Source organism: Magnolia sinica, chromosome 1 (genome assembly GCF_029962835.1).
Source record: "Magnolia sinica isolate HGM2019 chromosome 1, MsV1, whole genome shotgun sequence".
Classification (NCBI taxonomy): domain Eukaryota; kingdom Viridiplantae; phylum Streptophyta; class Magnoliopsida; order Magnoliales; family Magnoliaceae; genus Magnolia; species Magnolia sinica.
Window position 1 is genome coordinate 137,119,320 of NC_080573.1, and position 72,089 is coordinate 137,191,408.

Sequence of the window (72,089 nt, forward strand, 5' to 3'; positions counted from 1 at the left end):
TGTATCAGTGACACTGGACAATGACAATCTATGCTAAGATAAGTGTAAAGATAAATATAAAAGATAAATTATGTTTAGCGTGAAACTTGATTTCTTCATTGTGCACTTCTTTTATAGGTTGTCGAGGTAGCAAAACCCTCGTTGTATTTCCTTGATGGTCCACGACCCTTTATATCTACGATATATATTCTAAATAAGGAGATCTTTGTAAATGTGAAACCATTGGTTTTCAGAGCTCCACTTTTGCATAGATGCTCTCATATTGGAGTCCTTCGGGATCCTAATACATCTAGATTTGTAATCGATTAGATCAATCTCCATTTTTCATCTCAGACCTCAAATCGATCAGGTCATTATTGCATCTGAATGACCCAATCGGCGCTGTCCACATTTTCAGGATCTCGCTCCTGTCTGATCGTAGAACTAGTGGGACTGGATCCATTAGATCAAGCTCTCTCATTCTTTTAATTCTATTTGATGTACGAATGTGAACTTGATATGCAGGTGTCCACCCTCCCCTGATTTGGGTTCGTGTTATAGCCAATCTGCTCGTATATTAGTATAATCTTCGGACATTCGGAATACACGTGATAACCACAAAGCCTTTTAACGTCTTTGGGAAGATCTCCAATTTAAGAAGGATTTCAAGAGATGACTTTACCGAGTGTATCATAGCTAGATCTGTAATAGGACTCTTTCTCTCGATAGGTCTTTTATAGACATGTTGGGCATGCTGCCTCATTAAATGACACGCTAATCACTGCCACCTGGCAGGTGACGTTTCGATCTCCTAATGGCATGTGTATGGTTCTATGCCACCACATTTAATAATGGAATTCATACTACCGAAGGAAAATCAACCAAAGATATTTTTAGTCGTGAGTACGATTTCACCGACACAAAATCTATAGGATAACACATGACGACTTCTCATTGGTCCATGTCGATACATCAAAAATTGGTGTAAACAACATGGGTAAAACTTTAGTGAATGTTACCCTTACCACTTGGGGTCCACTTCGATGAATATGTTGTATATCTACATTGTCCATCCATTTTTCCATCTCATTTAGGACGTTATCCCAAAACTTAAGCAAGTCGAAATCTTATGTGGACCATACCACTAGAAATAGTGGTGAATGACCATTAAAAACTTTTGAGGGCCACAAAAGTTTTGGATCAATCCGATCTTTGTATTTTCCCTCCGTCCATGTCTGGTTGACCTTATCAACGGGTTGTATGACAAAATAAACATTACGTTGGGCCCTAGGAAGTTTTCAATGGTGGGTGTTCAATCACCACTATTTCCAGTGGTACATACGGTCCACGTGAGATTTGAATCACCTTAAATTTTGGGGCTGTTTAAAAATAGGTTGGAGAAATGGATGGATGGCATGGATTTACCAAAGATCGTCGAGATGAGCCCCACGGCAAGGGGAACATCTACCAAGGTGTTACTGGGTAATACCTATGTTATGGTAGGATCCTCTTTATCACAATATGATAAGCCACCCCTTTCGTCATCCTTGTGGCGGTGTAAAAGGTGGATCAAAATTATAAATCTAATTGTAAATCTATGGATCCCATTATGCATGGTATATGGTTAGAAAACCATTAAAAAAATGATTCATCCATCCAACTTCTAGCCCTTAATGAAGGGTAGAAGGAAAAAATAGTTAACTGTTGAGATTTAAGGTATATAAATGGATGGATAAATTTCGTGCCAACAACCGTATAAGAATGATCACACTAGGTGAACGGTTCTAATCCACAAAATCTCCTTTCATGTTTATAGTAAGGAGTGTGCTCCATCCTATTGTATGATGGAGACAACTTCAATGTATCATTTTTCAGAGATGATAACGTAGAGCTAGAAAACCCATAATACCCAAGAGTCATCTATTCACATGACTGACAGGGTGGGTCCACCCATATAGTTGCATCATTAGAGATGGCTTACATTGTTTAAATGTAAATCTCATGATACGATGTTATCCGTTACTTCTTTTAATTTTTAATTTTTTACTATTTATTGCACTGTATATTTGACTCATGTTATGCGCTCTTCACCATTGTTATAATGGCCACACATAAGATGAATAGGATTGTTAGGTATGGTAAAATTTGAGATATAAATTATACTTGCAACGGACCTTCATATGGCAGACCTGATTTATACGCTATTAATTTTTTTAGAAACTTGATGGAGTTTAACATGTTTTCAAAATTTTTCATTTTATAAGTAGTTTTAAAAATTCTCACTTTAATAATTTAATTTTTTAGAAAAGACAAAAGTGACAGAAAGTAAACTCATATATTTGTGCGTAAAAATAGTTAAATTTATTACTGTCGATCTTTTAAAGTAGGTTGTCTTCCCCTGATCTATCATAAATGAATAAGAAATGAAGAACCAATACATTGGCCAATTAGAGGTGAAGAACCAATACATCAGCCTTTGGTAAGGGTATGGGCTAATGTAAAGTCCTCCACAGGATGGACCCCACATGCTTAATGCATGTGCACGTGTGAGAGGTGGGACCCCCCCCCCCCCTCTCTGCTCCATGCATTTGTTGCCTAAAGGAGACTTGGGTATCCAAGGCTCTTTCTTAACTAAGTCATCTATCCTTGATATAAGATTTATTTACAAAGAGAAATTCAAGGTTTTATGAGGAGACAATACTTGTGGTACTCCATTACCTTATAAATTTCGATGTACTATAATAAAACTCTATTTATCTTTTTTTACCATACACCTTAACCGATTAAAATTTTTCACTTTTCATAGTCATCATTCCTAGTCAGTACCCATGATGGTCCAAGATATGAGTTCACACATCTTAACCATTGGATATCCATCAAGCCCACTTTAAAATAAATCAACGGTCAAAAACAAAAATAAATGGTTGAAAACCTACGGTTAACTAATATAAAATCTTTTATGTTCTTGTTAGCCTTTAAAAACACTTGAGTGGACGATTCAAATTATAGGATTAGTCCACTAGTAATGTCTTGGGTAAACCAAGTGGATCTCTTGTTAAATCACATGGACTTGAACGATCATGATGTATGCATCTAGTTACACTTATTTTTATGTACTGTAAAGTAAGTCAAAGCACATTCAGTTAAGACCTATCCATTTAAACATCCCCAAGTATAGGTATTTGTCAAATAATTCTAGTGTACCAGTAAATATTCTTAGTCCAAGCATGATAGGTCTCTTGGTCTAGATAAATCCTGACAATGTAAGTGCCAAGGCACACCAACTCGAAACTGTGCCCAATGGTGAGGACTTTCCATCTTACCTCATAGTGAATTCCCTCACACAAGATCGTTAACATAAGAATAAAACAAGCTTATTCTAAAACTTATTAAATGGTCATTGTCACATCGAGTACTGAGATGCATGGTCTACAACTCTCTCTTGGCAAGCAGTCATGGTGTCCAATCTCAAGTGCCCGAGGATAATAAAGAGAATCCCTTTTAATAAGAACAATTAATGTATGCATTAAGTGAAAATTGAGGTAAAATAATATCCTATTATTTTTTCATAGCATAATATCAACAATCTCTCACTTGTCCTACAATTAATTCACATCAACGACAATCACATACTATGAAAATGGACATTAAAAGGACGAATGGGCCATGTTTTAGTCAAAGAGTCTGCAACATTATCTACCGATGCTACCTGTAAAACCTCAATGGACTTGTTTTCTACATATCCTCCCATGATATGGTACTTCCTGTCAAAATGCTTAGCCTTTTCATAATATTGAGGCTCATTGTACTGTGCAACTACTATTGTTGTTGTAATATAATAGGCAAAGGCATATCAATCCCTGATACAACATACAACTCTGAGGCAAATTCCTTAAGCCGCACGACTTGGACAGCTTGCTTGTGATTGCATACTTTACCTCCTATTAGAATCTGCGATATACTTTTACTTAACAGTTTGTCAACTGATAACACAACTTGCTATTGAGAAGATTTACTCACACTTCAATCACCTAATATTGTGATCTACTTGAAAATCGGCTTCAATGTATCCAATAACAGATAATCTACATGCCCATACACCAAAATGAGATCCTTCGTCCTCTTTAAGTATTTCATAATATGCTTTATCATCGTCTAATGATTTATACTGAGATTGTTTTGGTGTTGACTAACCACTCTTATTGTAAAAGTGATGTCTAGCCTTGTATACAACATAACATATAATAGACTCTTAGTGGCAGATTTGTAGGGGACCATCTTCATAGCTTATTACTCCTTAGGGGTCTTAGGACAGTCATTCCCAGAGATAATAAAACTATGCCTGAAAAGCACTTCCCCTTTATTGAAGTTGATTATGATTTTTTTAAAAATTTTTAAAAAAACCTTGCCTATATATATTGCCTAAGAGAATCCTAAGATACACAAAACTTTGTTGCGATAAAGCTCGACTCCTAGGATGTGTGATATCTCTTCCAAATTCTTTATATTGAAGGTGGTGAAAAGCCAAACTTAGTTCCTATTGTGAATCCAATGATATTCTTAATTAAGAGAATGTCACCTACTAAAGAATCAGAAAACACAAGTTTACTTCCATGGATCTAAAATAAACATATAATTCTTTTGGTTTCTTGAAGAAACCAAACGAGCGTATGACTTTATCAAATTTAAGATTTTAGTTCATCAATACTTCTTTAAGGCCATTAACAATCCGTGGAGTTACACACCTTTGATTTTTGTATAGGTTTGAAAAATTCCCCTAGCTACTCCATCCATCTATATCTGTTCCTCTAAGAATTCATTGAGGAAGACAATATGCACACCAATCTGTCAAATCTCATAGTCCAACTTGGCCACAATAACTAAAAAGATACGGACAGACTTGATCATTGCAATTAGAGCAAAAAAGTCTTCCCGCGGTACATATCCTCCTTTTAGGTGTATCATTTGGCAACAAGCCTTGACTTGTATGAATCAACATTTCGCTTTCTCTTACAAATCTATTTGCATTTAATTAGTTTGACTTTTCAAGACTATATATAAGAATCCACACGTGATTAGAAATATATTGACTTTATCTTGTTGTTTATAATAACCGCCCAATGTTTTGCATCTACGTTAACCATGACTTATTGGTAGTAAAATAGATTAACCTAAATCCAACACCGGTGAAAAAACTTCATCAAGATAGGCAAAATCTATCCACTTTCAAATGCTATTTTTGTCTCTGACTCGGGGTTAGAGACATATAAATATCATTGGAGCACTCATACATGCATCATCTGATCTCACATAAAGATTCCTTGTATGATCACCATTGTTTTCTCGTATAAAATCATATTCCAAGATAATATCTCTATTGATGAATGTTGTTTGTTTTATGGGATCATAGAACTCATATTCCTCTGACATCTTGGGATGCTCAATAAAGAAGCATTTTGTACATCTAGATTCTAATTTACTTGCATTTAAAAATTTTATGATTGTAAAGTACTCATATATAATAATATTTTAGAGTTGGTTTGCGATCTCTTTAGAACTCATATGAAACTTTAGTGCTTCCTATCTTAAAACGAAACAGGAAATGTGGTAAATCTCAATATGGATCTCACCATGTCTAAGACTGTACAATTTATTTTCGTAGCTAACCTTGTTATGTTGAAAAGTGTAGTGTTTGTTATATTGAACAAAAAATCCCATTATATTTAAGAATTCTTCAAATTCATTTGATTGATACTCTCTATCTTAATTTGACCTTAATATTTTGATACCTTTTTTCAGTTGTTCTTCAACCTGGGCCTATCTTTTGAATTCTTAAAGATATCCGACTTATTATTTATTAAATAAATGTAACCAAAATGGGAGTATCTATCGATAAATGCAACAAAATACTCATATTAATTTAATATTGAAGTGATTGTATACTTCAATATGCACTATATTAAGAAGTTGAGTAGTTTTATCCTTATTCGATCTTTGGAAAATGACATTACAGTTATCTTATGCTGGATTGACGCCTTGAAAAATCAATGTGTACCATAAATCTATTAGTGATATGGATGTAATAGGGACAATCTATATTTTAGATCATGATGACAAAATATCATTGATGGACATGTTATGGCATATTTATTAATTAATGATATTACCTTAAACAATATGAGTATAGTTAAACAGAAGATTAGTTCCTCGAGATCCTTATGAACTTGATATTGGACACATGGTTGTTAATCAAGGAAAGTTATAATCTATGAATCTCAGTACTATAATGTACTTGTTATAATTTTGATATGAACATCCAAACATGGGGATTAAGGGAACCACAGAGCGTACTTGCATATGTTATGATCAACAGTGTCAGATAGTTGCTAAAGAAGATGATGATCAGCAGAAAGGATGTGGTCATATAATCTTTCACCCCTTCTCTCTCAAGATTGATGAAACTTTTGAACTTTTTCATATAAGGAAGTGAAAAGGGGACCGACACTGGTTTTATAACAGCTTATGAACAGTGGAGTCTTACCCATTGCGTTCTCTCCATCGCCATTTACACATCCATGAATCTCTTATAAGAAAAGCTTGAGCTAGATACAACTCTCAAGAGAAAAGGTCACATGAACACTACTCACGGGCTTAACTCTTGTGGGTGTTGACATATAGTATGTTTGAATTTTTTGGAGTCGCCACTAGCTAATTAGGCTTGATGATATTTACGGTCAGCTAGAGTCCATAGATTTGTATCGAGATTGAGGGATCATGAAATCCTTTGACCTAAATGACTTTTGTGATTGGCATGCGATCGCAAAAGTCTCGATAAAGGGTCTCGGTTATAGAAGAGGAAGGGATTAGACACTCTCTCATGTTCGCATGTTGTACGGTCTCTACTTAACGGAATATGCGACTTTCAAGAAATTTTAAATTTGCAGCATCTTTATAGGTCTAGCTGTGCTTCATGTAGTTGTCTAAGAGGACCAGACAGGTAGAAGTAGAACAAATCCTAGCTTTGCTATGCGGATTCAAGTAACATTAAGTAGGCAAATAAGATAATTGAAAAGATGCGTAAAAATAGAACAAATAATAATGCAAATATTGATAAATAATATTTGAGAATATGTGGAATATAATGTCTTTTGAGCTTAACTGAAATGTGAGAAAGAAAGAGAGAAATTGAACACCCTTTCTCATTAAAAAAGGATAATCGAACGTCCTTAATTCTGATCATACTCCTCATCTGGTTGTCCCCTTTTGATGGATTGACTTTTTAAAGCTGATTTCATTGGGTTGAGTGGGACTTAGGCATTAGTGTGAGAATTTTTAGGCGTCCTAGAAAACAGAGTCTTATTTCTTGGCTTGTTCCCTGACTTATCCCACTCTTTCTTCTCTACTTTTCTTTGGTATTTTTAGACTTGTATAGCTCTTTCGTAGATTATTGGGAGGGGGCGTCAACTCATGGTGGGTCGACAGTGGGCAATTGTTATTTTTTAGGCAACACAAGATCTAAAAGAGGGGATCGTGGGTGGAGAGAGTGCGAAGTGACCATTGGCTTGTGGTGGGCTAATGGTCTGCTAACCTCACCATGAGCTGATGGTAATTTTAGTGTATAAATTTATGGGTGGAGAGAGTGCCAAGTCACCATTGGCTTGTGGTGGGCTGATGGTTTGCTAACCTTGTGTTTTGGCCCAGCAACATATCTCTAATATTTTTTCTTTCTTTTTTGCTTTGTCCTTCCAAGGCTGATTTCAAGTCTATAGGGTCGGTGATTGAGTGATCTATATTGTTCGTTACCTTTGGGGGGGGAGGGGGGTAAGTGTGGCTTTATTGGAACACTGTCTGGATTATGGATTTTAATGAGTGTTAATCATTGGTTCTTATTGAAGGGCTAAGACTTGAAAATCTCTTGATCAAGTTTGACGATTTAGCCTCTAAATTTGGCCAACTATTCAGTGGTGATCGAGGGTTCGAGGTGTAGTCAATTATCCAGTGGTGATCGAGGGTTCGAGGTGTGGTTTTATCAGGGTATAGTCAGATAGTTCAAGAGCAATATCCCATGATTTAGGTGAGATGTCTACATGCCACATGGTACTCCAATTCTCCACTAGGGTCTATATGTTACCCTCTCTTGTGGGCCCCACTTGATGAATATCTGGATGATCTAAGCTGTTCATTCAATTGCATGGGTCCTCAATGCCATATGTGACCCATTGATCCTAACATTACCACGCCCATCATAGGTACTCGGGACACACATGTGGATATCATATTATGAGATATACAATAATCCTATGTGAGGAGATTAACTTAGGTCAGGATAGATAATCTTCATTATCGGAACCATTTTGATGTTGGTGTACATGATTTTGAAAGAGAGATGAGTCATAGGTTGATAGTTGTAAGCTATTAGTTCTTTGTGATTTAATTTCAAACTTGAGGTTAGTGCGTCTAGCAATCCTTGTAAAATAAAGTTTCTACAAACACAAATGTTGTGGGTAACATCTATCATAGTGTGCCGATAATATTAATGCACGGGTTGATAACACAAACAACATGATAGGCCCCACATATGCAATGATATGTGGTTGAATAACCTCATTCTACATGGTCTTATAGAGGAACCACGCTCTTTTAACAAACCCAAATACATTGTACCACGACATTACCACGGCATCTGGTTAGGTATTGATAGAGCAATATCCATAATGTATATACAGATTCATATGCATTCGAAAGAGGGATACACGCATGAGATCTGATCGTTGGCTAATGAACAACCCCGATCATGCATACATGATTCATGTACAACTCCCAAGTCTCACAACTTTTGCGTAAATGGTGGTAAATAATCATCTTAACAAGGGGCATATTGATGCACAACTATCCCCAACATCCAAAGAGTAGATTCCATCTTGGATGAATGGTATCTCTAAAATAACACGGATGAATCAATAAAAACCATCCATCTGGTGGCTATTAAATGGACAGTTAAAATTAAAACAATGAGTGGTCCAAATTCAATGAGAAAAAACAAATGGTTAATATCATCATCGAAAGAATTTTTTATTATTATTCACAATCCACAATTGCATTGGTGGTTTGGTCAGTCTGGATTGTTGTTAAACAATCTCCTATTTGCTTTAAACTCAATGCAACTCCACACACAATCACATACGATGAACATGGACATTAAAAAGACGAGTAAGCAATTCCTTAGTAAGAGAGTGCAACATTATCTACCATTGCTACTTTTAGAACATTAATAGACTTGTCTTCCACATATTCTTGCACGATGTGGTACTTCCTATTAACATATTTAGTCTTTTCATAATACCGAAGCTTCTTACATTATGCAACCACACCATTGTTGTTGTAGCATAATAGGCAAAGGCTTATTATTCCTTGATACAATACACAACTTTAAGGCAAATTCCTTAAGCCACATAGCTTGCTTGAATACTTGCATTGCACTTTTGCCTTACACTTCATCAACTGATGGGTCCTGTCTAGACTGTAGACATAATGGGTTTCTCGTAGTTCATCAACTGATGGGTCTGTCTAGAAATATTGGGTTTCTCAATTTAAATACTTGCAATTAATAGCTTTGAATGCAAGGTGCAGCTGATTTGAGCTTGTAAGTGCTCAAAGATCCAAATCAAGATAATTCTATAACACACTCACATTCTCATATAAAGCCTAGGGCCGAGGCACATCAATCCAAGTTGTGTCCTGTTGTAGAAACTTTCCATACTAACAATAGTCAATTCCTTGATGAGGAACATAAAAATACTATTGCTTGTACTAAAATATTATTGGTGGTTTGCATGGTCTGTAATTTTTCCTTGGCTACAGTTGAATTTAAAGTAAAATGAATCCCCTCTACAACCCACGTTCTAGTATTCATGTTTCACCAAGGCTAATAAGGCCAATGATTGTATGCATTACCTATGGAGCTAAAATAATATAAAATTGGTTTTTCCTTGGCAAAGCCCGATTATTATCCGCTCAAGAATACTCTCCGCCAGATTACGCTCCTTCTCGTACACACTCAGAAATTGTACATGCAGCATATATGTAACTAAATAAACACCGTCTAATTCTTGAGCTGACGTTAGATGGGCCATAGAACATATATCCGTATTGGGCCCGATTCATGGAAGTATACTTGGATGGTCAAGAATTCACAGAAAATGCCGAGTAATCACAGTTTTTAACCCTCCAATAATGGGTCCCATTTTTTGGACGGTTTACAGTTGTATGTATACCAAGCACAACTACGGATGGATATGTGCTAATATATATATGTATATTTTACACACACACACCACCACACACTCACGCGATGGTGGAATTTCACCACGTATGGGTACTCGAATCCTTGACCAGGTGTTGAAACTCCTGTGAGTCTACCACCATAGCAAGAGTAAGGACCCATGTTCTACGGTTGGATATGTGGCTAGTATATTATACGACGCTCGTTTTCGCCTTTTTACATCAGTCGGCCATCAACACCCCGTATTGCTTTCAGTTAAAAACCATGCTTTTTCGAGATAGCTGGGACCCTTTCCATCTCTCTCTCTCTCTCTCTCTCTCTCTCCTGCAAGCAAGTACTCTCTCTCTCTCTCTCTCTCTCTCTCTCTCTCTCTCTCTTCTTTCTATCTTTTTTTGACAGCCCCGCAGAGTACTATAGAAAGAGCTGGCATGGCCCAAATGGCAGGTGTCGGCTTTATACTACATCTACACTACCAGCGAAAAAGCCCTCTGAGCTTTAACCAGCTAAAGTTCCAAAACCCACTCTTGCTTTTTTTTATTTTTTATTTTATTTCTTTTTCTTTTATCCTTTCCTCTCTCTCGCACTCACTCCCTCTCTCTCTCTCTCTCTCTCTCTCTCTTCCATGTCCCACCAGTAGTAGCCATGAATGGAAAGTAGACAGCTGAAATGGAGATGGGTTCAAGCTCTCTGCCAGTTTCAGGCCCCTCTGCCTCTTCTGATTCCCTCAATGGACTAAAATTCGGGAAGAAGATCTATTTTGAGGATGTGGGTGGTGCTGTTTCTGCCTCGAAACCCAGTTTCTCTGCTTCTTCTTCGTCTTCGTCGTCATCGGCGTCGACGGTTACGGAGGCGGCAGCTGTCGCGGTGGGGTCTGCATCATCAACGGCATCGGCTGCTGCTGCGGGGCCCAAGAAGGGGAGAGGCATGGTGCATGGTGGGCAGCCTCCAAGATGTCAAGTTGAGGGGTGCAAGGTGGATTTGAGTGGCGCAAAGGCCTATTACTGTAGGCATAAGGTGTGTGGGATGCATTCCAAGTCACCCAAGGTGTCGGTTGCTGGGATGGAGCAGAGGTTCTGTCAGCAGTGCAGTAGGTCAGTTGTTCGAATTGCTCGTTTTTCTCATTCAGATTTTCTTGAATTTGGGTTGTGTTTGTGTTTTTGCTCTTGATTGTTCTTTATGTTTTTTGGTTTTTTTTTTTTTTTCCCCTTTTGGGTTGGAGGAGTTTCGTTGCTTTTCTGTTTTATCTGTTATTGTCGCTTTCTTTTGTGGTAGTTGGGTTTGAAGGGTTTGTTTGTCTGTCTAAATTTGGTTTGTTATGGGCTTGAGGTGTTTGGTTTTTTGTTTCAATGTTTGGGAATTATCAATGCCTGGTTTATAAGGAAGGTTATATGTTGACCCATTAAGAGATTTTCCAGTTGGGATTTTCCTATTTTTATCTATATCTGCTTTTTTTTTTTTTAAAAGAAAAAACTAAATTTTTTCGCTGTTCTTGAATTAGGATTTGGTAATTGGGTTTTTGGCGTTTGGTGTTTTGGATTAAGAAATTTGCATTTAGGTTTGCTTCAGTTTGAGCAAGATATATTTTCGGTTTGAGTACCAATTAAATAATTTATTATAAAAGGTCTAAATTGGATCTATCCATTGCAATGCTGCTGTTTTGGAAATCATGACTAATAATGCTGTAAAAATCATTGAATTTGATTCTATGTTCCATATCTCTAATTGAATCCACAGAGGAGGGGAGAAGGGTTTTCTTGTTTGGGTTTTTGGAGGCAGGTCTTTGGTCCGTAACCACTGTCATACAATGCTATGGGTGAGACCTATTCAAACCTCATCCTTGGATTGGATTATGCCAAGTGAATGCTTTAAAAATGAATACATGAATCTTGAATTTTTATTCAATTCTTGTCTGCAATGGAGCACAGCTCATTTGAGGAAATGGCTTGAAAAACAACGAGCATGCATCTGTGCCTTCTGTTGTTCCGTGTACAGGTGGATTAACAATACCTCCTGCAGAATTCTTGTGAATGCTTTGGGTGTGTATCAACAGCTTATCTCTCCAGGTGGAGTTATTTGTAGGATGACTCAACATTGCTTACTGAAATGTGACATTTTTTTGACAAGCGTTGGACTAATGATAGTGGTGTTTTCGGATTGGTACATAATCTGGTTGAAGTAGATAGGTGCATTAGTGAATGGAGAAGGCCTGAGGATGCAAGTGCTGATTGGCTTGGATGAGTGGGCTTACAGGATCTGATGGTGTCTACACGATTTTGGGACCTTTTCACAAAGCCAAAGGTGGACGGTCTATGTCTACTAGTCCACCTAGCCACTAAGGGAGTGGAGATGATTTGATCACTCCTCTGATCTACAGTTAAGATGACCCTTGGATGGTGATCAATGGTTTAGATCATCTAGACGTGGGTCTAATGGACAAAAATCGTTATTCCTCCCTCCTTATTTTCTCTTTGGGAAACTCTTTTTGATTTTTGGATGCTCTTAATAAAAGAATGCTAAGGGGAGTGATTGGAGTAGATGTGGGAGGAGTTTGGATGAGGTAGGACATAGCCCTATCATATCTAATTTCTCTCCCATATCCCAATCCTCTTTGAATTTAAAATTCAAATTTAAATTTTGAGAGAATGTTGAAAGAGGGATATTGAAAGGAAAAACATGTGGGACCCACTCTTTAGTAGTTTCCCGCAAGTGGGTGCCACAGAACCATATCCACCATCTCCCACTTAAGTACGTTCTAGGATGAACTTAATATAGATTGTCCATCTATTTTGTCTCATAACAACCAAGCTAAAAATTGTGATCATAAGAATTAGAGGCATGGGACCAACCAAAACACCATTGTCTTCTCGTAGGTGTTAGAGTACTAAGTGGTCACCTTAGTAGCTCTCAATAACTTAAGCTTTCCATTGCCCGTTCTAGGCTGCATGCAGTTGACTCACAATTTGGAGTATTCAGCCAACATACGCACTTATTTAACTTATTGACTTCATTTAGAAAACTCAGTTTATTGCAACCATCGATTTAAATCCCTTTTAAAGTAATAATATAATACATATACTTTTTGAAAGAATATTGTTTGCAAAAACCTATCAAAAACTCGATATTACAATATACATGTCATCACATATGAGATATGAGTCATCCCATATCCTCATGACTTGACTTTTAATTAGGCCATAACATTAATTGCTTATAAGAGTAATGGAGTGATTATGTTATTTTATCTTTGATTAGTCTCATCTTTAGTTTCTTAGTGTTAAAGGCAGATAGGACATCTCATCACTCGTATCCTCGTCCTCTATTCTTCTTAGTGGAGGGTGATTTACACTCTAACATATGAACATCACCCTAATTGTACCTCTCTTATATATTCAAGGTTGGTCCACTTGTGCGAATGGGTGATTGGCTTGCTGACAATGGTAGAAATCTCTTAAGATCTCAATGTTAATTCTGATGATCTACATACTTGGTCAATAACAACGCTCAATGCTAAACAAAATGAATGTTTATTTATTAATGAGAGATAAAAGGTGCATTATATTTTATTCCATCCTCTCTCCCTCCTCTATCCTTGCTTCCTCGGTGCATCCGTTTATTTGGAAATACTAGGCTCCTCCTAAGTTTATCTGTTTTGGTTGGCTAGCGGCTAAGAAACGGATTCTAACGATTGATAATTTGAAGAAGAGGGGCATGCAACTTCCTAACATATGTCTTTGCTGCATGAACGATGAGGAATCGACAGATCACTTATTGGCCCACTGCCCCTTCATCTCTCTCATCTTGCTGGATTTTTTCGAAAGATTCGATGTTTCTAGCTGTCTTCCTAATTCCGCCTCTTCTTTATTATCATATTGGCATGGGTTCAATCTGGGGAAAACCAAATTGAATATCTAGAGAATGGCGATCCTCGCGATTTGGTGGGCTGTTTGGATGGAAAGGAACGACCGATGTTTTAACAACACTCATGCCTCTGTTCAAGTTGTAGGATCTAGGGTTAAAAAGCTCCTCATTGAATAGGTCGTTTCTATTTCTAGTCTTAAGGGTTGTAATCTTCTTTTTTTAGGCGTGTAAGTCTGGTTCTGCCACCTCGGCAGATCCTTGTTCTCTTTTAATGAATCGTTACTTTTGAAAAAAAAAGAAAAGAAAAGGTGCATTATATTAGTATACAACATCACTCAAGCTCTTCTTAATTTCATCTACCTGACGTGAACCTGTAATAGGTCTCTAGCTATAGGTTTCGTCATGAGGTTTGCTAACATCTCTTTGGTGGGAATGTAGCTTAGGATAACCATTTGATCTCTCACTCAATCACGAAAATAATGATAATTTATCTCAATGTGTTTGGACTTCTGGTGGTGTTTGTTGTCTATTCTTAACGATACAAGCTCATAAATACCGATACAACACTTGGACCTTGTAAGAATCTTTGGACCCATGTACACTTCCGAACGACAACACAACATGCAATGTACTTGGCTTCCATGGATGTTTGTTTCTTGCTCGACCATGAGATGGCATCTCCTTTGAGAAAAAATACAAAGCTTGAAGTTGACTTTCCCTCATTAGGGTTATTACTCCCATTGACGTTTGAAAATCCTTGAAGCTCGAGATTCATGCATCCATAACAAAGTATCAGGTCCTTTGAGATAGTGGAATATATGTTTGACGGCTAACCAATAAGACTGTCCCAGGTTACTTTGGTAATGGCTGATCGTACCAATTGCACAACTAATATCCAATTTAGTGCAAAGGATGACATGCATTGAGTTACTGCACTTGCATAGGGTACCTAATGAATAGCCGACCAGATTCTTTGATCAGGTTTCACTCACCTTGGGTTATGCCTAATTCGGTTCCCAATTTGCTATTGGATTGGCATGGAGGAGGCGCTGGTAGAGACTTTAAAACTATTTGGCGCTTGGTGGTGATGGCTATGTTGTAGGCTCTATGAAGAGAGAGGAACAATCGTTGTTTTCGGGGTTATCTCCTTTGCTTCCTCGAGGGTGTCGGACCAGATTTTTTTGAGAATTGAAGGACTGGTCTTGAGGTCTTAATCTTTTAGACAGTTCTATCATCTAGGGGTGCACATCGAACCAGTAGAACCATGGAACCGGACCGGAACCGACCAAATGGTCCGGTTCTAGAGTGCACCGGTTCCGGTTCCAAAAATCAAAGAACCGATTACATCGGTTCACTTCTTGGTTTGGGGGTATGTAGAACCAAACCGAACTGTGAAGCGATCCGTAGATCCAAACCACGGAACCGAACTATTTAAAACAAAATAAAAAAACAAACACCCTAAGTCCCTGTTGCGGCTACCCATCTCTGTCGCTGATCCTCTCTCTCACTCTCTGCTCCTCTATCTCTCTCGCTGCTCCTCTCTCTCTCTCTCTCTCTCTCTCTCTCTCTCTCTCGTTGCCCCTCTCTCTCTCTCACACACACACACATTGGGCTGGATTATAAAAAGGCCAAAACCGTGGAACCAATCTGGAACCGGTTCGGTTCTAGGGTGCTAACGGTCCGGTTCCGGTTCCAAAAATCCTAGAACCGTTAAGAACGGTTCGGTTCTGGTTTCACCCCAGAACCAGACCAAACCGACCCGTGTGCACCCCTACTATCATCCCCTCTCTTCTGTGCTAATGCAGTTACTTCTGCCTTTTGCCTTTAGTGGGTCTTCTTTCTGTCTTGAGTTGTATAGTTGCCTTTTGTCTTGAGTTGTATGGTTATTTTGTAGGTTTCTTTGTTTCGTATTTTGCTTTGTTTTTTGTTGAATTTGTTTTTGTTCTTTCCTTTGTTTTCTTCTTAGATTGCCTTGGTTACCTTTTTATATATATTAAAAAAAACCACACTTAACGGTTTGCACTAGCTTCATCATATCCCTAGTCCTAGGGATGTGTAGACTAGAATAACAATTTTGATTTGCACTCACTCCATCATATCAAGTTCATTGAGGACCACATGGTCCAAAATGGAATCCACTTGGTCTGCCCGAGACACCAGTATGTGGGCTGATCTTATTAACTGCCTATCAGCTGTTTTTAAAGGTCGGCCGGCAGTTCTATGGTTTTCGGTTGGTTAATTATAGGTTTTCAATCGTTAACTTTGAGTTTTAACCGTTGATTTGTTTTAAATCAAACTTGATGGAGATTCAATAGTTAAGATCTATTAATCCATAGCTTGGGGTGGCATAGGAATTGCCCGAGGATTGTGACCATGGATAGTGCAAGGATATGGACAGTTGGGGTGTGTGGATTAGGAAGGTGAACATGTTTCCTTCATTGTAGGGTACATAGAAGACTTGTAGGGTGGTGGAGTACCATAATATGATGCACTTTTTGAAATCCTAAATCATTATATATATATAGTTTCTATTGCAAGTGGGAGAGTTACAACAAAGAGGAGAGACCTGTATGTCCCACAGCATAGAGAGAGCCATAGAGAGTGGAAAAGAGAGAAGGTTTGACATCCTAACCTCCTCCTACTCCATGTGTGCACTGTGGGCCCACTCTACAAACGACTTAGGTCAGTCCTCAACCCCTTTAGAGGATTTAATGCTATTCTCTGGCCTCCTAAGCCTACAATAGATCAAGGAGAGATTCTCTAAGAGATAGACAACGGCTAAAATCGACAGATTTATTTGCACACAGGTATGCATTATGAAAAATGTATGTGTTTTTAAAACAAGGCATGATCATGGATAGAGATCCATTAGGGTTTAATGTAAAATCTAGATTTTGAGAACTTGTATTCTGTTGTGTATCACATTAAAATCCAACGCTCAGGACTCACATAAGGACTGGTGCATGGTGATGATCTTTTGATTTTTCGTCAATCCGCACTCAACGTTCCTAAGGTCTCCTATCATTTGCTCCATTTTCAGATATGATCCTTGATGGAGCAACCAATGGGCATCCTATACTCTTAGAACTCCAGTTCCATTGTCCTAACATGTGCATTTGATTTTTGCGTGTAGGCATTAGCAGTGGATCCCAAATTTTCTTAGTGATCTCATGCATCTTGTACGTAGGTATGAACGTCTTGTCAATGGAGGTTATCAAGACATTATGGGCTGAGCGATTTCGCTTATGCCACATGTTGTAACTTTTCATCACAACTCTATGTTTCATTAAGTTGTCATTGTCAGCCAAACTTCATTTAGAGTGTGTAAAATATCATCCTCGTCTAGAAGACATTTCACGACGTGAGTTTAATCTTTATAGTTGTTACCATCAAACTTTTGACCATTAAATTGTTTAGCAACTAAAGCTTTGGTGCCCATCTTTACATTGCATAAATATCATTACTTAGCTATGATTAATAGATATTAGCACTAATCCATCTTAAATGAGATATGAAAGTCCTTATAAGCAGCACAGATCAATCCAGTTATCAAAAATAAGATGAAGAACTTGCTTTTGCAACAGCTATTTATTTAACATATGCTACCCTCCATCATGCATGCAAGCATCATTTGGTGTTTGAGACAAAGCTCCTTTCTTAGGTTTGCACAATGTCAATAATAAGGATAATCGTAGCAGTAGTTTTTTAAAGTTCTAATGATAAAGGTGGCATTGATCTAAACACATCAAGCAAACTATGACACTTATAATTATCTACCATAAGAATCCATGAAATTTTAATGCTAATAATTTTAATGAAACCAATCATCATCATTGATCATTTCCATTAGTAATGCCATTAGTGATGAATCTGATTACTAGCGGGTCCATGATCAATAGTGATTAAATGGTTACCAAGAGGGATATACCCTCACATGCCCTCAAATGCCCAATAACTAACGATGAAGCAATAGAACACGTTAGGTCGCACATTTTTGGCATCCACTCATGGAATGCGTTGCCCGCCTCAAAGTTTCATGTAACAGGACGTTCACAATATCAAGATATTAACATTTCCATCAAATCAAAACTTCATTATTTAATGTTCTTTTTTAATCCTTTATTCATACATCGACCATCATCGTTATAGGAGATTCAGACCGTTAATCACAAAAAGGGTCTGCGACATTGGTAAGATATCAATGAAAAACCCCAAATCATTCTCAGCGCTTGGCTTAAATCAGCACACAAATGGCCGATTAAAAGCCCTTAATAAGATATACTTAATCTTATTTAAGAAGTGGCTTGGGCATGTAATTGGGCCCACCTAGTTTTATGCATAAATGTGAGCTGAAACGAGCTGTCCAAATGCTCGTGGACAGCGTATTATGGTCCCAACATTTTGGCATGAATAAATTGAGTCTAAGGTGTCAAGAAAACCATAAAAAAGCCTCATTAAGTGTTAATGGGCCTTAGCCCAAATTTGGGGCCACAAGGTTAAAGAGGGTCTTGAATAACATTAGAACAACAATTATGGTTTTCATGGGCTGCACCAAGTGGGTCCACTAATTATAATCCCCTGAGCTGGAAAAATGGCAAAAAAGTCCCTGAATAAAGTCCAATTTAGGACAAGCCCAATAAGCCATGACCCAGGCCCATTAAACATGCTCATATCCTTCTTCCTCACCTCTCTCTCCCTTACTTTGCCTAAAACAAGCTATGTTCACATTACCCAACAGCATGCCCACCACTCAAGCCCAAATTCTACTTCTTCATCTTCTCTTCTTAGGGTTTACGGAAAACCCGTCTTCACCTTTTCTTAGGATTATCTTTTTTTTTTTTTAAAAAAAAAACTTTATTTTAAACGTAACGCTACTAGTGATTAAACCCTAGATTACTCAAACACTACACTGTCTCTACCAGTTGATCTAACAAGCGGGAGACTCTTCGTAGGATGATCACCCATTACACTTTGAAACATGAGCGAGAAAGGAATGGCGTCCAACGATAGTAAAGAGAGAAAGAAATGGAAGAGAGGAGGGGTGAACTGCTCCAGTGGCAGGTGGCAGTAATGCCTCTCCCCCACCTTTCCCCCCCTTTAATTTTGTTTCTCTCCTTCTCTCACCCTTTATTATTATTATTATTGTTTGAAGGGTTGTTTTCCTCTCTACCCTTTTCCCACCATCTCACGGTTTCTATTTGTTGATATATTTAACTATTGAGTTTTGATCAGAGAAGGCACAATAATAACTATTGCAATGCTAACTTTCAGCAAATGAGATGGCTATTAAAAGCTATCTTTAAAGAACACATGTTTCTCTATAATGGGTGGTTTTGGGCTTCAGCTTAGACTAACATCAGGCCTCCTCATCACTTACATTTGTTATCTGTATCGTGTCCTACAACTTTGGGGAGGAAGATTAGAATTAGGGATTAATAGAAAAACAAGGATGTGGGGCCATGTGAGTAGGAAAGAAAAGATATCTATCCTAGTTCTATCATCAGATACTAGATGATGGTTGCTGCCCTGAAATTTTCTTGTCTTTCCATAATGATGAGTAAAAAAAAAAAAATGAATGGGTCAAGGGAAAATGCCATTTTGGAGTTCTATCAATAATTTGGAATAGTAATGCCTATTGTTTCTTTGATTGTGTTTCAGAAGCAGAAGGCATAAAAACATATCATCATGTATAGATAAATATCTATCACATACTGTCTTTGTTTCTGTGAGACTATTGGTAACACAGATTTGGTGCAGATTAAGTGGACCTCGCAAAGTAACAATGTCTCAACCTAGCTCAGATGATTTATTTATTTATTTATTATTATTTTTAAGGAACGAGAAGAATGACATCTAAACTGTAAAAATAACCTAGATGCAGGAAGGTTATGCAATTTCCTTGGAAGAGTTTGATATGTCGTTGTCGAGGCATTTTTATCAATCGGTGAAATTCAAGAGTGTCCTTACCTTCCCGTTGAAGTATTTTCAGATAAGGTAGTGATACCAATAATCTGTTCTCTTAGATACTCTGTATACACCGCTGATGGGGTAGTCATGCTCTCCACCACCTTGTCTGGGTGTTGTGTGTACCAAAGGCATTGTTCAAGTAGGTTCACTTTTGCTCCTCAGAAATCCTTTTTGGACGAAGTCATTGTCGATCTGACTGTACCATGCCTGAGGGGCTATCATGTGGTGTACACCATAGAAAACCATGAGAGAGAGAGCTATTAGCTATTATGTGGTGTACACCATAGAAAACCATGAAACAACATCTAAAAGCTTCACATTCCCGTGGAGCATCCCATTTTTCATGGTTGGATTGTCCCTATTTTTGGGGCATCCTATTTTTATGGTAGGATAACCTTGCTAGATGGACAAGATGTCATACAAACACCATGGCGGCCTCCACATGCCAACTAGTTGGATGTACAACTAGTTTCATGTGAGGGACAATGAGCTGGAGACACACATATATTGGTACTAGTAAGGTTTACAAGGAAAGACTACACTAATAATCTGGAGACTTTCATTTGAATAAATTAGTAGTTGGGACGTGCACAATATGCTCATGCTTTACATGGGGGACAATTGCTCTATGATCCAGGCTGTTGGTCTGATGGGCCCCCCTGTGGATGGGGATTCCCCAAAATCCCCCTTATTGAATACTCCTAACACTTCTAATGTTGGTTGGGTAGTTAGATGTCTAAGAAGAGAATATAGCAACAGTCCACATCAAACAGAAAACATAAACAATGATTTGATTCTTTTGATGGATGTTAGTTTGTATGGCGCACTTGTCCAAACTCGAGGCTCAAGAATTCTTTGCATATCACTCAAGGACGGTATAGGCCCTCTTACTTTATAGTCTGTATATGTGCTTTTTGTGTCATTTATGCATGAATTAGCAAACTCATTTTATTTTGAGCTGCTATTTTCAGAACTTGTATTGATCATTTCCTGGAACTACCTTATTGTTTTTACTTTACCTTATTGGAGTGAAGGCTACATTTCTGGTTCCCATAATATTTAAATTAATGACTGGTTGGATAGTTGTTGTACAGATTTCATCAGCTATCTGAATTTGACCAAGGCAAACGCAGCTGTCGCAGACGTCTGGCTGGCCACAATGAACGTCGGAGGAAGCCGCCAATTGGGTCGTCCTTGTCATCACGCTACGGACGCGTATCATCTTTCCATGGTTGGATACTATCAGTAGAAGTTCTCAGACTTTACTTTCACTTCAACTTCTTACTCTCTAATTTCTTTAGAAAAAAAGAAAATCTTTTTAAGAATGACCTTAGCAGAACAATACAAATGGGGCTGACAAAATCTAAGAACAGGCCTGGACAAAATGTCGTAGCCATCTGCTTGTATACTGCACTGTCCTCCACCTGACAAGTGGGCCAGGCATCTACCATGGTGGGACCCAACTTATGGACCGTTTGGATATCCCATTCATGACAAATGTCCTAGCAGTCCACTTGTATACTGAACTGTGCTCCACCTGGCAAGTGGGTCAGTGTGATTTTTGGCCAGGGCATCTTCTGTGATGGGACCCAGCTGATGGACAGTTTGGATATCCCATTCATGATCCATGTTGGCATATGTGATGGGGTGTAGAGGGGCTTGCCTTGTACATGCTGCTATGTTTCTTATCAGATCTTAAGTTTTACGCAGTGTGTTATTTTAGAATGTTTGGTTTCAAAATTTTAAATCTTAATTGACAGAAGACAACAACCGAGTTGGAAGCTTTTTGGTGGACTTCACATACCCAAGACCACCAGGGAGAGATGTGTGGCCCACTATAAGAGCTGGTGATCCTGTACCTGGCAATCACACCTCCACCTCCGGCAAGTATCCTCCTGAACTTTGGCAGGGCAGCTTAGAGGTTCCCCCCGGCAGCGTCTCGGCCCATGTGCCTCACCCATACCTTCAAGTTTCGGCAGGTGGGCCACCACTTTCTGGACCAGACATACCACCTACTGAGTGTTTCACGGGGGGCTCCTCCGACTCTGGCTGTGCTCTCTCTCTTCTGTCAATATCATCTCAGCTATGGGATCCCAGAAACCGAGCTCAGGGCATTGCACCAACCAGCTTCATGACCACCCAAGGGGTCTCAATAGCTCAACCAGCACCACATGGCAGCAATGCTTTTGTGGGGGGCAGTGCATGGAATTTCAAGGGCCATGAAGCCAGCAGCAGCTCGTATGGAATCCAGCGGGAGTCAGGCCTGGGACAAACAGCTCCCGAGCCTGTAAGCAATCAGTTCTCGAGCGAGCTCGAGTTATCTCAGCAGGGGGGCAGGCAATACATGGACCTTGGGCAGTCAAGGGCTTATGGGTCTTCTTCCAACAATCAAATGAACTGGTCTCTTTAAGAGCCTGCTAGGGCTCAGGAGTTACGGTTCTTTTCATGGATTTCTTCTTTAGCTTGGTTTTAGGTTTCTATATGAATTATCATAAACTTAGGTATCTATCCACCAGCTTATAAGACTGATGGGTTAAACCTGGTAGCTATGCAGTATGAATATTTGAACTCTTTTCATGTTCTGGTCTGCTTGGTTAAGGGTTTTGGAGATGATGTGGATGGAAGTTATCCTGCAGATGCTCTATATTTTGTTTCCTCTGCAGAAAGAAGAAAGCAGTGGCGACATTCCAGTTCTTGCGGTGTTAGCAGCAGAAAGCACTCTGTTTTTTCTCCCTTTTATATATGCTAATTCCTGTAACACGCTTGCATGAGTCGATTCCACCTGCTCAGACAGTGGCATGTTTGCACCTTTGCCTGGACGAATTCCTGTTGACCCTTTTTCAATCTGATCCGATCATCCCATGTTCCACGATGAGGAGAATGAACCATGACTGATCTTTGTTCAGTTTCAGATCAAGTAGGTTTTCAACGCTTTCAGGTTATTCTCAAGGTAAGGAGATCTGGTTGAAGGGAATGTTCCTTTTTAGAAGTTACCTCTCTTGTAGTCTGCCTTTCACGTTGGTGGTGTTATTTTATTCCCATCTCATCTACCTTAAGCATAAGGGAGACATTACCGACTGCTATGTTATTAAATGCTAAGATCTGTACCAGAGGAGACGGCAGTGGAGGAGCAATCCTCTGTGACCTTACCATTAAGGTTGCAGTTTGTTTCTGTTTGCTCCTTAGAGAAATGATAGACTAACAATGGAATCATTTCTTTCCTGCTAACATGTCTTTTTTATTTTATTTTATTATTTTATTATTTATTTTTACCGGCACTCACACCCCACACACACCCAGGCACTCACACCACAGTGGGATTTCACCACAATGGGTACTCTCTCTCTCTCTCTCTCTCTCTCTCTCTCTCTCTCTCTCTATATATATATATATATATATATATATATATATATCCACCCATCGAGTGGGGCAGAACTTCAAAATCAGCGGACAACCAATATGACTCAGTGCGCTATTGAGGGCTGTCCACTATGCTGTGTTGATTTGATTTCAGACAGATCACTCTGTCAACTTGCACTCAGCAGCATTTGTGATCGTGGGGTTTACTGCTCCTTTGGCATTAGGTGGTGGTGCAATGCCAGCTGCTTGCCTGGTGGGGGCCATGATGGCCAAAAGATCAGTCTTGACTGGACAAACCTGACCACTGTACCTAATTTAGGTTTGTAAATGAGCTAAGGTGGCTGGAATTTGATCTGCAAGCTGGTTTTATGCCGAGTTTTGAAGCCCCAGACCTGAGTTTCAGACCTGATACCTAATTGTGCAGTACTGACGTCTAAATCCTCTAACACCCAACAAAGTTTGAATGCTCTCAACACCCAACAAAATGAGTTAGGTTCACTCAGCGCCCAACAAAATAGGCCAGACCTGGCTCAATTTTTATTTATTTATTTATTTTTTAATGTTGCCGATCTAAAATATTTAGCCTGTGGCCCTGCTCAGGGTTCAGAGTGAGTTCCAGCCCTGTCTAGTTGCAACCCTGACTTTTAACTTCAATAACTGGCCAGCCAAACATGCTGCATCACGTGCTTGTCTAGATATCTGTTTTCCTCTCCCCAATCATTTCAGTCACTTGTACACAAGTGAATTGTCTATATGGTATATACCATGACGGATGGTTTAAATCAACTCATCTGACTGCAAAATGCCAGGGGTGTGATTGGTGTTTGGTTGCACTAACATGAAGAAATTTTTGTAATTAATCAGTCTAACACCCTGATCCATAGCTCAAGTGGTAGACTGTGTGAAAGATACCTTGTTTCAACACTGAGGTCTTGGTACCGATTCCCTAGTGGGGGTGGCTAACAGTGATGTGTGAACTGACATTGGGGTGTACTAACAAGCTAACCAAAAAAAAAAAAAAAGCAGTCTAATTTGGTGGATTATATCATGACATTTTAGTACAACCAAATGCAGCAGAAACAATATTCTTTCACACCAATAATTTGTATTGTCAATGAAACTGGAATTCCAAGTAAATAATGTATCCATGAATTTCTCAAAATCCAACGATAAAAATTACAAATGTGTCCAGTTGAGGCAGCTACACATACAAAACAAAAAAAATGAACACGAGTCCTGCCTCTTGATGGTTGGCCATGTACCCTTTGTAACTGCTTGTGCTGCCAGTAACCTGATATCCGTTGCAGGAAAATGGAAATGGGAAAAGGATTCAGCGCTTTCACTGTGGCTCTCTGCAGAGGATGCGAGGACTGCTGCATATGTTATTGTTGATTTGTTTACATAACGACATTGTGTTGTTAACACAATCTTTTAGCTTTAGAGGCCTTGAAGCTTTCCAAAAAAGGAGTAAATTCCTTGGTTTTCTCCGTGGATCACAGCCAACCGTAGTAGCAACCTCCTTGTCAGGATCCTACCAACAAAATACTCTCATTTAAAGAAGCACAAGCCTCCATATATTTTCACCAAATTGCTAGAGATCTTATTTTCATGGATAAAAATGGCATAGACTTCATCCTTTTAAGACTCGTAGAAGACTAGCAACAGTTGGCTTCTGGTGCAGTGCTTACCTTTTTTAAGAAAAACCTGATGCATTAACATTGTGGAATTAAGTAAAAACCAGCATCACCACACTTCCATTTTCCATCCAAAACCATTCTCTGACAGCAAGTTAGCAGTTGAATAAATACACTTGCAACTGTGCATTATGCATGTGATTCAGTGATCATCTTCATTGGGTCCAGGGCAATCAGATAGCAGCACCTCCATGGATTCATACTGAAACAGAAAATGCACAATGGATGTGTAAGAACAACTTGTTAGCTCAACTGCACCAAACCTGGAAATCAAAAGACTGGATTGCATTTTGAGTCTGAATTGTTGAACATAGGCCTAATGGCATGAAGTGTTATCTTGCAACTACATGTCTCAGATATTGATTCCCCACCTTAAAAGGGAGTATGCAAATACATTGTTTCCAGTATTCTAAATGCATGTTGCTTACCTGACACCCACAGTAGAGGCAGTATCGATGTTCATCCCTTAGTTTCATCAATATATCCTGCAAATCCTGCAAGCAAAATGGGCAAGCTTCCATTAAAGATGTCTGAGTGCAAGCTGAATAATAACCACCAGCTGAGAATGAACTTCCCTGTTCTGCAACGGGCTGCATACGGGACCCATGTTTGGTTTATCCAAGCCATTAAATCTGGTGGTTCCCATCATGCATGGACCATTCCCAAAAACTCTCCCAAATTGGAAGATCATAGCCATTGAATCTTGTCTTTTCTCCATCGAATGTGGACTGCTGGTGCATTTCTTCTTAAACAGATATTTTACATGCCAACACTTGGGGGGGGGGGCGGTGTGTGTGTTTTAGAGTTGACGAAGAAACTTTTGGGCATGGTTCATCCATGATGGGGCCATCAGATCATTGGCTTGAATAAACCAACCCTGGGCCTCACATCTACAGCTACAGCACAAACAGAGATATTCCCTGCTTGGCACAAACAGGGAATTCCACCTCCTACTAATTGCATACCAACTAGGTACAACAAAGAAATGGAAAATAAATTCCAGGTGTGGGTAAAACACCCATTTTCTAGTATCCTGACAGTAAGAAAACTGTTAAGGGCATTTTCATTGAAAGCTGCAAAGGGGTTAATAGTCTCCAGATAAAGAACTACATTTGTGAAGCTGGGAAATTTGAATTTGGATGAACCAACCAGGGGCCCCACATCCACAGAATTGGTACAAACAGGGATGTTCCTTGCTTGTCACAAGCAGGGAACTTGACCTCCTCTTAATTGCATACCAACAAAGATATGGAAAACAAGTGCCAGAAGCAGGTAAGCCACCCAATTCTAAGTATCCCTGTACGACCAGCAGGGAATGTAATGTAGAGCGGGTCATGGACACTTTCATGGCAAAGATGGACCAGAGAAGGCCTGATCGGAGGCGGAAGTGATCAGGCATATTTCGCAAACCAGAATGAGTTATTCGACGTATAATATATGATTTTAGGGTAGGAGAAGCTACTTTAGCCAACCAAACCCGTTATGCCAGGTTGCCCACGCTGGATTTCCAAGATTCCAACAGATCGACGGTCGAAAGTCCATTTTAATTTCTTTTTTACAATTTATAGTAAGTTTTAGTTCGATCATAACTCTGAATCCCTTGAGTTTTAGGAGTTGTGCCCAACATGAAAAGGGCTTAGAAAAATTAGGAGAATAACGTGGTTAGGCCAAATTGGACACTTACTATTTTTGGTCAAAAACCATGAAGTCTAGTAGAAATCATGACCGTCTATAAATACTAAGTTCACTATTTATAGTAAGTCACGTTTTTAGGGAGTTTGAGTTGGACTTTGATTCTGAAACTTCTTCCTAGGTTTGATATCACTGTTTACAAGATTGTAAATTCGTTTTTATCATCAATCAACTTATTTTCAATTTCATTAGAATTTATTTCTTTTTATTCCCTCGTGGATTCAAGGAATCTCTATGAGGAGTCTATAGAACTCCGTGGATTTGGAGTAATTATTCCCTGAGGATGACGGTGATCGACCTCATCACGTCCTTCTCCACGTTAGTTGGTATCAAAGTAAGGCTTTCTCCTCGAATCTATGGCTTCTAATGAAGGGTCGGGCAACATTCTCATAGACGGTACTCCAAGAAATTTACCTTTAACAGCGGCGGTTTTCAAAGTGGTGCAACGAGAGAATCGGCAAGTCATGCAAGTGCTGCAGGCTGCCATCGATTGCATGTCGGAGGCCATGGGACAGCTCCGTGTTCATAGCAGTGATCCGCCCCCAGTAGGCGCTAGAACTCATAATCGCACTGATCGCAGGACGATGTCAGCAGTGAACCACAGGATCACTCATGAGGTGATGGGATCTAGCGACGAGGAGGTTGACGACATGATTCTCCAATATCCCGGACAGGGTGGTGATCGGGTAGATTGAGAATTCAAGATGAGCGTAAATCTTCCTAGCTTCAATGACCAACTTCACATTGAAGATTTCCTCGATTGGCTTTCTGAAGTTGAGCGATTCTTCGATTATATGAAAATCCCTGAAGCGAAGAAGGTTAAGCTTGTAGCCTACAAGTTGAAGGGTGGAGCTTTAGCTTGGTGAAAGCAACTGCAGCTTGCACATATGTGACATATGAAGGCACTAATCCACACATGGTAGCGGATGAAGCAGCTGCTATGCGCACAATTCTTTCTTAGTGACTACGATCGGGTACTGTTCCAACAATACCAAAATTGTCGACGGTGAGAGATTACGTAGAAGAATTCTATTGCTTGGCAGCACAGAATGATTTGGTCGAAATCAAATCACAACTAGTCGCCCGATTCAACAGTGGGTTGTGTATGACAATTCAGGATCAGGTTCAGATGCAGCCCATGGACGATGAATGGTGCGATCAAGTTGGCTACCCGAGTGGAAGCGCAACTTGGGCGTCCCAACACACGGACCTATCCTATCACTAGGGTCGCCGCGGCGGGTCCATCCCAGGGAGCTTCACAAGTAAAGGGAAAGAACTTATAGGAGGGCGCACTCAACATCCTACACCTGCGAACCTAAATTCGGGAAGCAGTCAAGTTAGGCCCCAAAGGGGCGTAACGACCGTTGTTGGTCCGAGCAAGATCCCGAACCCCTATGGTCGGCAAAGGCCCGACCATTGTTATCGTTGTGGCCAACCGGGTCATCTATCAAACACTTGCCCCTGGCGACAAGTGGCTAACCTCACCATCAATGATAGTAGTGCTGAAAACACCGATGAAGACCCAGATGTTGCTGGATTGGAGCACGCTGCATAGAATGAAACAGATGAGACATATTGGGTTCTGCAGGATCATAGCAAGTAGTTCATCGTGAGACGACTATTGTATGCACTAAGGAAGGATGTACACCCATACCGACGCAACATCTTTCGAACTAAATATACAATGAATAAAAAAGTTTGTGATGTGATTATCGATAGTGGGAGCAGCGAGAACACCGTCTTTAAGGTCATGGGGGAGAAATTGCAACTGAAACGGAGCATCACCCCTCCCTATATACAATCGATCGGATTAAGAAAGTCAGCGAGACGAAAGTAACTGAACAATGCACTGTATCTTTTTCAATTGGCAAACATTATAAAGACCAAATAGTATGCGGCGTTGTTGACATGGAGGCTTGTTACATTCTACTCAGTCAACAATGGCAATCCGATCATGACGCCACTCATAAAGGGCGAGATAATGTGTACATTTTTGTCAAGGACGACCGAAAAATCATACTAGCCCCTATGGATCAAGAGGAGCCACCCGAAACTTCTAAAGTGGAGGGTCGTTTCCTCTTAACCATACGGGACTTTGTGGAGGAATCCAAAGAGATGGGACAAGCCTATGCATTAATTGTAAAGGGGAAGGAACTCGAGCTCACAATCATTCCTGAAAAACTAAAACCCTTGCTACATGAATTCAAAGAAATTTGGTCCAATGACCTTCTCGCTGAATTGCCTCTCATGTGAGATATTCAGCACCATATCGACCTTGTCCCCAGGTCCAGCTTACTTAATCGTCCTTACTAGAGTTGTACACGAACCGAGTTAACTTGGTTAACTCGCTTGACTTGATTCGACTCAGTTCGAGCCGAGTCGAGCTGAATTTTAGAGCTCGAAATAGTTCGAATCGACTTGGATCAAACCTCAACTCGGATCGAACCAGTTCGGTGACTCGATTATTTTGATATTGATGTTGCTCAGCAAGTGTTTGATTAAATGACTTAACGAAGTGTTGTTTCAGGTGCATACATTCTCTGTGGGATCGGCTGGTGGCGAGGAAGGTATGGATATGAAACAAATCACTACCAAAAGAAAAACATTACATGATAAAACTACCTCTGGATATTGATTTTGATGCTGCCTACTGAGTGTTTGATTACATACATGTAAATTGTTGTCGTTGTTTTGCATACACTGAGAAATTGAAGGTGCACTCCATGTGTTTGAGAAAATGCCGCACTGGCTCAAACTCGGCTCGAACTGGCCCGATCTGCTGACCGAACTGAGTCGAGCTGGCCAATCAGGCTCGAGGACTGAGCCGAGCCGAGCCAAGTTCGAGTCAGCTAGTGGTCGAGCCGAGTCGAGCTGTGCCAAGCTCGACTCGTGTACATCTCTACTCCTTACTATCGGATGAGTCCGAAGGAGTACAATATTCTGTAAGGGCAAGTGAAGTAATTGATCTGTAAGAGTTTAATTCGAGAAAATATGAGCTCATGCACCGTACTGGCCCTATTAACTCTTAAGAAAGAGGGAGTTAGCACATGTGTGTCGACAATCAGGCGATCGACAAGATTATTATAAAATACAGATTTCCCATACCACGACTGGACGATATGTTGGACATGCTTAAGGATGTAAAATTATTTTCTAAATTAAATTTGAATGGCTACCATAATATTCAAATACAACCAAATAATGAGTGGATGACAGCATTTAAGACCAATGAAGAGTTGTATGAATGGTTGGTCATGCCCCTCGGTCTTGCGAACGCACCTAATACATTCATGAGGTTGATGGACCAATTTCTAAAGCCATTCATTGGCCGTTTTGTAGTAGTCTAATATACAGTCAGGACGAAGTAAACCATATGGAACACCTCAAATAGGTCTTTTAAGTGCTCACCGAAAACAAGTTGTATCTCAATCTAAAGAATGCAGCTTTTTAACCGATAGTCAGCTATTTTTGGGCTTTGTCGTGACCAGTGTTCGTAATATCGATACTATCGGCCGATATTATCGGTATCGCAGTCCAGCGACACGATATCCTTCGAAAGAGACCAAGAAAGTAAAAAAAATTTACGCGGACAGCATCATTATTGGAAAAAATCAAAAAAAAAAAAACAATAAACTGGATTTCGGTACCTATACAAGAGATCGTCATCATCGAAAGCTTCCATTTGGTGGGCCATTCCAATCGAAGCTTCTTTCGTAGGTTAGTGCAAGCAAAATCTTCGATTTGGGAGAGAAATCCGTCAAAATCTGAAGAAATCCAGGTATTTGGGCAACATCGGGAGAAATCCTCATCAAAATCTGGAGAATCTTCGCCGAAATCCGAAGATTTGACGTCGTCACCGAGTTCTGTGGGTCCGATTATGAGGTATGTGTTATGTCCAAACCGTTCGTCCATTTGGCGAGCTTGTCGTAAGGCTTGAGCTAAAACATAAGACGGATCCAAAGATCAAGTGGACCACACTGAAAACAGCGGTGGAAGATTGAACGTCTACCAGTGAAACCCTTTTGGGGTCACAAAAGTTTTGGATCGATATGATATTTGTTTTTCCTCCTCATCCAGATTTGTGTGACCTAATGAATGGGGCGTTATGGTAGGCCCTACAAATGTTTTAACAGTGAGAATCAGTCCCCACTGCTATTTGTGGTGTGGTCCACTTGAGCTTTGGATATTACTCATTTGATCTAAAATGATCTCTCCAAATGCATGAACGGTGTAGATATAATAAATACATTACTGTGGGGCCCATTTAACTTTGAACCGTTCAGACAACTCGAGCGGGACGAGCGTCTGCGACGGATGCGGATTTCCTGCGAAAGACTTTCGTAGGAAGTTCCTGCGCTAGGAACCCAGGTGGGGCCCATTGTGATGTTTTTTAGAAATCCTATCTGTCCATCCGTTTTGTGAGTTTATTTTAGGACATGATGCCAAAAATGAACCATTTCCAAAGCTCAAGTGGGCCGAAAACGTGATAATTGAATGTCCACGGTTGAACTATTCAGGGGCCATGAAAGTTTTGAATCATGCTAATATTTGTGATTTCAGTTCATCCCTATAGGAATGAAATTATTAACAGTATGGATGGCATGTAAACATCACTGTCAAACCCGGGTAGGTTTCAACGGTAGGAACTTCCCTAACCACATTTTTCTTTAGCAAGGCCCACTTGAGCTTTATATACAGTTCATTTTTAGCATATTGTCCTGAAATGAACTTACAAAACTGATGGAAGGGGAGGATTTCTCACAAACATCACAGTGGGCCCCATCTGGGTTCCCAGTGCAAGAACTTCTTGCTAAAGGCTTTTGCAGGAAATCCGCGTCCGTCTGGGTGGGAAGCTGATGACGTAGTGAGTAAACTCTATGGGGCCACTATAATTCATGTATTTTATCTGCTCTATCCATCCATTTTACCATATAATTTTATGATTTTAGCCCAAAAAGTGAAGCATATCCAAAGTTCAAGTGACCCACTACTGGTCAATCACCATTGTTTCCTATGATATGGTCTACTTGATTATTGGATCTGCTTAATTTTTTGCATAATGTCCTAAAATGATATAGAAAAACAGATGGATGGGGTGGATACTGGATATAGTTGTCTTAGTTCAATCGGACAACACATAGCTTAGGACCCTCTACAAAGGAAACCTATTATGTGCCATTCTTTTTTGAGATTTTATAATTTAAAAGTGTGTATGGAGGTCTTTTTTAATAATTCCTGAAGTTTCATTGAAAAATTTAACTATTTTCCCAATGTTTCCCAAAAAGTGCGATAAATTATGCGATACAAACGATATATCCCATGCGATAACCGATATGTATCTGTATCCCAAGGGTGCGATACATTGCGCGATACCGATATTTTGAACACTGGTCGTGACGTCCATGGGCATCCGGGTGGATAGTGAAAAGGTGAGAGCCACCTGGGAATGGCCGGTTCCAACAAGCATCCATGAAATATGGAGTTTTCACAGATTTGCAACATTCTATCATCGGTTCGTGAAGAATTTTAGCACCATTGTGTCACCAATTACAAATTACATGAACAAGGGACCATTTCAGTGGATTGACGAAGCTAACAGAGCTTTGCTGAATTCAAGTGCAGATTGTCCACAAACATGGTTCTTGTACTTCTCAGCTTCAACAAACTATTTGAGGTCGAATGTGATGCTTCATATGTCGGAATTGGAAGAGTTTTGTCTCAAGAAGGCAGGTTGGTAGCGTTTTACAGTGAAAAGCTCAAGGATGCACTGAAAAAGTAGTTGACATATGAGCTCAAATTGTACTTAGTGGTCCAGGCACTGCGACATTGACGACATTATTTAATTCAGAGAGAGTTCATTTTTTTTACATAGACAATCAAACTCTCAAATTTATTAATAGCCAAGCTAACGTGAATTGTGTGGATGCTAGCTGGATTTCATTCTTGCAGAAATTAACATTTGTGTTAAAGCATAAGTCTAGGTAGAAGAACAAAGTGGCTAATGCACTTAGCCGATGTGCAACTTTATTAGTCACCATGAGCGATGAGGTTGTCGAGTTCGAGTACCTCAAAATACATATATACCGACAACGACGACTTTAAGGACGCGTGGATTAGATGCCAAGAGGGTTAGCTAAATACGCAAAACGGTTTCCTTTTCAAAGGGAATCAACTATGTATCCCCAAAAGTTCTCTAAGGAGCACATTATTCAAGAGCTATATGGAGGTAATCTTGGGCGAGACAAGACGCGAGCTTTTGTTAAGGAACGGTATTACTGGCCACAATTAGTACGTGACGTGGGTAGAGCGGTATGGTGTTGTCATGTTTGTCAGACCTCCAAGGGGCAGTCTCATAATACAAGACTTTACACACCATTACCAGTGCCTAACGACCCTTGGGAGGACTTATCTATGGACTTTGTGCTTGGCCTCTCATGAACACAACGCGGCATGGATTCAATGTCCGTGGTAGTAGATTGTTTTTCGAAGATGCACACTTTATCCCATGTAAGAAGACCCTCGATGCAACACAGGTGGAATCTATTCTTCAGAGAGGTCATGCGGCTACACAGAGTTCCTAAGACCATTATTTCTGATCGTGACATGAAGTTCAATAGTCACCTCTGGCGGACTTTGTGAAATTAATTCAGTACACAAGTTCAGTTCAGCAGTGCCTACCACCTACAAACCGATGGGTAGACTGAAGTTATGAATCACACGTTGGGAAAACTCGTTCGATGTATTTCAGGTTAAAAACCGAAGCAGTGAGATTTGACCTTGTCTCAAGTAGAGTTTGCATTCAACAACATGGTGAACTGCTTGACAGGGAAATCCCCGTTCCAAATTGTTTATGGTCCAGTGCATTGCCACACACTTGACTTGATCCCTTTGCCTAAGCTCTTGGGCATGAGCATTGTAGCAGAACATATGGCAGACCGAATCGTGAGCATTCATGCGGAAGTGCAAGCCAAGTTGCGTGCCTCGAATGACAAGTACAAGGAGCAAGCCGACAAGCATCGACAACAAAAGGTGTTTGAGGTGGGCGACCAAGTTATGGTCCATCTACGCAAGTAAAGATTTCCGACTAGGACTTACAACAAGTTGAAGAACAAGAAGATTAGACCGGTACCGATCTTTCGAAAAATCAATAACAATGCTTATGTTGTTGATCTTCCGGATGATATGGAGATCTCGCGTACTTTCAACATTGTTACCACTGACTATCATGAACCAAAGCGGGACGAGAACTCAAGGTCAAGTTCTTTTGAAGTGGAGGGGACTAATGTAGAGCGGGTCATGGACACTTTCATGGCAAAGATGGACCGGAGAAGGCCCGATTAGAGGCAGAAGTGATCATGACTGTCGGAACCCTAAAACTGGCGTATCTTGCAAACTAGAATGAGTTATTCAACATATAATATATGATTTTGGGGTAGGAGAAGCTACTTTAGCCAACCAACCCTGCTACATCAGGTTACCCACGCCGGATTTGCAAGATTCCATCAAATCAACGGTTGAAAATCCATTTTAATTTCGTTTTTACTATTTATAGTAAGTTTGAATTCGATCAATAGTAACTCTGCATCCTTTGAGTTTTAGGAATCGTGCCCAACATGAAAAGGGCTTTGAAAAATTAGGAGAATAACGTGGTTAGGCAAAATTGGACACTTACTATTTTTGGCCGAAAACCATGAAGTCTAGTAGAAATCATGATTGCCTATAAATAATAAGTTTACTATTTATAGTAAGTCATGTTTTTTGGGAATTTGAGTTGGAGTTTGATTTTGAAACTTCTTCCTTGGTTTGAAATCACTATTTAAAGGATTGTAAATTCATTTTTTTTTATCATCAATCAACTTACTTTCAATTTTATTAGATTTTATTTATTTTTATTCCCTCATGGATTCGAGGAATCTCTGTGAGAAGTCCATAGAACTCCGTGTATTCGGAGTAATTATTCCTTGAGGAAGATGGTGATCGACCTCATCATGTCCTTCACTGCGTCAGAAAGCAAGATAACTCTATAGACATTTTTGCTCATAGCTGCAAACGGGTTAAGATAAAAAATTGCATTTGTGAAGCTATGTTATTTGATTGATGTGCTCATCAGGTATCATCATTTTCATAGGCAATTCCTCATAATCTCAGCTCGATAGTCATATGTGTGGGTTTAAATATCCAAAAGTGGGCATTAATTACTTTTGTGCCTACTTCTATAACCAGCAAAAGAAAATCAAATAGTCAAATCGAAAGACTTGCCAAGTAAACTTGAAGTGGTAAAGATTTGGGATTGTTCTCTTAAGACACAAAAAACACAATCAAGTACTAACAAAACTCAAAAGATTTCCTGAATGCTCGAAAAACTTGATTTAGCTTGCTAAGATTTTGAAAACCCAATACTGGAATTTGCAATGTAAAACTTTAAAACTTGGAAAACTAGATTGACAGTTTGATTGAGATCCCATCCAATTCAATTAGGACTGGAGCCCTAACTAAATCTCAATTAAGTTTTGAATTTCTTGAGGAAAAAAAGAAAATGAAAAAGGAGCCTCTCCAAGGTATTGTATAAAACAGCCTAGTATGATGCTGAATTTTTTTAACAGAACACTAAGCCATTAGTATCAAATTATAAATCACCAATTTCTTCTTTCTTTTTTATTTTTTTTAGTTGGCGAATTATCAATCATCAATTGGCTAGAATTCCATATGAGACACTGAGGAAAGTAGACCTACCAATTTCTGCACTCACTTTCCTCCACTACAAACTCTGAAGACAGTTGCTCAGGAAAGGGAATATTAAGAAACTCTGAAGACAGTTGCTTAGGGAAGGGAATATTAAGAATCTTTCTTTCTTTTCTTTTCTTTTTTATTTTTTATTTATTTATATTTTTTTTTTTTGGGGGGTGGGGGGGTGTGTGTTATCAAATCATCAATTGGCTAGAATTCCGTATGAGACACTGAAGAAAGTAGTCATCTACCAATTTTTGCACTCACTTTGCTCCATGGTGCAACCTGGTTATCAAGTCAATGAAATCTTGACACCCGAATAGCAAAGAAATGGACAAGAGTACACCCACAAGAATGTTTTGAGTAGAGAGGGAGAGAGACTTTATTGATATCAAACTTCTTCTTTCCATACTTAAGAAAAACTTATACTTAGAAAATTTGGAATGCTTACCTCCTACGTATCTATAATGAGGATCTTGTCAACAAAGAGATTGATTTCAAATCAATCATAATTGATTATAAATCAACCTAATCTACCTATGAATCTAAGATCATAAAAGCCAAACAATAGTAAAAGCAAATCTAGGAAATAATCCTCAAAATCTTTGATCAAATCTTTAAATCCGCCCAATATCATCCATCACATACCAATTGCACTAGTTTGAAGCATTAAATAATAGGCTCTAGTTTAATCCAAAATAGCATGCTAATATTTTTTTTAAAAAAAAGAAAAATCCATTGTTTTTATATAATTTATTTCTTCTGCTATCAAATCAGATCTTTTTAGGTTTTTTTTTTTTTTTTTGAAAGGCAACGAAAAAATTCATTAAAACGAGAAAAAAGGATACAGGCCGCTGAGATAGCGAACTGAGAACTCCCTGAGCGGAAAAACAGAAAGAAGAAAATAACAGAAACAACAAAAAGGAAACCGAAAAAACAGAAAAAGCCCAGCCAAAGAACAAACAGCAGGAACCAGCTACACCCTGTCCATCTGAGTGCCGCCGAGAAGCGGTATGTGGCTGATGTTTGTGGAGAGACAGGCCCATTTTTTTTAGTTAATGGTGATTTTTTATTTTTATTTTTTTTGGGTGCCCATTTCAGGCCCAACATGGGCGTGCATATGGGTGTAGTACCCATTTGTAGGTATGGGTATGGTTACCGCTATACCTGGCCTAAATCCGGCCCATCCATACACTACCCACACATAATCTTCTCAATCCATGTAAAATCTTTCCCAGTGATAAACAGAAACTCTTTACCAGTGATTTTCTCTAAAATATATCGGCAGGTAAGGGTTTACTCACATCCACTTATCTCTTAGAGCAAACAATATTGAGACTGACTGCGATCTAACCATTCAAATCCAGTGTAATTGTAACTGAAATATAAACATAATTTTCCAGCTAAAAATCCAAATAAATAACTAAATACCTCTTCCGTGATCTCTTCTTCTTCCTCCTCTTCCTTCTTCTCCTCTCCAGCTTCATCATTTTCCTTCAATGGCTCAAGAACTTCCTCGTTTTCCAGCTGAGCAAGCGCCGCCCTCGCCTTATTAAAATCAGCAATGATCCGACGACTCCTCCACTGTATTTTCTGCCGTGACCCGAACTCCGCCATCAATTCGTCTTCCTTCTTCCTCTTCCTCTCGGTGCGAACAACCTCCCTCCTCACCTTCTCCTTCACGGGGCTCTCTGTTCCGAGCCCGGCTCGTGACCTTCGGATTTCGATCACGACTGGCTCGGCCCGGCCAGAGCCGTTCTTTCCAAGGGCCGAGCCCGGGTTGTAGCCCATCTGCTGCAGAAGCTTGAACCCAACGTTGGAAGGAGGAATGGCTGATTCGCAGTTCGCTAGGGTTTGCTGGTCTTCTTCCCGCTGCTTCCGCTCTCGATCGATTTTGCGCTGCTCTTGCCAGGATAGGGTTTTGTTCGGTTTCTTCTGCTTGTTGGAGGCCTCAGGGATTGGGGTTTTGGAGATCTGTAGAAGGCAGAAAGAGAGAAATTAGGGTTTGGCAGGCGGAGAGAGAGAGAGAGAGAGAGAGAGAGAGAGAGAGAGAAACCTTTTTGGAAGGTAACGGATGATGGGAGATTTCGGGTGGAAGAAAGAGGGAGATATCTCCCATGTAATCTTCTTCCTTCTCTTCTGCTTCTTTCGATGCCATTGAGAGAGAGCATGAGAGTTCTCGACGTTATATTCTCGTTCGAGCTGTCATATTCTGCGAGTGGAGCATATGATTTGTGTCTTAGCCATGCCGTCCGTATGTTTTATGGGCTCATTTTTGGGCATGGGTCTAAAATTGAAGCATATCCAAAGTTCAAGTGGACCACACCGTTAAAAAAAAACTGATGAAAATAATGTCCACCGTTAAAACCTTCCTAGAGCCCACAGTAATGTTTACTTTTCATCCATCCTGTTTATAAGATCACACACCGTTGAAACCTTCCAAGAGCCCAGGGTAATGTTTACTTGTCATCCATCTTGTTCACAAGATTATGTAGACCTGATTTGGTACTTCTGACCGGATAGGACTCGGTCCAAATCAGTCCAGCTTAGACCGGACTTAGGTTGAGTCAGGCATGCTGAAAACGGTATCAAGTCAGATCAAGTTTGGGTCAGGCCTTTTTCAAAATCGGATTAAGTTGAGTTAGCCCTAACTTGGTCCAACTCGACTCGATGCCCAGCTCTAACCTTAGGTAAGGTATTTTGGGTTACTAGGAGTAGAATTGAGTATGCCATCTCCCAATTATCAAACACCTAAAATATGAATTAATGGAATATGTAGGGTGCTTAAGATGGGGTTCCTTACTCTTACTCCGGTGGTAGACTCTCAGGAGTTTCAACACCGGGTCAAGGGTTCGAGTACCCATAGGAGGTGAAATTCCACTACGGCCTGTGTGTGTGGGGTGTGTGTGTGCATGTGTAAAAAAAAAAAAAGGAAAGAAAAAGGGTGCTTAAGATGGGGCCTAGTCCATTGCACATTAATATGTAGCACATGTGACACTTATACATCTGGTACATGTGATGCATGTGGATGTAACAATTGCATCTCCATGCAGCATAATAAGGATAAACTTTTCTCCACATCCTAACTCTTACTTATTGTTTAGTGCTTTATGTACTTATTTCACTTGATTTATGTAAAGAAAAAATAAAAAATGAATTTAACAATTAACAAATAATGTACAAGACGTTTAAGTGAAATAGCTCGTGCAATATACAACTTTACGAGCACTTAAACAACTTCTAAAACATGATGACTTAGACCCAACTTGTTCCATCTTAAGTGGGGTTGTACCAACACAAAAATTCATAGCTGGAGTGGTAGACTGATTCAAGATAATCTCATTTCAACACTAAGGTTATGACTGTGATCCACACCGTCCATCCGATTTTAAAGAGAATTTTAGGACTTTATTAAAAAACAGTGGTGATTGAACACATACCGTTAAAAGTTTCCCAGGCCCACCGTAAGCATATCTATAATGCTTATTTTCTACCCAACCCGTTGATATTGTCAATCAGACCTGGATGAATGGACAATACAAAGATCACAGGCTTATGAAACAGCAACTGATTCCATGGGTTACACAGCTCCAGAATCTGGACAGCCTGGATTTGATATTGATATGACAAAGTGTGACACTTGTGGATTTGGAGTATTACTATTGGAGCGCCTGACTGGAAAGAAACCTCATGACAGGTTCACCATTTCTTCCTTGTTAGAGTCCTTAATCTCTAATTTACCAAATTATCAATCCTTAATGAAACATACTTGCCGAATGCATTTCGTTGAAAAACTACTTATTTCATCAAAAAAAACATCATCATATGTCTCTTTCACTTATGGGTTTTTCTCTGATTTGTTATTATCTAGTTCAATGGCAGGAGATTGGCAGTGTCTGGTGAAGTGGGCTAGTAGCTGCTTACATGATCTTGAATCTCTGAACAGAATGGTCGATCCTGCAATCAAGGGCTAATGCACCTCCAAGTCTGTGTCCCAATATGCAGATGCCATCAGCTGTTGCATTTAGGTACACGTCAATACTAACTTCTTTCGCAATCCACACCAAGACCCTTGGTGAACACAACCCTCTATTTATTTTATTTTATTTTTGAAATTCACTCTTATTGACATGTGGTCCTTGCCTCGACCAGCCCCAGCCGGAATTCAGATCTCCAATGTCACAGGTTTCTGAAATGCTGGTTCGTGTGCTTCACCAAACGGAATCCAGCGGACATGACTAGGATGCCTTTGATGTCTTCATTCCAGACGGCCCCAGTTGATGCACCATGTAAGCAATTATACAGTTTTTTGAGACTATATAAATTTATAGGATGTTGACTTGATGCATCCAACAAAACCAAAATAAAATGTACAGTTGGGAGGGTGAAATTTGATGGCGATGTGCCATTTCTTGAATGATTTCAATGGTCTGAATTTTTACTGCACAAGTTAGATCAACGGCTGAGATCAATTTGAGTTTGATCCTATCTCCTCCACTCGCTATGATGCATGAATAAAAATGGGTATGTTTCACAGCAATGCCTTATTTATTACAGATTTAGAATAACTTAATCCAACACAAAGCTAGGAGCTGAAATAATCTATGCAAATTGATCATAAATACTGAAATGGGTGGAGCTGCTAATTGCTTGGTGTTGATTTTATACATTAGTCTACTAATTGAAAATATTAACCTAACCAACAGAGTTTGTGTTAGGATTGAGCATTCAATGCCTTGGGCTGGGTCTAGGTTTGGGTTGGATTGTGCCTTGGCACCCACCCTGAGCACCGCAGTCAAGTAAGGTTGTCAACCAGTTCAAGCTATTTCCAAGCCCAACCGGCATATTAAAACCTAGGATCAAGCCTGGCCCACATGATGGGCCAAAAGAGACTGCCGTGTAACCTGCTTAGTCCAATCCTCAATTGAGCCACAAAAGTATGCTAAGTTAAAAAAAAATATATGTAGGTTTTTGAAGGTTAAAATATGACATTTGCGCATGAGGCATTAAAAAAATAACACTGAAAACCCTACCAAGGGTTTGGGCTAGGCTGATGAGCTTTCGACATACGGCAATGGGCCAGGCAATCCAAAGAGCCCAACCCAGATTTAGACGAGACTTGGACCTGTTAGCCTGGCCCATCGGCAAGGGGACTTAGCATGGATGGGCTTATTAATTTTCAGGCCAAGAATGGGCTCAAGTGATTTAGCCCACCCCAACTTCATACGTCAATTAGGCAACCCATGCATCTTGAATGAAAACCATTGGTTTCATTCCTCTGAGTGTATATTTCTTTGTGCATGTGAGGCCCACTTGATCAATGGATAGATCAGGAACATTTAAGTGGGAAAGAGGTATTTTTCAGTTTTCGAGATAGGCAGTAAAAATTGATCTCAGCGGTGGATCTAACTTGTGCAGTAAAAATTCAGACCACTGAAATCATTCAAGAAATGGCACATCACCATCAAATTTCACCCTCTGAACTGTAGATTTTATTTTAGTTTTGTTGGATGTTTCGAGTCAACATCCTATAAATTTCAAAAAACTGTATAATTGCTTACATGGTGTATCAACTGGGGCCGTCTGGAATGAAGATATCAAAGGCATCTCAGTCATGTCCGCTGGATTCCGTTTGGTGAAGCACACGAACCAGCATTTCAGAAACCTGAGACATTGGAGGTCTGAATTCCGGCTGGGGCTGGTCGAGACAAGGACCACATGTTAATAAGAGTGAATTTCAAAAATAAAATAAAATAAATAGAAGGTTGTGTTCACCAAGGGTCTTGGTGTGGATTGCGAAAGAAGTTGGTATTGACGTGTACCTGAATGCAACAGCTGATGGCATCTGCATATTGGGACACAGACTTGGAGGTGCATTGGCCCTTGATTGCAGGATCGACCATTCTGTTCAGAGATTCAAGATCATGTAAGCAGCTACCAGCCCACTTCACCAGACACTGCCGATCTCCTGCCGTTGAACTATATAATAAAAAATCAGGGAAAAACCCATAAGTGAAAGAGACATATGATGATGCATCTTTCGATGAAATAAGTAGTTTTTCAACGAAATGCATTCAGTAAGTATGTTTCATTAAGGATTGATAATTTGGTAAATTAGAGATTAGGGACTTTAACAAGGAAGAAATGGTGAACCTGTCATGTGGTTTCTTTCCAGTCAGGCGCTCCAATAGCAATACTCCAAATCCATAAGTGTCGCACTTTGACATATCAATATCAAATCCAGGCTGTCCAAATTCTGGAGCTGTGTAACCCATGGAATCGGTTGCCGTTTCATAAGCCTGTGATCCAAGTGAGGACCCAATGATGAGTTGTCATTCCGACCAAAGGAGATAGATTAATATTAGCAGATGAATTAGGAAATGTTTGTCACTAGAGAGAGAACAAAAAAAGCATGGAATCTTAGAGTTATCCTAAATAAATATGGAATTTTATTTTGTGAAGGAAGAGAATGTTGGCAACACCTCCAGCTTAATTCGAATGAGGGGCCTCAGATCGACCAACCCACAGCCGCGGAGGCGGGGCACACACTCATGATCAAGGAAGATATTGGCAGCTGTTACATCTCCATGTGCAATAGCAGGTACACATGTCTAGTGCAAATACCTGAACAAAGCATGAATAGGGAAAAAAAAAATGAAGAGGGAATTTGGCTTTAGTTGTATACATAAGAACACTAGAAAAAGCATTTATTCGAGCATGTTTGTACTGTGCTTACTCGAGAGCACGGGCTACACCGACAGAAATCCTCAAGTGATCATTCCATGTAAGAGTCATGCTACGCAGGGCGACAACAAGGGACACGTTCCCGACATAGGCGTAGATGAGGAAGTGCTGCCCATGCTCCACACAGTAGCCTAAAAGGCTTGCGATGTTTGGATGCTTTAAATGAGATACACTGCTAATTACATCCAGAAATCGGTCTTCTTCACGTAGAGACAGCGGTGCCATCTCAATAATATTCACAGCCAAAATCTAGGAACACAAAACCTCACAGTCATATCTATCGAGAATACATCTTACATGAAAAAAAGAAAAGAAAAAGAGCCTTTCTTTACATATATCTTACAAAATAATACCTGGCCATCAGGGAACACACCTTTGTAGATGGGAATGGTACCCATTCCAAGAAGGTTGTCTTCACTGAAGTTGTTTGTAGCAGCTTGCAGTTCTGTCGCATTGTATAATACTGCAGTCATCGGGGTTCCATTTCTTTTCGTGTAGTTTATCCTTCTATAGAATGATTTAGATCTGCCTTGATGAATGGTGGACAGAGGCCTTGGATTGGCTGGAGAAGAAAAATCAACAGACAACTGCTCTGGACTATCTGTTGGTGCTGCAAAAGAGAAGCCAATCACTGAAGCTACAAGATGCAAAAACCGATGGGAACTGCTATTCTATCTATTCAAACATTCCCCTTCAAAGGAAAAAACATTCATGAATTTTAATAGAAGACTAAAATGCCAAGGCATTACAAATTAATAGAATCAAGGCACATTTAAAGAGTAATTTAACTTTTCATTTAAAAGATCAAAGAGAAGGGAAAAAAATTCCTACCACCATTTGTCGGACTGATCAGAAGAGAGAGCAGAGACCTGAAGCAGCACACTAGCCAGTCGAGCCGACATTTGCAGGATATATAGATGTGTATTATGATAAGAGCTGCTACACAGGTTACTAGGCATGCTGTTGCCCCAATTATTGACCCACACCCCAAACTTTTCTGATCATGGCTATCATTCTTAGTTGATGTGGAATTACTGATGTTCTGACTGCTCGGCGTATTATCAGGAGTGATATTTGATGGTGGATAGACACTGTTGGTTGTAAATATATTTCCCCCAATACTAATAAGAAACAAGGAGATTAATTAATGAGAAACAGGAGATTTAATATCGCATTCAGAAAAGAAACATAAGAAATAAGCATCATACATTCATAAAATGCCTACTCTTATTACCTGAGATTTGAAATGAGTTCAAACTGCTTAGGAACAACACCACTGAAGTAGTTGTTTCGAATGTTACTGAAACTTAGAGCAGTTAAAATTAGAACTTTGTACTTGGGCTTTAAAAGTGTTGAAGAGTAAACAATCCATACAAAGTAAGACACTTAGTTCAAGACATACAGGTATGATAGAGGAAGACCAGCCAGGAAGTCAACTGATCCAGTAAATTGGTTGTTCTGCAGGTCACTGACAGCAACTGACAGAATTAACCATGGATGGTTAATGATATACAACTCACATTGCAATAAAAAAAATGCATAGATTGAAGAAACTTAGCCCATTAGCATACTTACAGAGCAGTAAGACTCGTCAAGGTAACAAATGAAATGGGCAGATTTCCTGTGAAACTGTTGTAGGATAAATCCCTGAAACATAATTTACACTTTAGAAGACCATTAAGGTGTCTCCTGAGTCCAACCAGAATAATGCTTCTCCCAACTCCCCACCATACCATGTATGGATATGTTATCAGAACCATACACTCAATGGGCCCTGCCATGTATGGTCACAGTTTAAAAATAAATTAAACTGGCTGCTATGCTTGTCCAATTGATGTGATTTCTGAAAGTAAGCCCATCCATGGCGGGCCCACTGGAGGGTACAGTTATAATCACTGTACGCATGGCACATGTATGGTGGGGATCAAAGAAAAAATATCATTTAACCCTATAGTTTAATCAATGAAATTATGTCAGTAGAAGTGCACCAAAACTGACTGCCGTGGGTAACTCTTTTTTCTTTTTTTTCTTTTTTTCTTTTTTTTTTTTTGTGAAATCATTTTATACTGTTTTTCTAAAATTAATACTTGCGGTAATCTTTCAGGTCAAAGTAATTTCCATCTAGTTCATCTGCATAACAAAGTCAACAAATGAAATCTTACATTTGTTTTAGATTCTTCAGACCAGTAAATATGTCCCCAGTGGAACCAGAGAGGGAATTGTGACTCAGATTACTGCACTTGGAAAAGAGATCCGTTGGCAAATATGAGCTGGCTACTCATAAACCAGAGAATTTAACATCCTCACTCATTACAAGAACTTACAAATAACGGAGAGATTTCAAGGAAGCTAAGGAGAATGGAATATTCTGACTCAGCCAATTGAATGCCAGGTTTCTGCATTGCAGGAAGAATACAAAAATATTCCTTGGAATTGAGATTCAGATAAAATATATATATATATATATATAAGATTAAATCCTATATAGGAAAAGGAAGCCGAAAAAAGTTATAAACATCTTACACATGGGTTGCACTGGGGGGCAAAAATAAAGGAAATACGCCATGAATGCTATTGTTACTGACATCCCTGTACAAGGGAAGAATATTTGAATTAGTAAAGATAAATGGACCCAGATCAAATAAAAAGCTTTGTATGTTAAGCTTAACTTACAAAGTGCATTTAAGTTCATCCAAGTGAATTTAAGCTCATCCCACATGTGTAGATGAACATGGAGGATCTAAAATACACTTGGATGAACTTAGACGCACTTAGATGCACGTGGATGAAATTAGATGTACATTAGAATTGTATTGGGTCCGGGCTACAAGATAAATTTCTATAAATTGGGAACAAAAGGAAACAGATTTGCACACAACTGCTGCCAAAACCACTTACTGTTCCTCAAGTGATCGGAGGTTAGCAAGCTCGAAACCCATCGTTCCAGTGATATGTAGCCCGCAAATTTTACTGTTGAGGAAATAGAAGTAAAAGCAGTTTGCACAAGAAGAGAAATTCAGGACAAAGATAAGAACAGAAGGTGATGTGTTACATGGATTGGATGGCATCGCCAGAGCATTTGATTCCTGTCCAGCTTTCTCCACAGGGGTCACCACCAACAAATTTCCATCCAGTGAGTTGGGGTGGGAAGTTCAGGGAGATGTAAAGGCCCTGCAGAGTTGCGGCTGCAATGAGAAAAGAGAAGGGGTAACTCAGGAATTCCATTTGATATTCTGAGTGGAAGTGTGAGAATTTCTGTACTAAGAAAAAGAAAGTGTGAGAATTCCATTTGGTCTTTAGGCATTATTATGCACAGCATTCTCTGGGATTTCACTTTCCACAAATGGAGCCCATGGTTCAGTAGTACCGGTGGGGTCCATTTGTCCATTTGGCCCATCTTGGATGGATGATGTCCAAAAAATCTCTCTCAGGTTGGAAGATCCTGACAGACCATATGGACCCTTTTTTCAGTCGAAACTCAAATGTAGAATGTTGCTTTATTTCTCTTCTTTGCAATTAATGGGCCAATCACAAATGCAAAGATTAGGACTGCCTATTAGGAAGACTTTGCGCCATGATATGTCCATGGCGGAATCCAGCAGAACAACTGGTTTGTAACTTGTCCACAGACCCCATTCTGCTAGGAAAAAAAAAACAGCTATCATTCCTGGGTCAAGGCCCTTGGTTTAGAAATCCTGACCATTGGCCCTGCCATGGATGGAACATGCCCAAAAACCTCCTAAATGGAACAATCCTAAGTTCTTGACCTTCATTCTATGGCCTGAAAATAGACTGTTGAGGACAAACACAAAAACAGCCCTGCGTATTCATCTGAAAAAAGGCTCATGATTGGTGGCTAGGATCTTACAGTTTGTGGACTGAACAAACCAATAATCTTGATCTCTGAAAAACTCCCCATTTGTACAAAATTAAAACCCAATCATACTGAGGTTTCCACTGGATCAAGTATCATGTGGTTCCTCTTCTCAGATACACAATACACATGCAGCAAAAAACACTAACGGCTTATGAGCTACAACACATCATCATTTCTTTCAGACAAAAAAATGCCAGCATACCTGTGTGGTATTTTCACAGCAGATCCTTACTGGGACTGGAGGATATGTCCTTGATAGAGTGGAATAGCAGGACAAGATTTATGTAGCCAACCCCGATTAGTTGGGATAAGACTTAAATGAGGGTGATTATGATTCCTTACTGCGAATACTAGGCGCTAGACTCCTGTTATAGTTCACTACCATCTCAAAAATGGTGATCTCTTCCACCATACACATGTATGGAAATTCAGACCAGCCAAACTACTGAGCCGATCTCAGATGGAGTAAAACTGGAAATGAGACTGAGCAGATGCTAATAACTATCTGACGTATGTCGTTGAATTGGTAATACTCGCTGTGTTTCTTTTAACCACCCACCAATCAGAAGGCTAGGATTGCCAAATAGTGTGATTTTCCAGGAATCCTCCACCACAGTGTGCCCCACAGTTTGGATGGTTGGAATAGCAGTATGAGTGCCGCGTTAAGGAGGATTGGTCGCTACTGTCTCAAAAACAGTGGTGAACTACTACCAGAGATTCTTCTGGACTACCCAAGTGGATTCATTGGCCAATGCATATGGATGCCCGGAATGGCCCGACACTCAAGAGGTAGGTCATACCATGATCAGGCCATGGGCCTACCTCATGAAGTGGGTATTACACAGATCCACATGGTCCAGGCAGAGGATATTTTTTTTTATTTCAGTAATCTTTAGAAGTGCCAGCCTTTCACCCTTTCAAGTTAGTATATTCTCCCAAATGATCTATCAAAACTTTCACAAATATATACATATACAAACAATAAAAGAAGAAGCAATAAACATATTCAAATTACCATCCAGCAGATTGGTCACCGCTGATGTTTCAGAAAACAGTACTGCTGAGAAGATAAATGCGAAGAGAAGCAACATAATGTGATGTTTGGCCATTGATACGAGATATGTATCTATGTTTGCCTGACAATAGAAATACAAAATTGTAAGAAGATTGACAAAAATCAAGAGAGATCATAAAAAAGTGTGATATACCCCAGAGATTGCACAAAAAGGAATCAATCAAACAGTCTGCAACGAATTTAAAAGAGTAAATAAACAAGAAAATCAAATAAAAACAGAGCTTATCAACAACTAATACTCAATATGAAAAAATTATTATTATTATTTTTAATTTTTTAAATTTAAATTAAAAAGAAGCAGAATCTTGTAAAGATTTTTGAAATTCCATTTCCAAGAAAATCAAAATATTAACAAAGAGCCTACTGATTTCGTAGCAATTGGGTAAAGAAAACAGAACTTAGAAACTACTGCCAAAAAATGGGAGAATCTTGTAAAGGGTTTTGAAATTCTGTTTACAAGAACAGAAATCAAGAAAATTCAGATGCTTCAAAATGCTTCTACAGATTCTGAAGATTTTGGTTCAGCAACTAGAAAGTGCATTTTTGAACTTCTAGGATGAGGTATTTTGTCATCTCTACCCACCAGGGGATTCCCCTTTTTGAAATTCCGTTACAGCTAAAATCAAACTATTAACAAAGAAGCTACTAACTGCCGGCAAATGGTTTTCGAAATTCGGTTTAAAAGAACGGAAATCAAGAAAACTCAGATGCTTTAAAATGTTTCTGTCAATAGATTCTCTTGGATTCAGTTTCAAAGGACAGTAATCAAGACCGTTAGCAGCTAAAAACGCTGCAGTGAATCGAATAAAAGATTATTTTTAAAAAGCAACTACTCAAATCGAAGTATTCTAAGATCGGATTATAAAGAAGCATAAGAAAAATCAATCAATTGAGATTGTTTTCAAGAACTAGTATCTAACCAGTCGCAGCTTGAAAACGGTCAAATAGATTGAAAATTATCAGTAAAAATCATCAAAGATCACTGAATTCAAACAGGATGAAAGAAGAACACAAGTATTCCAAGATCAGATAGAAGATAGAAAAAGATGGAAAGTAAAAACACAGAATAACAAAGAAGAGATTGTAAGCATGATGATATGACAACAGAAGAAGAGCAAAAGATTCGAGATCGACCTTCCAAAAGATGTTGAGAATTCCAGAGATGAGAGAGATCCGTTGATTGCTTGAGAGAGAGAGAGAGAGAGAAAGAGCTAGATTGCTAGATGAGAAGGATAGGCCTCGTGCTTGCATTTTATACAAGTGGCTCTGGCGGGAAGACTGTCCTGTGCTCTTTTCCATTGCTTCGATCGGAATCATTACAATGCCTCTGTGGGCCCCACCCGTGTTGTTTAGTCTACGTGACATTTGCACCGTTAATCCGGTGCGCACCTCGTTCTTAGGGTCAATTAATTAAGAGAAATCAACCTCAGCCATACCCCTAGTGGGCAACACCAAAGGTAACATTTGGGAAGCGACGCCAACCTTAGGTTTTTGTGTCCATCCAACCCGTTAATTAGGTGAGGCACCTTGATAAATATGTTGTATATCCATGCCGCCCATCCGTTTTAGCAGACCATTTTAGGACGTGGTCCTAAAAATTAAGCAGATCGAAATCTCCCATGGACCACACCACTAAAAAAAAGTGATGAATGACCTTAAAAACCTTTTTTAGGCCACAAAAGTTTTGGATCAATATAATCTTTGTATTTTCGCTTCATCCATGTATGATTGACAATATCAACGGTTTGGATAGAAAATAAGCATTATAGATATGCTCACGGTGGGACTGGGAAAATTTTAATTGTAAATGTTCAATCACGACTGTTTCGTGTGGTGTGGTCCACCTGAGATTTTGATCTGCTTAATTTTTTGAATAACGATCTAAAACTCTCTTTGAAATCGGATGGACGGCGTGGATATACAACACATCATCAAGGTAGGCCCCGCAGTCATAATCATTTCCCCTCTTCTTGATGGGCGGGACAACCGGGGGATGATTCGGAGTTGCCCGAAGAATCGATAGTGGGATCCACTAGATGGACAGGTAAGATTGGCCTAATAACCTCTATCATGCCACGTGTACTGCACATGTGCATGTGCATGTGCATGTGCATGTTTGAAATGTGTGTGCATTGATGTGTTCCATCTCATCATCACTGGGGGACACCAGGAGCCCACATGCAACGATGGTACAATGATCGGAACCATTCATTTTTTGGACAGTATTTTAATTAGACGATCACAAGAAATTTATGATAAACATATGATTCTGACCAAACAGTTAGGATAATGAGATCTCCATAATTTTGAGCTCTAATTGAATCCATCGTGTGCATTCATAATCCATGCATATGCTCATCAATCCAGACCACTCAACAGATTTTTCACATCTTGGGTAGGTAACCTTTTGTTAAGAATGCTAATATCTTGTAGAAAACCATGTGGATTGTTAATAATGATAAAAGGTTTGGAAGTAGATGAGATGGCCCCGATGTTCAGCAAGATTTTGGTGCAACAGACAATCCAAGAGATGTACCGTCTATTGAATTGTCTACATGGGCAAGAAATTTTGCTCATATTGCCTGGCTAACTTTAACATGGTCCACCTATGCAATTTTGCACCATTTCTATATATTCCAATCAGTTGCCCACCAGTAACTTCTTGTGCTTAACTTAATCAACAGGTTGGATGACAAATAAACATTACAGTGAGTCTTATTAAGCTTTTAATGGTGGGCATTCAATCGCCACTATTTTCTTGAGGTGTGGTCCACTCGAGATTTGGATCTCCCTCATTTTCAGGCTAGTAATTAATAGTGATATGAAGAACTAGATAGACGACTTCAATAAAAACACATATATATCATGCAGGCCAACAAAGCACTAGCCACCTCGCTACATACGCAATCCACCTCTCAATACGCCTGGATGCAATACCTAGGTGGGGCCACCATGATGTTTGTGAAAAATCTACTCTATTCATCCATTTTTTAAACTCATTTTAGGAGTTGAAACCGTAATTAATCACGATACAATATTCATGTGGGGCCACACTAAAGGAAAAGGTAGGTAGGAAAAATCCTACAGTTGAAATCTTCCTGGGGTCAACAATGATGTGTACATGTCATCCATACCATTATGATAACGTCATTCCTACCGGGATGAATTGAGAACACAAATATTAGCCTGATTCAAAACTTACGTGGCCCACGAATACTTCAACTATGAAAGTTCAATCATCACAATTTTGACCCACTTGAGTATTGGATCCGGCTCATTTTTTGACCTTGTCCTAAAATGAGCACCTTGTCCTAAAATGAGCTTACAAAATGGATGGACTAGGAGGATTTCTCACAAACATTATGATAGGCACCACTACGGTTTTCAGCGGATGAACTCCCTGCAAAATGCTTTATCAGGAAATCCGCATCCCGATTCTCACACGAAAGACCCTTTTTCTCAGGCCCTCTCTCCATCTGGGTCCACTGTGATGACGGTAAGAAATCTACTTTGTTTATTTGTTTTGCAAGATTATTTTAGGACATACGAGGGAATGAAAACTCAAGTAAGCCATACAAGATGAAAAACGTTTATAGTTATATGTCATCCAAACCATTTATAAGATCATTCCTAATGGAAAGAAATAAAATCACGAAAAACTTAACTTAAATAGGAAGCTTTTATGGCAGAATGAATGTTTCAATGATAGTCATTGAGTCCCCATTGTTTCCTCTCGAGTAGCATACTCGAGTTTTGAATTCATTGCAGTTTTGGTATAATGTACTAATATAATCTCGCAAAATGGATGAACGAGGTAGATTTCTTACAAACGCCATGGTAGGCCCCACCTAGCATCACAACGCAATAGGAAACCCGCATGCATGCAAGTGGGAGAGCATCTCTCTCTATGCAAAGTGGGCACGACGAAAACTCTTTTTCTTTCTTTTTTTTAACACACGCACACACACCTTCAATAAAACACATATATATCATGCAGGCCAACAAAGCACTTGCCACCTCGCTACATAAGCTATCAATACGCAATCCACCTCTCAATAGGCGCGCGATATTAAAAAAAATCGTGAATACATGCGAATACATAATAACTAGTGCACGTTCACCGTATATAGTGCAATTAATACATAGCAAGTGGGCCTAAGGGATACCACTGTCTGCATTTAAAAAAGGACGGGTTTAGATGGATATAAACCCCCTTGTGACATCACCGGTGACGGAGCTTTTGCACTCCTTTTTTTTTTTTTCCGGAGCTGCAAGACGCACACTAGAGTTTTCTCCATAGCCACCATTTGAATGGAAGCAGCTGGAAACGGATTGGCTACTCCCCCTGCCACCAGCTCCGTGGCCGGTGGTCGGTGCTCTGTGGGACCCCCCATGATGTATTTATTTCATCCATTCCGTTCATCCATTTTTAAAGATCATTTTAGGGGTTTATAACAAAAATGAAATGGATATTAATCTCAGGTGGACCTCACCACATGAAAACAATAGTGATTGGATATCCACCATTAAAATCCTCCTAAGGCCCACTATACTGTTTATTTGACACTCAATCTGTTGATTAGGTCATACAGGCCCATATGAAGAGAAAAAACAAAGATCATGTTGATCCAAAACTTTTATGGTCCCCCAAATGTTTTTAATGGTCGAACCTCATTCAACACTGTTTCCTGTAATGTGGTCCACTTGGGATTTGGATATACCTCATTTTTGGATTCGTACCGTAAAATTACCTGTAAAAATAGATGGACGGCATGGATGAAACACATACATCATGGTGGGGCCCACGTAGCACCGACCACCAGCCATTGGCTGGTGTCAGGGGGAGTAGCCAATCCGTTTCCGAAGCAGCTCTATAGGTGTAGCCATTTTCACTGCGTACACTTCGACATGCATGTGGGCTATCAGTCTGCATTTGTGTACGAATGTATGCACTCTTAAGAAATATTGCAGGCTGCTTCATCATGGCTCCATGTATACCCACGAGGAATAAGAGATCTCTTGCTTTATACAATGAAGAAATACAACATCCTTGTTATCTACATTTCTGAGAATGGTGAGATTGTGCATGGCTTTTTTTATTTTTATTTTTAAAGGATAATTATGCATGGCCTGGCCCTTTCGGTTTCATGGCAGAGTAGAAGCATGCGGATTCTGCACAGAGCCACCATACACCCGGGCATACATGTACCTAAATCGAAGCCATTCAAAAAGTAGGCTCCCATGCAGATGGTGCAAAACCCCAAAATCTCCCCAAATGGAAGATGCAGATGGAACATACCATCCTCCCAAAAAAAAAAAAAACCTCAGAATGGATGATACGCACTATGTTTGGCAGCCATCAAATGGACAGTTAAATAAAAAGAATATGAATCGGAATAGAAAGAACAAATGTCCATTAATGATCTGATTCTAGGGATCTCAAGTGGGACGCAATATCTGGATGGTTCAATTATATTTACATGTGGGCCCACCCTAGTGAGCCTTCAAACAGACAAGTTGAATAGGGTTATTATTATTATTATTTATTAATGAGCATTCATCCTAATTTTGCAGGCGAAGATGAGTTCAACAAAGGGACCTTGTCACTCAAAGACGCTCTACAGTATGACATGAGAATCGACTACTACCATCAACATCTTTCATTTCAAGTCTTCTAGAAGCCATCAGGTGTGGCAAACATACAGCCCTTTTTTCTATTCTTTTCTTTCTTTCATTCTTTCTTTCTTCTTCTTCTTTTTTTGGTCTTCACGGGGTGTGGTTCACATGTGCACAGTTGGGAAAGGATGATGATGATGATGGGCATAGGGTTCATGAGTGCACAGTTTTGCATTCTAATGGGGAGGGTATTCCAGGAATAAATGGTGCATATATATTCTGCAATCTTATCATTGGGTAATCTTTTGAACAAATGGTAGCAAAAATGAATTTAAGTGGGGCATTTAGGAAATAGATGGTACATGGTTGATGATAAGATGGGGAAGAATGAAAGTACGGTAGAGCCATCTCCCTACAGTACAAGTGGCAGGGCAATGCATAAATCCGATCCGACCATATACAGGGCTCTAGCATGGAGGGTTTGTCTCAAAAATCACAACCATTAGGCAATCCAATCCATCTGATATATGGAAGAAAACCAAACCACTCTCGCTTAGTCAACCGAGTTGGTGACTTGACTCGAGTCAGAAGCGAGTCCAGCTCGCCAGCGAGTTCCATAGTGACTCAGCTCAAAATATCATCAAGTTGATTCAGCCGAGTTTTGAGTCGAGTCACTGAGTTTTAGAACTATCAGGACATTTTTGGAAGAATTATATTAGGTACCATGTATGCAATTAAATGACTATTTGACTAATAGATAGTAGACTCTATACATACAAAGAATGCACAAAGCCATCCACCTACGTCTAATACGGTGACCCACCTGATGGACCAACCAGCTGGATTTTTGGGCAACATCTTCAAGGTTGGACCCACCTGGTGGCCAGCTTTGATAGTGTATCTGTCTGCCATGCCGACAAGTGGTGGCAGGGAGATGGTATCCCTCATACATACAAATGTGTGAGTTTAGCAAACCTCCCAGCAGACAAGATGAGTGGATGTGAAATGGTATGTCAGTATATCAAAAAGGCACTATGTGCATGTACCACAGCTAATGTGCATTGCTCCATGTGTACATGAGATGTGACTAGATTTCTTGTGGACTGATATTTGAGTGGTGGGCTCCACTGCGGGGAGGGCGTGGACGTGAGAGGATACTTCGCATGGTCATTGCTGGATAACTTCGAGTGGGGTGATGGATACACGGATAGATTTGGCATTACCTATGTGGATTACAAAGATGGTTTGAAGAGATACCCAAAGCATTGGGCCATTTGGTTTGAAAATTTCCTTGAAGGGTAGAGATTTTCATCTTCCACTACAACAATCATCCCCCTATCAATGTATTGTACTTTTTGGAAATAAGAGGCATAATATGGTTTAGCCATATAATACGAAATGGGCCTCATTTGTTTCTTTCTGTTGTGTGGTATCCTCGTTTGTCTTTGAATTGCGTGTTTTTGGTGTTAAAAGACCAATAGTCTGAGGACTACTGAAGTGAAGTTGTAGCCTGCAGCTAGGCAGTGTGGATCAGTGCATGTCCAATTCATTTCATAGGGACCATCATGGTGAAACCCTGGAAGGTCCTTTCCCTATAGAAGGTGGTCCTAACCATTGGGAGATGGATTTGAATGTAAACTAGTGAGCATTTTACATTTTGATCTGCCTTCAGATCAAAAGACTATGATCATTTTGGAAACCTTTGCCCGTGGCATATTCATGGTGGGAGTTACCTCTTGAACGGTTCCAATTATCCATATGCATGGCCCAAAAAAGTGAAGGACAAAACGCAATGGGAAATTCTCCAACGCTTCGCATGGACCAGGCCTTTGTATTCTTATTGTCACTTCTAATTGAGTTTCTTCTTTGAGAAAAGCTTTGATACTCTGGCTGTGTGATGGTTGATACACTAAAGTACTAAGAAATCAATGATTTTTAGATGAATGACTTGAAAAAACTACGGTGATTTATTTTCCTGTCTGGTCAATTGGCAGATAATTAATGGACATTTGAAATGAAAATTAGTTGACATTACAAATTGAACAAATGCATGTTGGTTAATTAGATCAGCTGATAAATCTGATTGGGATAACAGACTATCAACAGTGGGTCCTGCAATTTGAATGGCCTTAGTATTTTGCACGTATACAAATCCCAAGTGCCTGTTAAATCTATTTTCCGGTGTATCTTTATTTGGAAAAAGCAAGACTGTTATAAAGTCATGATAACTCACTCTGATAAATGTCTAACGTTATGCACTAATGCTACTACTTAGCAAGGTGTTAATCTCACCGATTATATTCACGGGCCGCCCGTCAAACATAGATGATATTGTACTTTCACACAGCGTCTTCAACTCCCTTGTTTTTGCCAGGGCTGCCTCCTGCAATACAAAGACCGTAATTCTCATAATTTCTCACTGAAAGAAGATAATTTGATGTTATACTGGGAGGAAGATTCTGCACCTTTTTTTTTCAGTTTATTTTTCTAGTCAGTAGGCCGAGGCTCTTGTTCAGAAAAGAAAGGACGAGCACAGCATGAGGTGATCAACGTATTGAAATTTCTATTGCATGCAAAGGTGATTAAAGAACATGTTCAAAGGATGACCATAGCTGAAGGGAATATGTTGAGATGGATGAGTAGCAAGAAGAGGAAGGATAGAACTAGACATGAATGCATTCGAGCAAAATTAGAGTTGCACCAATAGGTAATACAATGAGGGAAAATAGACATAAATGGTTGGGCCATGTGCAATAGAGACCAAGAATTGTGCTGTTTAGGAGTGAGTTGGTTCAAGTTGAAGGATCTAAAAGGGAGGTATTAAGAAAAGACTTGATGACAAATGGTTTAAACCGAGGATATGGTCCTTGATAGAGTGGAACAACAAGACTGGATGATTAAAGCCGACCCTCCCTCCCTCAAAATAATACTTGCAACAATTTTTAATGCAGGGGCATTTTCACGCGGGGCTCAAGTGGGGTTGCTTGTGGGATGCAGGGGCACACTCGGGGTGGGCGGCGCCCACGGGGGAGGTCTCGTGTTCAAGACTCCTCACCGAGGGTGATTAATGCTCATTTCACACCAGACTCGAGTGGGGTATCCTGTGAGATGTGGGGACACACTCGGGGTGGGCGGCATGTGTGAGGCGGTACCCATGTGATTTGCGGCTCACGAGGGGGGTTCGGCCGAGGTCCTAACCCATAAGATGTGGGGCCTAGGCTATGAAATAAATGGATTAATTTGCCATGCTATAACAGTTTGAGCTTCTTTTTTAATTCGAGCTTTTAGAGCAAGTGGTTAATTGTCCTGCATCAAATTGATAACAGAGCAGGAGATCTCGCGTTCAAGACTCCTCACAGGGGATGATTAATGCAGGGGCATTTTCACACCGGGCTTGAGTGGGGTCGCCTGTGGGATGCAGGGCTACACTCGGGGTGGATGGGGCCTACGGGGGAGGTCTCGTATTCAAGACTCCTCACTGAAGGTGATTAATGCGCATTTCACATCGGGCTCGAGTGGGGTAGCCTATGGGATGCGGGGACACACTCGGGGTGGGCAGCCCGTGTGAGGCGGTACTCATGTGATTTGGGGCCCACAAGCAGGGTTCGGCTGAGGTCCTAACCCATGAGATGTGGGGCCTGGGTTATGAGATAAAATGATTAATTCGCCATGCTCTAACAGTTTGAGCTTTTAGAGCAAGTGGTTAACTGTCCTGCATCAATTTTCCCTAAAAAAATCCATGTATCGGACCATCATACCTAACATGTCAACTAGACAATGCCTGATCTACGTTCTTTTGTTTGAATGCTCTCAGATGGATGGTTAGGATTGTAAACACATACTCTCATGCTCTCATGAAAAGGTGATTAAAGCCGACCCCAACTCCCTCCCTCTACATTCTTTTGTTTGAAGGTTGTCATTAGGGGTGGTTAGGATTGTCAACACATGCCCTGTGAAAGGTAAACAATATAGAAGGATCACAAGGGGCCCCATGCTCCTCGGGGCACAGCAATATTCTCTTCGCCATATATTCACCTGTATTAGATAAACTTCTAAAATTTGATGTTTATTGAGTGCGATCTGTACACCATACATATGGCAGAAGGGATGAGATACAGCTTTGCAAATTCACAATTTATTTGGTGGGGTTCTCTGCAGCTTCCTAGTAAAATAATAATAATTTAATTTAAATAGGGTGGTTGATTTGCAGGATTTTTTCTGAAAATGGTATAAATAGGGCAGCAATTGCGCAATCACATGGGTGGGACACTTTGTGCACAAGGGTATGCATTCCGAAATGTTGTAAAAAATTTATATTTAGCAGGCCAAGGAATTTGCTGTAGAAATGATATAATTGCTTAAACTTAGTTTATACCAATCCGCCTTATATATGATACACTTCCTAGAACCTGTAAATTTAGGCTGACAATTTTAGATTTAGATTTGGATGGTGAAGAAGTAAATGTTATCACATTATAACATGACCATGGATCATCATCGTCATCGTCTTAACATTTCTCCCATCAATTTGGGGTTGGCTTGTCAACCTTCCTCTTTCACCCAGATTCTTAGAATAGGGCATGGCAGAGGCTCACATGGATGTATCTCACATGCCAGCATGGTCCTACCCAGTATCAAACCCAGCAGTCAGCACAACATTACATGCATGCCCCAAAGGGTGAGCCGCAAGCAAAGTTGGGACACAAAGTGGCAGTTGCTAGAAAATATATATTATGAATCTATGTTGTGGGTCCTGAAATTAGACTCTGATGGGATGAATGTATATCAAGGCGCCTAAGCATGATCGATTATAGAAGTCAATAACAAAGAAAAGCAGCACATCCGAACTTACCTGCTTTGGCCAGGATGAGGATAGCGCATTATGCAGCTCCATTCGTTTGGCTGACAAATCCTTCAAGCTCTCTTTCAATTTCACTTCATGATGCTTCTTTTCCTCCAATGTGGAGACTAATCTTTCTAAAAATCTGAAATTTTAATACATTTGGCATCTAAATCAAATGTATAACCAAACCAAGGATGACCTGTAACTTCTTTTCAAGCAAGGCAGCGAACCACTATGGGGTAGAAGAGAACAAAGCAGCAAGTAGAATGGGCAATTTTTCCAAAACCGCGACAATAATAAGGGCCTGGTTGTGTGAAAACTGTCAGGAATCCCTTTGGATTCTAACAAAATCTCACAAGCAGAACCCATGCCTCCCCTACAGATTTGACTGCTATTTGTGGGAACGCATCTTACAGAACCAAATTTGGTTTCCTCCATTCATGAAACTCATTTCCTTTTAATGGCGCATTCACCCAAAATGACAGGAACATTTCTGGCATGTAGCCGTGGATCCTTCTTGTCAGTTTCTGTCGGAATGCAAATGGACTCTCAATTAAGACTCAAGTTGAATCATAAATCATTTTCCACGGCGTTTGAATTGGTTGATGGGATTTGAAACATGAATTCAAGAACTAAAACAACGGTTAACAAAATTTTACATATCTACTCATGCTTTGAGGAAGATCCAGCAAATAAACGGTACTCCAATGTAGGCTAATTGTTTTAACTTCTTAATATAGGCTAGGTGTTAAACGTAAAAGGCAGGTTTCTATTTCAAAACTTGGAAACATACTAACATCTTTCTTTCTTTCTTCTTCTCTTTTTATTTTTTATTTTTTTATTTTTTTGAAGGGTAACATAGTAACATCTCACGGTATAGCCAAAAAAGAAAAAAGAGGATATATCATACCATGCTCAGTGCAAGAGTTGTACACAATGCTCGGGTTCTCTGTTTCTACAAGTAGGCCCATGGTCAGTTATCCAAACCATTGATAGAATGAAACCAGTGTAGATGGTCCATGCACAAAATGCCCCTCACATTGGAAGATCCTAGCCATCAAATCTTTAGCATTTTCTCGGTTGCATGTGATTTTTCTTATGATTTCTGAGTTTTCTTATGATTTTCCTTATACCATACATTTAACTAAGATAACAAGGGCAGTTACTGTACTTTCTTTCTTAATCATCCATTTTCTAGACGTCTTGAAGGGCTACTATTACCCATTTGGGAGATCTTCGAGGCATGGAGCATCCACAGTGGGTTGGTCCAACCACGTTTGAGATCAGTGAAAGATGGGGCTCCATTGTACCAACTGAAAACCCAAGTAACTGTACAAGATCTCGTGCTGAACACTGTACGATACCTAAAAGGTGAAACCCACGAAGCAGAGCCTAATTTGCTGTCCGTTCCATCAATATTTTCACAAATTGGTGGCAATGACATTCCAAAAAAATATAGAAATAACACACAAAGCTCGTGGTGTGCTGTAAAGGCCGTTACGTAAAGGTAATGGTGGCAACCATTACACGTTACGGGATCATAACGGCCGTAACAGCTGTTATGGAAAAAATGACCCATAACTACTGTTAACAGCCCTTTATGCCCCCTGAAAAGGCCGTAACAGCCCCGTAATGGTTTGTTACGGGGCATATACAGGTTTTTCAAAGAAAAAAAATCAACATTATGGGGTAGATATAGGGTTTTCAAGTTTTTTCTTTTCAATTAAAAAATTAAAGAGAGAGAGAGAGAGAGAGAGAGAGAGAGAGAGAGAGAGAGTGTGTGTGTAACTGCTGTTACGGGAGCCGTAACAGCCATTACGACCCATATTGTAAAGGTAACGGTGGTGGCCATTACAGCCACCATTACTGTTCAAGCTATAATGTCAAGCATTACCTTCTGGAGTTGAGAGTCAAGATCAAGTCGCGCGTCTTCCTGTTTGTGAGCAAAGAAATGGCCAAAGATACGTCTGATAGCATTGTCTGAATTGCATCAGAAGCATATTGCTGTAGCACAAATGGCGCAACCGCCTGAACTTGATGTTGCAAAGAGGAAGTCTCTTCACTACTCATCTCTACTATACGTTGATTCAGAAACGACTTGAGCTGAAAACAATCAAAACAATACATAATGATTATCATATAAATCAGAAAAGCACAAACACAGAAATTTCCCCATGTCCTGAAAGAAATGTTTCCCATCAAAAATCATGTTCTCAATACATGGATATAAAATAAGGCAACATTAAGACAAGAAAAAGATAAACCAATAAGATAAAAATGTTTTTTTATAATGACGACAAGGTGTCCCCGCCCCTTTAAGGTAAGATAAAAATGTTTTTCTATAATGACGACAAGGTGTCCCCGCCCCTTTAAGGTAAGAAAAAAATGTTGGATCATCAAATACCTCAAACAAGTCATCAAGAATCTTATTCCTATACTCGGTCTCCAAAAGCTGGCTTCTTTCTTCCTCAATGTCCTGGGTTTGCACTGATGCGTCTGGAATACATAGCTGAGGTTCCAGTTCTTGGTCCGGCAGAACAGCATCGTCAAGCACTTCGACTTGAGGATTTTCAATGCTGATATCCCAGCATACGTCTGACTTAGAACTCTCCACATGAGGGCCATCTTCCACTTTCTTTAGCGAAGCCTCATCAGACGCCCCACCGTTGTCTGTTAGAGAAGCCTGCAAGTCTTCATTTGGATTGACTATTTCATAAGTACCAAACTCATTGCCCATTTCATCTGTCTGTTCAATGGTTCCAATTCCCCAATCAATCTCCGCATTATCCACTGAAATATCCCAATCAATATTAACTGTTGCCACATGAACATCAGCTAACTGATTCACTTTTGACTTTGATGAATCCTTTAGAGAATCGATGACCTCAGGACCCACAGAAACATTCAGAGAAGGGGGTTTTTCATGGAGGTCCCTCAGATTTGGTAGCACAATGCCCAAAGTTTTCTGCAGCCACCATGACAAACTAAATTTATAAGCATGAATAACAGCATCAACCTACAATTGCATGTCAGCAAAGTAAGCTACATGTTGGGAGTACAGAAGTTGGAATAAGCACAAGGTACCAATATGAATTCAACGTCCAAAACGTCAGCTATTATTAGACCTACCTCTTTCTCTGTGTGAGCATCTCTAACAAAGTTTGAATAATATTCAATCCCCCTTGATACAGATTCGCCATTTAAGACTTCCAAAATCCTGCTGAATGTTGTGGGAAGAGATTTTGCAATCTCTAGAAGTTCCAGCTTCACATTTTTCCCCTGAGAAGGGAAATTATTAAGGTTTTAGTTGATCATTCATCTTCACGAGCATTGATGGAGATGCCCGAGAGAAACCCAAGTTGGAAAAGCAGTCATAGATTAAGCCCAAAAATCAGAACCTGTAATCCGAGCTCTTGACAAGCTTCCACATATTTGGCTGCCGATAAAGCTGCATTTCTTTTAATATCAGCCTCTTTACGATCCAGTTCTGCTAGTTGTTGCTGAATCTTTTGTACCTGCTTTTTCTGATAGGGACTTCAAAATATCCAACATGATGGTAAATATAATTAGCGGCATCACGTAGATGTTTCTTACTATTATATAAATATGGTAAAGTGAAAGTCCTGCGAATGGAAGGCTGCCTCCCCTTTATCATTTTCTTCCTATTCTATTTATTTTTTCTGTTTTCCAATAATAAGACCACATTAGTAGCAATCTGGGATGCATCAAACATGTTTCAATCTAGTGGACTACTGATGGAAAGTACACTAAGGGCTTGTTTGTTAAATCTGAGGTCGGAATTCTGAATCTGAAATCTTAATCTAAAGTTTGAAATATGAAGTTGGACAACTAGTAGTGAATCTAGAACAACCGGTTTGTTAACTAACGTCTGGAATATTTGAAATATGTTAATTTGACACATTTACTAATATAAAACAACCGTGATTGAATCCCTACCATTAAAAACTTCATGGATTCCACCGGAATATTTATTTGCCATCCAACCTGTTGATAAGGTCACGAACAGCTAGATGAAGAGACGACACAAATATCACCTTGATCCAAAGCTTTTGTGGCCCGCAAGAAGTTTTAAATTGTCAATCACCAATGTTTCCTATACTATGGTCTATCTAGGATTTGGAGTTGCTTTATTTTTTGGATCATGCCCTAAAATAAGCTTTCAATACGGATGGATGGTGTGGATGTAGTCACATACATCACAATGGGCCCCACTGTCAAGGATCCCACCCACCTCGGTGGATTTGGGGTCACACCTAATCCACTCCCCCCAAATCTAGGCAGGGATTGCATACTACCCCCACCAGGATCTAGCTAGAGACGGATAGTCTTGTCAAGGGCTTTGTGGGGCCTACCGCTATGTATATATTTTATCCACACCATCCATCCATTTTTCCATATCATTTTAGAAAATAAGACAAAAAACAAGGTAGATCTAAGGCTCAAGTGGGCCACACTACAAGAAACAGTGGGAATTGAGTGCCTACCATTGAAAACTTCTTGGGGCCATAGAAGGCTCTGATCAAGCTGAATTTTGTGCTTTCCCTTCATCCAGGTCTGTGTAACCTTATAAAGAGGTTTAGATGGTAAATAAGCTTCTTGGTGGACCTCAGGAAGGTTTTAACAGTAGTTGTTCCATTCCCACTACTTTTTGTGGTGTGGTTGACCTGAGCTTTGGATGTGCCTATTTTTTGGGATCATGCTCTAGAATGATATAGAAAAGTTGATGGACGGTGTGGATCTAACACATAAATCATGGTGGGCCCAGAGAAGTGTCACACGTTAAAAGTTAGGTTGTGTATTGTCAAACAACCATTTACTCTAAAAGCTTAAGCTGTCAGAGTGTGGTGTATCAATGTATATCAAGGGACTTTATCACTTCAACACCCCCCCGCACGTGCAAGGTGGGAACTCCGCACGGGAACATATTGACGAAGGTGGAGGGACACTCACACCATAAATAGGCCGGGCTTATTTCCCGGTCCTTGGGCTGGACCTGATTTTCCTGACCCCTCGTGGGAGAATAATATATTAGCGAGACATATTTGCTGCCCTTGAGATTCGAACATAGGACCTTCCACTCTGATACCATGTCAAACAACCATTTACTCTAAAAGATTAAGCTGTCAGAGTGTGGTGTATCAATGTCAAACAACTATTTACATTAAAGGAGAAAACATCTGTCGCACAGGGCAATTTTGGATTTTTTAAAAAAAGTTTGCGGAGCGCATTCTGGATTCACCATTAAGCTAGACTTCGGTTATCGAAAAAAAATTCAGCATAAAATGACGGAGAGCTTTCCATGTTCGGCATTAACAAACACTACTAAACACCGAGCACTTTCTGAATTCCGCATTACGTAAAAAATTTCAGTGTTAACAAACAGGCCCTAACTATATGGATACATGTCCGATCAATGACCACCTTGTAAGTGCACTTGCTTGGTTTTTGAGCCAGCACATGTTAAGAGCAGGATCCACCTCCCCTCTCTTTGGCTTAATAAAATTTTGTCATTATTTGAAAAAAAAAAAAGTGGGTTCCTCCTATGAATAGCCCCAGATCCTACACAAGTGTGATGTTTTAGTTTGCATGGAAAATGCTGATACTGCTACCATTCTCTTTCTCATGGCCAACATCAAATCGTCCTGATTCTAGGTTACAACATATAAAGTGGGACCCACCGCCCACCCAAGATTCCAGATATCAGTTTCAGGGGGCATATCAGCCTGGCCAAAACGATATGATATGGGGTGTATTGGCTCTGTACAGGATGGACTGGACCAGACCATAATGTCATGATTTGTTGTTGGCCAAAAAATGCAAAAATGAAAAAAGAGGAAATGCTAGAATCTATCATTTATTTCTAGTTTTGACATTGTATCCAAAGGTATCAGACCCGAGACCTTTTTTGGTAAGAATGCTGTTTGTTGGCCTAACCTATTGAAACCTGAGTTTTAAGTGATTGATATTAACCATTGGATTGCCAATTTTGATTGTTACAGGCTTCCTAACATGTTTTAACTGAACATCATGGGAATTATAACTGCCTCTGAAATTTTAGTATCTATGATAATAATCACAAATATAGTGAAAAAGACATTTCCTAACTCAATCCAAGACTATGATGCACTATCATGCTCAAACTGTGTTTTGCTCCAGAAAGGGATTACTTCTACTAAAAAAAGAGTGATTAGCCTTCCTCTACAATTGAAGTAAAAAGTAAGGAAAAGGAGAAATAAGTTGAAACATGTGGGCATCTTGTAGGCATATTGGCCATGATGCAATACATCATACACAGTCATATAGGCACTGCTTAGTGATTTTTGACATTGGCCGTTTCAACCTGTATCAAATATTTGTATTGGCTGATGAAGATATGATATGCCCATATAGGCTAATACAATGCAGATATTTCAAACCATTGGATCACCAGCTAAATGGCTTGGATCTTGCACAACCTTCCTATATTGGCATGTGCTCAATATCTTTCTGCATGGCCATGGCATTGTGTGGTTCCCTACTAGTTTTGTTTATGAAAAAAAGGCCAACTGAGATCCACTTACATTTCATAGTTAACGTTTTGAACCATTATCTGCGCAGCCTCACCAAGATAAATATAGTCCTTCTCGAAAGCTCGGACAATGGACTCCCATTCGCCCTGCCAAAAGACAACGGATGCATGTGACAACTAACAAATAAAGGGAATGCAAAACATGCAAAATGAGGTGCAGAAAAATAATGATTAGATACAGGAACAAGAGTGTCTCCATAGATCTTACAGCAGAGCCAGACAGTCGGCCAAAAATATTCCGACTTTCTGGAGTCAATTTAAGAAGAATGTCATATATTTGCTTTGCTTCCAGGTATCCAATTGCTGAAAACAGTAGAACAAAAGAAATTTTCAGTTGAGTAGATTTCTACCAAATGAAGCACATTGTTCAGTGATCCAAACTGCCCAACACATACAATGCAGAAAGCTTTCCACCTCTAATGGGTCCTGTGGTTCAGTGATCCAAACCATCAATATGAATGGCCCCACCAAGGACTGCCGCATGTCCCAGAAAAATCCCCATTTCTCAGTTGAGCATGGACAATTGCTAAACCCATTGTTCGAAGTATCCCCGATATTATCCGTATTGATAACACTAGTAGTGATACCAATAACATTGGTAGTCTCATAAATTCTAGGTATTGGGGATGTATCACTAAGTATCACCAATATTTTCAACTATGTAAATGTATGGCTAAGTATCACCAATATTTTCAACTATGTAAATTCCAGGTGTTGATTGTATCGCCAATATTTTAGACTGTGTAAATTCTAGGCATCGCTTGTATTGCCAGTGTATCAATGATATTTTAATAATATTGCCAATGTATCGATCTTGCCAAAAATTTGTTTACTAAAAGAATTTCCATTTCAAATTTTTTTTTTTTTTTTTAATGGGCGCATGATTGTATGCAGTGTTTAAATTGTTGGCGATTACATTGATTATATTGCAATATTATCATTATCGCAACATGGGTGATATCGAGACCACCGTCTTTCGTTTCCTTTCCAGTTGTCAATGATTTATCAGTGAAATATCATGTGTTGTCGATATTATGAAATTTCGATAGATGTTTGGATGGAAGGTTGGATGGTTGGATGGATGGGATGGTTGGACTAGTTTCTTATGACAACACAGGGTTTTAGGCCCCCATTAAATGGAAACTTATTATGTATGCATTACTTATGCAATTTTTTTATTCCTAAACACGCAAATATATACATTTTATCGTCTTCCAAAGTTTTACTGAAAAATTCTAACGCTTTGTTTCCCCGCATTTCCGGTTATCAGCAATATTGATATTGCTTCCGTATCCCCGGCCAGAGAAACTTGTAGGGATACCGATACTTCCAACACTGGCTAAACCCTAAACCTTTGGGGGAAAAAGAAAAACACAGTAGAATAGAGTTCTACCAAATGGGGCCCCTTGTTAAGCTATCCAAACCAACGAAGACGTAGAAAACAGAAAGCCTTCCACCTATAATGTTCCCACAGTTCAGCAATCCAAATCATCCCACCGACGATCACCACATGGACCCAAAAAAAAAAAAAAAACAAGATTGGAATATCATGGGCATCGAATCTTCGGCCATTTCTTGGTTGAAGGTGAACCGTGCTATCCATGGGTTAAGATCTTCCAATCCGGGAAATTTCAGGCGCACTGGGCCATCCATGGTGGGGACCATCACGCTAACGAATCATTGAACCATAATTGCATGATTGAAGAAACGTAAAATAATAATTTTTTTTTTTTTTTTTTTAAAGGTTACCATCGGAATCTAGGGTCTGGAAGAAAGGGTCGAGATCTTTTGGCAGCGACGAGAAAGCCGACGAAATCCGACTCTTGATCGAGCTCATGCGCTTCCGCCAATCTGACGGTATCTTCTTCCTGTCCACCAGCCATTCTACCAGCCGAGATTTTCAGCGTAGAGAAAAAGAAAATATCGGAATCGTTGATTAAAACGGGATAAATACGAGAAATTGAGAAGAAATTTTGCTTACCTCCAAGACGAGAAAAAGCTATGTCGATCGGAAGATTCCGAATCTCGGCGGCATCCTGCATTTCTGATTTTCTCTTTTCGCGATTTGCAGAGAAATCAGAGCTTTCACGACCGGAGGGAGTGATTGTCTCTGCAGCGTAGAGAGGAATGGGGAATTTTTTGTGCTCCGCCCGAGCATCTCATACGATACTCAGCTTTTCGGTTCGCCGAAAGGTGGGGCCACGGTTCGGTGATCGGGAGCGTTGGAACGTTTGGACCCACCGTGTAACCTGCAAATAGACGGCTAAGAAGAGAAATGCAACAGTAACCGTCCACATTCAATTGAAAAAAGGACCAAGATTGGTGGAGCAGGATCTTCCAGCCTCGGGGGATTTTCATTTTTCACGGTGTCTCCGATCTGGGAGTGGCCTGGGTTTGCACCGATGGTCTAGATTGCTGCAACATGGCCCTGCTTTTACAAACTGAAAACCCGCGTATCGTCTGGTCCGTGATCAAGTACTGGACGGAGTAGAGCACGTTTACTTCGGCCGAGACGGCGGGCGTTGCAAATAAGAGCTGGGCCGGGACCGACTCGACCCGATTCGGATCGAGTAGACCCAGCCGGACCGGAATCCCGACCAAGTCGAGTTTATATAACCCAATCCGACTTGAACCAAAACTCGATCCGAACCGATTTAAAACCCATCTCGGTCCGTGGTATGACCCATGTTTTACACTTTTTCGTGGTCAAGCAAACTAATAACATGTTTGTTTTCTCACTTACGAGATAAAGAAACTGCAAATCAGTAATTATTATTTACCTCTGTGTTTATATCATGTAGCCACCCATTAATGTTGACGTGGTGTTGACGGTAACCTTGTTTTAAAAGCACACCCGGATCCATAGCTCAACTGGCAGACTCAGTGGAGATACCTCGTTTCAACAGTTGAGGTCTTGGCATCGGTCCCTAGTGGGGATATGTACTAACAAGCTAACTCAAAAATTTTAATTTTTTTTTTTTTTTTTTCAAAAAAGCCTTGATTAAAAGGTTCCTACATTTGAAAGGGGCAAAGAAAGTTTTTTCTTGTTAAAATTTATGGGACCCACTATTATATATATGTGTTTGATCAATGCCACCCATTCATTTTTCCCCTTCATTTTATGGCGTGAGCCAAAAAATGAGGTAGATCCAAAACTCAAGTGGACCACTCCATATGAGACAGGAGAAATTGAACGTTTACCATTCATTCCTACTTTGGGACCATAGAAGTTTTGGATCAAGTTGATATTTGTGTTTTCTCTTCATCCATGTCGGTGTGATGCCATGAACAGGTTGGATGACAAGTACACATCATTGTGGGCCCTTGGCTCATTTTTACTTTCAATGGTAGGCATTCATAATTCTCTTTGTTTCCTATGATGTAGTCAATGTTGTATTTGCCTCATACCCTAAAACGGGCACGTAGAACAGATGAACGGCGTAGATCAGACACATGCATAACAATGGGACCCACAAATTATACTGCCATAATTTCAGTTCCTTTACCCTACTATAAGTTATATTACACCGCAAATCACTTTTTTTTACAAACAAGTGCAAATAGCAATAATAACTTATTTACCCTTTCATTTACAATGGAACGGAGAATGTACTGTTTGGCAAGCAAGAGCTTCTATTTTTGCAATTAAAATATGATATTTTTCAATCTCAAATCATTAAAAAAAAAAAAAATCAGAAATTTTCCATCTTTTAATGATCTGGTGACTTGATCCGAACCGTAGCCAACTCGGTATCTCTGATCGAGTCGGACTCGATTCAGATCAACCCAACCAAACTCGGTCCGACTCAACTCGATGCCCACCTCTAGTTGCAATGGGTCGAGTTTGGTCGAGTCAGGGTCATCCTAATGCCTGCCCATTTAAAGAAACGGGCAGACAATTTGACCTGAACCTGAAAGGTGACCTACTACCCTTGGCCGACACGACCATTTAATTCTAACAGGGAGAGTGGATTAGTGAGACTTGGGATCCACCGAAGAAGGTGGGACCCCTGACTGTGGGGTGTATGTGCCTTCAATCTACACCGTCCAACCATTTTGAAAGCTCGTTTTAGGACATGATCCCAAAAACGAAGCTAATTAAAATCTTAGTTGGACCACGCCATAGGAAATAGTCGTGGTTGAATCCCATCATTAAAAACTTAATGGATTCCACCATAACATTTATTGCCATCCAACCTATTGATAAGGTCACAAACATCTACATGAAGAGACCACATAAATATCATCTTGATCCAAAGCTTTTGTGGCCCACAAGAAGTTTTTAATGGTCAATCACCATGGTTTCTTATACGATGGTTCATCTGGGATTTGGAATTGCTTCATTTTTTGGATCATGCCCTAAAATGAGCTATCAATACAGATGGATGGCGTGTATTTAGTCACATACATCATAGTGGGCCCCACAATCAAAGGTCCCGCCCACCTCGATGGATCCCGGGTCTCACATAATTTGCTTCGCTCCCCTAACAAGGGTTAAATTCTCGACCTCACTTAGCATGACCACTTGGTAGAGTTGGGCACGGGACGACTCGACTTGCCTGACTTGACTCATCCAACTCGTTTAGACCCAACTCGATCCAAATCGAATGGGTGAATCGGTCCGAACCAAGTAGGCTTTGCCCCATCCAAACTCAAATCGAGTCGAGTTCAAGTTACCTAGTAACTCGACCCGAAACTCGATTCAGTTAGACTTGACTCGATCTGAACCTGACTCGACTTAGATTTGACTACCCGTCGCACCCGACCCTAACCCAAACTCTCTCTCTCTCCCTCCCTCATCTTCCTCTTCCAAATCCAACAACCACCCACCACCATCACACCCTCCTCCTCCTCCTCCTCTCTCTCTCTCTCTCTCTCTCTCTCTCTCTCTCTCTCTCTCTCTCTCTCTCCTCTCCACTTCCTCCCTCATCTCTTGATCCGATTTGGTGCCAACTCGACCCAACTCAATACTTTTGACTCGGTCGGACTCGGTCCGGATTAGTCCAAACTAGACCCGGACTCAAATCAAGTCAGGCTGAGTTCGGGTCGGGCCTTTTTCAAAACCGGATCGAGTCAGGTCAGCCCTAACTCAGTCTGACTCGACTCATTGCCCAGCCCTACCACTTGGTATGCGGATTTGGCACCACCCAGGACTCAGCTAGAGATGAACGGTCCTTGCAGGTGCTCTATGGGGCCCACCATAATGTAAATGTTTTATCCACGCCATCCATCCTATCTGAAGTTGAGTCATGACTCGCCCAGAGTCTCGGTTGAATCGGCTTACTGACCCCAGTCATGACTCGACGGAGTGTCACGATGCACTGGTCATACAAAGTGGGGCCCATCATACAGTTCACTGATGGTTTTATCTCATGAGGCTCACTTCGGTGTGGAGAATCTCTGACCATCTTTGCTCTTTTTCTCCAAGTATTGTATTTCTATCGTTACTATATGAAGCATTTGTTTTGTATACCACTCCTCAGAGGGTCATGATCACCTGACCTGTATGATTATTTGTTTCCCAATAACTTATCAACAATTTACCCATCAGATCAACGGTCTGGATCAGAGAACCAAGCGCCCTGCGTGTACAACAACGCACATAATGAGACTTGGTCCACTGTTGATTTGATGGGCCCACTGTATATGGAGATCCTAAGCCTTGGACGCTAGACTACAGCCATTATTCAAAAAGCCATCGATGCGATGGCTAGGTTGAAGTGATCAAAATATTAGCCACAAGATGAATGGTGTAGATAACCGAGAGTGGACCCCACCTCTACTGCTGTCGAGGACGAGCAAAAATCACTGAGCTGGTTGTCATCCTCGTTCACTAAATAGGCTTTCGCCACTTATTTTGAAGACCCGGGTGTCAATCGGCCTAGACAACCCACAATGGCCCGTTGGTCTAGGCCGGGTCCCAGCTGAGATCTGCCACTAGGGCCCACAAGAAAAAGAAAAAACCTATGGTAGGCAATGGTTCCAGCTGAGATTTTCCATTAGGGCCCACTAGAAAAAATTACAGTGGCAGGCATTGGTTCACATCAGCCCACAGCTGTGTAGACCAATCTACTTTTTAGGTGGGTTAAAGCCCAGCAATTCAGTTAGATTTTGGCCAACAGATGAAGTTAATGTAAAACCGCACCCTCTGTTGGACCTGAAAAAGTTAGAGAAGATATGAACAGCGGGAGAGGTGCTGGTGGCCGGCTGCGGATCCTCCGATGCCTTGGTTAGGCTTGTAGACGATGATTTCAAAGGTGTAAGCTAGGGTTTAGTTGTCATATTTTCTTCCCCTTTTTTAGTTTATGGTAGTTGTATCTATAGGGTATGGGAGGAGGTTCCGTGCCTCCGTCTCTTAATGTGCGACGCTGGAGAGTCACATTCTGACGAGATTCATATCTCAGATTTACCAAAGTGATATTCGGCTGAGCCCGAATACGTCGGATGTGGAATCGCCCTATATTTCTCGTACCGCCTCTGGCAATGGTCAACCTAGTCAACTTGAGATGTTGAGCAGCTTGGGGCTCCGAACTCGTGCTTCTTCCCCACATATTCTTTACCCATCTCGTGGACATTTTTGGCAGGGCGAGTCCTCTCTCACCGAGCTTCATCCTTTGACTGCTTAGCTCGGCAGCTCCTCTCAAACCCAAAAGAAGTGCTCATCTCGCATCGATGGCCCCTTTGATTGGACCTCGATTACCCGAACTCAAGGGTTCTTCCTCAGATCGAAAGTATATCACTTGTAGATAATAGTCTCTCTTCTCGTGTGAGGGACCAGTTCAATTTTCTCCACATTGTTGTGCTCATAAAGTTAAATGGCCCGGGATCAGGCCAACTCCATCCCTTTCATACCCAATCTAGGTAAGAAACTTATAAATAATCAGACAGTTAATCTCCTAACCAGGACTAAAATAGGATCAATCATATCAGATGCGGGTAGTGTTTGGCTTTTGATTCAAGTTTACTAAATGGGTCTGGCTTAGGTCGTGCATCACGGGTCAGCCATGGGCTTAAATTCAAAACAAGTTGAGAAAATGGTTCAGGCTTAGTTGTGGTCAGGTTCAGTTTGGATTCTTGGCCCCAATACTAAACAACTTTGACGTGGTTGACAAAATGAATTTGGCTTGGGTCATGGGTTGTGGTTTGTGGGTCTGGCCATGGGCTTAAATGAGTCTAGCTCAAACTGGGTCATAAGATGTGCTCATTTAGATTCTTAGCCCATTTACTAAACAGGTTTAGTCCAATGGTCAACCCAACCCCACCTCTAACTGAAATTGGAGCCCAATCAAGGAAAGGCACATAGACAGTAGGATTGGCAAATGTGTCAGTCAGGGTCATGGTGAACCAGAGCGTGATCCGTTCCTAAATAGGCTAAACTTCGGTGAAAACTTGACCCACAGCCCATTAGCTGATAGCCCAACTCAATCCATCTGTAATTCAGACGCCCAACCCCTGCCTGACCTGACTCTTTAATTGTAATGGTTTGGGCTCAAGCAGCCTGACCTGACCCAGCATGACCACACCTTGGGTTTAAGAATTGAATATAGGGCAAAAGGTACGCCTCACCCTGCATGGCTGATGGTACATACATATATACATACACACGTACATATATCATGTGTATGTATCTACATGTTCTAACCTGAGCCTGACCCACTTCCTATTTATCTTGGCCCAACCCACCCACCACAGAAGTGGGTTGGCCCTTTGACTGGAAGCCCGGCCCAACCCATTGCCACCCTATCAAATATGAACCTTACGATCCGCACACGTAAATTATGTTTGG

The 72,089-nt window shown here is 40.1% G+C and overlaps 3 protein-coding genes and 1 pseudogene across 5 annotated transcripts; 1 reads left to right on the forward strand and 3 right to left on the reverse strand.

Annotated features, from left to right (window-relative positions):
- Positions 1-10,696: 10,696 nt before the first annotated feature.
- Positions 10,697-22,721, forward strand: LOC131220058 (squamosa promoter-binding-like protein 17). Of its 2 annotated transcripts, none has more exons than XM_058215039.1 (3): positions 10,697-11,352; positions 21,181-21,317; positions 21,850-22,721. In XM_058215039.1, the coding sequence occupies exons 1-3, from the start codon at positions 10,928-10,930 to the stop codon at positions 22,494-22,496; spliced, it is 1,209 nt and encodes a 402-aa protein (XP_058071022.1). In that variant the 5' UTR covers positions 10,697-10,927; the 3' UTR covers positions 22,497-22,721. The 2 variants fall into 2 exon arrangements, with proteins under 2 accessions (XP_058071022.1, XP_058071018.1); XM_058215035.1 differs by having other exon boundaries at positions 10,698-11,352; positions 21,847-22,721.
- Positions 22,722-24,515: 1,794 nt separating this feature from the next.
- LOC131220074 (uncharacterized) lies at positions 24,516-37,771 on the reverse strand. Of its 2 annotated transcripts, none has more exons than XM_058215048.1 (4): positions 37,616-37,771; positions 36,991-37,533; positions 25,569-25,634; positions 24,516-24,977 (listed from the first exon to the last, which is right to left on the reverse strand). In XM_058215048.1, exons 1-4 carry the CDS (start codon positions 37,715-37,717, stop codon positions 24,786-24,788), a joined length of 903 nt encoding a protein of 300 aa, XP_058071031.1. In that variant the 5' UTR covers positions 37,718-37,771; the 3' UTR covers positions 24,516-24,785. The 2 variants fall into 2 exon arrangements, with proteins under 2 accessions (XP_058071031.1, XP_058071036.1); XM_058215053.1 differs by lacking the exon at positions 24,516-24,977 and adding an exon at positions 24,998-25,342.
- A 3,349-nt stretch (positions 37,772-41,120) lies between these two features.
- LOC131249711 (protein STRUBBELIG-RECEPTOR FAMILY 2-like) lies at positions 41,121-45,484 on the reverse strand (annotated as a pseudogene).
- Positions 45,485-54,909: 9,425 nt separating this feature from the next.
- LOC131220088 (CDK5RAP3-like protein) lies at positions 54,910-66,711 on the reverse strand. Its single transcript, XM_058215060.1, has 10 exons — positions 66,285-66,711; positions 66,053-66,187; positions 64,512-64,606; positions 64,296-64,390; positions 61,113-61,248; positions 60,844-60,993; positions 60,119-60,679; positions 59,609-59,817; positions 57,724-57,856; positions 54,910-55,254 (listed from the first exon to the last, which is right to left on the reverse strand). Exons 1-10 carry the CDS (start codon positions 66,343-66,345, stop codon positions 55,123-55,125), a joined length of 1,707 nt encoding a protein of 568 aa, XP_058071043.1. The 5' UTR covers positions 66,346-66,711; the 3' UTR covers positions 54,910-55,122.
- Between the last annotated feature and the right edge of the window lie 5,378 nt (positions 66,712-72,089).

What these genes read in the sequence shown, in the direction of transcription:
- LOC131220058 (XM_058215035.1), top strand. Translation starts at nt 10,928, where the DNA reads ATGGAGATGGGTTCAAGCTCTCTGCCAGTTTCAGGCCCCTCTGCCTCT. An exon ending in TTCTGTCAGCAGTGCAGTAG is followed by an intron (nt 11,353 to 21,180) that starts GTCAGTTGTTCG and finishes GTTGTTGTACAG; the next exon opens with ATTTCATCAGCTATCTGAAT. An exon ending in ACGCGTATCATCTTTCCATG is followed by an intron (nt 21,318 to 21,846) that starts GTTGGATACTAT and finishes CTTAATTGACAG; the next exon opens with AAGACAACAACCGAGTTGGA.
- LOC131220074 (XM_058215048.1), bottom strand. Translation starts at nt 37,717, where the DNA reads ATGGCATCGAAAGAAGCAGAAGAGAAGGAAGAAGATTACATGGGAGAT. An exon ending in AAGAAGAGATCACGGAAGAG is followed by an intron (nt 25,635 to 36,990) that starts GTATTTAGTTAT and finishes TTTTGCTTGCAG; the next exon opens with GATTTGCAGGATATATTGAT. An exon ending in GCCTCTACTGTGGGTGTCAG is followed by an intron (nt 24,978 to 25,568) that starts GTAAGCAACATG and finishes TTTTGTTGGTAG; the next exon opens with GATCCTGACAAGGAGGTTGC.
- LOC131220088 (XM_058215060.1), bottom strand. Translation starts at nt 66,345, where the DNA reads ATGCAGGATGCCGCCGAGATTCGGAATCTTCCGATCGACATAGCTTTT. An exon ending in GTCAAGAGCTCGGATTACAG is followed by an intron (nt 60,994 to 61,112) that starts GTTCTGATTTTT and finishes TTCCCTTCTCAG; the next exon opens with GGGAAAAATGTGAAGCTGGA. An exon ending in TTCTTGATGACTTGTTTGAG is followed by an intron (nt 59,818 to 60,118) that starts GTATTTGATGAT and finishes GATTGTTTTCAG; the next exon opens with CTCAAGTCGTTTCTGAATCA.